This window comes from Cyprinodon tularosa, unplaced genomic scaffold (assembly GCF_016077235.1).
Source record: "Cyprinodon tularosa strain WSP-4 unplaced genomic scaffold, ASM1607723v1 ctg150, whole genome shotgun sequence".
Lineage (NCBI taxonomy): Eukaryota > Metazoa > Chordata > Actinopteri > Cyprinodontiformes > Cyprinodontidae > Cyprinodon > Cyprinodon tularosa.
This window is the reverse complement of record NW_024038332.1, coordinates 1004609-1076697: the sequence shown is the minus strand read 5'-3', so window position 1 is coordinate 1076697 and position 72089 is coordinate 1004609. Positions and strand designations below refer to the sequence as shown.

Below are 72089 nucleotides of genomic sequence, written 5' to 3'. Positions count from 1 at the left end.
CTAATTTCTTTGCAACCAAAAACTTTATTATAATTTGCTGAGATCTCAGGATATAGACCAATGTAGGTCAGAAATTTGAAAAACGTAGTACTTTTACAAGCCAGGTAGAAGATCAAGGTAAGGCAATTCACTGGACGTCAACTTTCCAGTGAGGTTTGGCGCCTCCTTACCTGTGTCCTTTATCTTAATGGATAAAAAAAAAGTGTTTATTAAAATGGCAAAAATTTTAAACAAAACAGAATTCACTACAAATGTTATTTCTTTGTATAATAAAAGATTTTATGTTTCTACTAAAGAAAAGCCTCCCAGCAGTATGATGCTGCTACCGTGCTACAGTGTACACATGGTGCATTCAGGGTATTGTGAAGTGTTAGTTTTCAGCCTCACGTAGAGTTCTGAATGTAGGTGAACAGAAAATCTATCTTGGTCTCATCTTTGCACAGTTTATTCTTTAACATCTCAGCTGTTTTCTCCACATAAAACTATTTTTTTCAAATTGCTCTTCATTAAAGGCCAAACCTGTTACTATATAACTAATAGTTCTAACACCTGAGCTGTGGATTTCTATAGCTCCTCTAAAATGCCGTGGGATTCTTGGCTGCCTCTTTATCCTTACTTAGCCAGACTTTAGTGCTTTGCTTTAGTAGAACTGCTGTTTCTTCATGCATTTTTTTCCTTTTCTAACACATCTGCAAGCAAGGCCTAAGAGATTTTTATTATCTAAAAAATATTGTACAGATGCTCTTATTTCCTCCTTCTTATGTTGCTATTCTCAGCCTATCACGTGATTTCAAGGTTAATTACCACAAAACCAGTTAATTTTTGTTTGCATGCTTGTTTGTTCTCTTTATGCCTCCCTTTCATTCTACCAAAGAGTCTGAATAAAAAAGGTTTAATTCCAGTGCATCACACTCCCACTTTTCCCAGCCAGATTGATTTATGTCGTGGACATGGCATATTATTCTAGAAAGAAGCAGGTACAGCCGGATTTCAAAGGCAGGACTAACAGAGTCAGATGAAACAATTTCTAACCAATCACATAACTATGGATGTCACGCAAAAGGATCTTCTTTTTCCTTCTTTTTTTTTTTTTAAAGAAAAACTCTTTGAGCATCCAGTTATAGAAACTTTACCCAACTTTACCCAAACATTGCTCCGTTGCGACTGCAATCTGGATTGTTATAGTTACTAATAAGTGTTGTTGCATTATTGGCCCACCACCTAAACTGTGATTTGTCTGGTCTGTTTTAGATGTGATGTTAGAACTCCCCAACAACATAGAAATTTGAAATTTGTTTAGAGCTCACATGATCTCTGCCTGTTCCTATTAACCATATCATAATGAACTGCAGACAGTTTGTCTAACAGACTGTGAGTATTTCTAGCCAAAGGTTCACTTTGGGGTGACGGAATACACAAGAATTAAAACAGATTGGTATTTTCTCTCAGACAACTTCGTTAAAGATTAAGTTTACAGATGGGCACATAAAAGGGTTTTATTTAGGCAAGGACATACATCAAAGGTACACATAAACAGCAGCAGCAAAGACTTGATTGCCCACGGCAGTTATCTCACATGGCAAACAAAACAGGATCAATACTTTGGGCTTACCTTTCAATCAAGTCACTAAACTTAGCAAAAAGCATGTAAGAAATGGCGCTGAAGTCCTCTTGTGTTTCATTCTGACTGAACTGCATGAAGATCAGCTCTTTGTTTTTTACGTCTGATGGGCCCCGGACCACCACAGCTCGTTTCTACAAATCAGCAGAAAAAAGCAGACATGCGACTGTAAATGAGCAGCTAAGAGTGCATGTAAAAAAAAATCCAAACCCCTTAAGATGTACTAAACTTTGTATTATTACACCAACAAACCAATTAAAAAAGTGACCTATAAAACTTGAGTGGAAGGATATACACCTTTTCAAATCTGTTTGCAAATGTAAGAAAGTTTGAACCGAACAATAAGTTTTGGAGAAGTTCAACAGGTTCTAAAAAAATTATCCAAAACTTATCAACATCTCAGAGCTCTAATCAGCCAACTCTGCAGATAACTCTGGAGAAGATCCTCAGGTGTGAGAATCTATAAACAGGACAAGCTATAAGATCTATAAATCTGTCCTCAATGGAAGAGATGTGCTGTCATGAAAAAGGAAGTCCTGTTTGCAGTTTACTAAAAGTCTTGTAGGAATCATGGCAGATATGGAAGAAGGTCCTGTTGTTAGAGTTTACTAAGAGATTATGAATATATTAAATAACTAGAACTGGAAGTTATAGTTAATTAATAGGTCATTCAAGTCAAGGGTAGAACTAATGAATTATTATCAGTTGAATGATTCTGTCATTTGCTTAGTGACCAGGGTTTTTAGCCTCTTACCTAAAAGGCTGGGACTCCTGAATCCATCTGTTAAAAATCGAGTTGTCTATCATAACTTTAGTAATTTAGGCTATGACTCTTAGCAACGTTATTAATAAAATAAAAGTGTCTCTGTTCATTCGGATGCTACTGAAAGAAGAGTGAATCCAACCTGAGCGATAAATCTTTCTCTGTGTAAAATAAACACAAAGACCAAGGGTTAAATTACAATGGTATCTTTAGTAGCTACAATCACACAGTATTATATCTAATAACTATGCAAAGACTAAACACTACTGAAAATAAGAAAAAATACATAAATAAAAGGGGAAGAGGGGTTTAAAGGTCCGTTCAAAGTCTGAGGGATGTTCAACGTTTAAGGCTTAAGGCATTGAAAGTGTCCTTTAAAAATAGCAGCAGATAAAATGTGAATAAAACCTGACGCAGAGATGTTTCACTGCAGTCAAAACAGTGAAGTTACATTCAGTTTATGGTGAAGAATTAATAATGACTCAGGAATGCATTAAACTATGATGAGGCCGAAATGGAAATGCATTAGCTTCGCTGGCCCCAGGGGTTCTGGTCTGGACAGGGTCCAGCTGAAACAAACAAAGGGTTAGCTCAGGAGTTAGCCTCTATAACGTGTACAGCATGAGGTAGCTGAAGTTACAATGTTGTGTAGTGAGCTTTAGCATTCAGTTAAAACTCTTTAAACCATCAGCAGTTGAATCAGAAAGCTTCTTTCAAATAAAACATCAACACAAGTACCTATTCTACCTGGTTCACCCAAGCAGAACACCATGCTTGCATTAGGGCTCATAGAACAGCAAATTTTCAGCCCAACCAATGTTACACACCCTATTCATAGACCTTAAGGACCAGCACAAAATACCCTATATAATAATTCTATGACCCCTTTAAGCATCAAATGGAAAGGAGGGGAAGGATGATGTTACTGTTTTGGTTCGGTGGAGTGAAGGCCTTTAGCTCGGTCCGAAGGCCTTCTGCAGGTCCTCCAACAGCAACTCTCAAAAATATTTGGATCAATCCGATGCAATAACAAGAGGTGATTTTGCAAGGGTGTTAATTCTATAACTCTCGGTAGCAAGGGACATCTCCCTTTTAGCTACGGTGGATAGTTTGTAGCTGCAGCCTTCAAACAGCAGCTCCACTGTGCTGCTCCGTCTCTCCGTCATAGACAGTCCCAGGTCTGGCGGTGTCTAACGGCTTCTAAGTGATTGGGGGCCTGTTGTTCGGCGGTTAGATTTAGGTTAGCAGAGCTGGATTAGCTCCTCTCTGTCTCTGCTGTAGCAGGCTTCGGGGACACTGCGTTCAACTTAGTTTAAATCGCAGGAAAAGTAATAACACTGCACTCACCTTCTTTTGAATCGCAGGAAAAAAGGCAGCTCGACTCGGTCCAACGAGCGCAGACTTCTCTGGAGGGATTTGGTCGCTACTTAGCGTAGCCTTCAGCTGAAAGCGCTCAGACTAGCCTTACATTGACTAGGGCCACCGGCAAAATAGGACGTTAAAACAGGAAGTTACCCATTTTAAAACCTCCGCCAGAGGGGTGTGTCTTTAGAGGGGAGTAGTTCTGTTTACATTGGCGTCGCTTGACCGTAACAGTCCTCTGGCCAGATGAGACAAAACCTTCAACCTATTATCACTCTGAACTGAAGCTAATTCCCTGACTTAAATATAGTAACTAGCTGTGAGCCTAAATGACTTACAGAGAGAGCTGCAGGAGAATGTTATAGATTAAAACATATAGATCCGTGTGTCTGGCCCAATCAAGTCCAGACCAAGATCCAGTCAGGAGTCAATGGTTGGTGAAAAAAAAATAATAGCAGACATTTTCCCTTTGAACTGACTAAGTTGAGCCTTTCAAAAGAGGAAGAGGGAAGTTTTCATAACATGCAAAGCTATCACAGACTGGTAGCTGTAATTGAAGCCAAAGGTTCTACAGAGTTTAGACTTTTTGTTGGGTTAAAAGCATCATCGTTTTAAGGGGTTGGAATACTTTTGCAGGGGCACTATTTATCACTAAAGGTGTCAGTATCATATCTGCTTTCACATCATACCTTTTTCTGTTCTGTGAACGGCCCAACGTAAGTCACCTCTTCGATCTCGCAGTCCACTTCTTGAGGCGTCCCGGGTTTCACCAAAGGTGGGATGTAGTCATGGTAGTGATGTTTGCAGCTCAGCAGCTGGGCGTCGTCAGGGAACAGAGCGATACCTACTCAAACCAAAAAAGAAAAGGTTTCACCTTTGAAACTCCCAACAGAGCATTAGAAATTTTAATTTAAATCACACTTTCCATTTTATTCTATCTTTTCATAGTTTTATTTCAGATTAATTCTTATCTGATCTACTTTTTGTGTCAAATTCACTTTAGATTAATTGCCCTGGCATTGTGTATTTGAATTCCAATAAATGTAATCTGATACAACAGAATAAAAATGTGTTATATTCATAATTAACACCCTAACTGGCCAAATCTGTGGCTGGTGGCACAAAGAAGGAGGTGTGAAGTACAGCCGTAAAGTCGCAGATACTCTCATTAGAGGTACTATGTAAACATTTCGGACAAACTCTTCATCTGTTAATCTCTTAATCTCCAAATTTTATCTCAGCTAAAAGTACCCAAACCTCAAAAAGAAAATGCTTGGGTCAGAAAAATCAGTCAAGATAATGACATCAAACTGAGCTACAGGGGGGATGTTATCAACGGTTTTGTTACTTTAACTGCATCAGTAGGAGAGATTAACAAGAAAAACTATTTGATAAGAGCACTTTCTGTGTGAGAGGTGAGCAATGCCTGGAAGAAGTAGCCTCTATTTCTTATGTTACAACCACAGTTCTCTGGGTATTTTATCTTTGTTTTATGTGATACAGCTAAACATAATAGAGAAGAGGATGCATTTACAATTGGAAATGTTTCTAACAAGAGTCCCCAACCAGCTTCAGTGTAACCGGTTCCCTTCTGCGTTGTGCTTGTTATTGGTAATTAGTCAGGCCGTGACTCGGTTTGGCTTTCTTCGATTTATTCTGACGAAAACATTAAAGAGAAAAGCAATCGTTTTACAAGCTGCCCGCTCCAAGTCCTCTCCCGCAGGACAACATGACAAAAGGGCGGATCATGTCTCACAACATTAAACAAAATAAACCTTCTTTACACAACATACCTGACGAAAACATTAAAGAGAAAAGCAATCGTTTTACAAGCTGCCCGCTCCAAGTCCTCTCCCGCAGGACAACATGACAAAAGGGCGGATCATGTCTCACAACATTAAACAAAATAAACCTTCTTTACACAACATACCTGACGAAAACATTAAAGAGAAAAGCAATCGTTTTACAAGCTGCCCGCTCCAAGTCCTACACAAACAAAAATACATAACAGAAATTAACTTAATAAATCTATAAATAAACTGGAAGTATTTAGATAGGAAATAAATAGGACACACCTCTCCCGCAGGACAACATGACAAAAGGGGAGGGCCTAAGGGACGCAAACATTTTAAAGACAAAACCATAAAAGAAGAAATAAAAAAAGGAGGGGCTACCGTTCTTAAACTAACACGTTCAAAACAATGACAGCTTTTCGGTCAGGTAGAGAACAATACAAACAACCAAAAAAAGAAGACATTTTGTGTAATTATAACAACAACCAGGTTACATCAGCACAGCTGATAAATCTTTTCCCAGTTTTCCTTCTTTGTTAATAAACAGCTAAAGCTCAGATAGTTTGGATGTCAGCCTCTTAACAGCTATTCTTTTAACTCTCACCGCAGATTGTGAAGCAAATCAACCTGAACTTTGACTGGGTTGCTCTATTGATGTTTGGCCTAAACAGTTTCTGTGTATCTCTGGCTGTATGTTTAGTGAGTGATGTCCTGCTGGAAGATAAACCTGCGTTCCAGGCTAAATGATCTTTTATTATGTCTTCATGTTCCTGGACGTTTATTTAGATTTTCTTTGATTCATGTTTATAAAATGTGCCGCTCTGAGTTAGTCTTATACTGTGGCGCAAATAGCATGTAATTAGATGATTTACAAAGGTGGATGGAATACCCAAAAGTATACATAAGTAAAAGTTGCACTACTAGCAGCTATGCATGAAATTACTCAAGGAGTAAAACAGTATAGACTAGATGTAATGATTTTATCAGATTAAATATTCTGAAAAATAATGCAAAGTTTTTTCTTATAGAACAAGATAAAAAAAAAAGAATCTAACACACAGTCATAACACAGTAATTATGTGTCTGATTGACACTTTAAAAAATGAAGCATTTGTTATTATAAGACCTATCACTACTTACAGTATTATGCGTATATAGATCAGAATAGTATATGTTTCTTCCACTAACAAGAAACAGAATACTGTTTTTGTTCACTTGACCGCCACATGACACGGCAAAATCAGCAGATAAGAAATAGCATTAAACCAATGAACCTTAAATAGAAAACAGGAAAATCTAAGTCAAAAATAAATTCTACGGGTTTATCTCTCTGATGTATTTTTTATTTGAGACAAGATCATCTAGAATTTTTACTCAAGTAAGTAGGGATAATTATTCATATTTTCCCTCGTAAAAATATAACTGGGTAAATATAACTGGTTACTACCCAACTGATTTTGCAGCAAAATAAAAAAGTTCCTGCAAACTCAAATTTTAGACTGGCAAACAAATGGATTTAACATACTACAACTTAAATACCTTTCATAATTTTTTTCCTGAAAATATATTCAAAAAATACTTTTTATTTGACCCTTTATGATTAAACATTGTTTGATGAGCACCCTGAGACCTCATTAGTTCAGCACCAATGCAACTATAAGCCTTTAGCCTGATTTTGCTGGATGTACTTCCTGTCAAATGTTCCCATGCTGTTCTGTGGGTCAAGTTGACGTCAAGTCCAACCATAACAAATGTATCCAACCTAGCAAGCAATTGAAGCATTATATTTAAGATTAATTTTTATGGATATAGAAAAACTACCAGCATCCAGTTCAACTCAGACACCAATGGAAAATGGTGTCTGAAAAGAGTAAAAAAAAAGGAACAACTTGTTAAATATAGGCAGGAGCTAAAAGAATGAGCAGAAGATTGCTGCAGGTCCGTGTTTTTGCAGTATTATTAGAAAACTCTGCAATGCCTCTTTAAGAAAACCTGAAAACTAGCACCGCATGATGAAAAGCTCCAGACCACTAGAGGGAGACAAATATCAGCTCAAATGAAAATAGATATTACAAAGAATAAATATCTATGGACCAGAGCAAAATTATAAATGAGATGCAATCTATAGGACATCTGGGGGAATAAATAAAAGTTCTAGGAATCTTTCGTAAACACTTAATCGTTTTACATTCACTATTTACATTTACATCTAATCTTTTAGTACATTTACCCTTACTAAGGATCTGGTCCCTTATGACTCAAAGTCGTCTCCCCCTAGTGGTCTGGAGCACTAACGTCATGTGGCCCTAGCTATTTGTCTTTTTTTTTTTTTTTTAGGACTAGTGACAAATCTAATGACTATTTTCTATGTTATTTGAGACTTTGACAACAGAGTAAAAAGCTCTGGTCGCATTGAGTTTACTGTCTGTAATAAGCAGTTAGGGCTCTGGTGGGATCCTCCAAAGCTCTGCCGCAGTCAGAGAGAACAGCAACTGTTTTTTATTTTGTCCGTTGAAAAATCACACAATGGGCAAAGTCAAATTCAACTTTAATTAAAAGCTGTTGGACTAAAATAATTCCTCAATGCATTTAAGTCATACACAGCCTCATCCATTGTGTGTGCCTCTGCTATTTGTCTATAAGTTGAATTTAAAAACATAGGACTGTTTTTTGTAGTTTTGGATCAGGTAAAATATTATTCAAGACTTAAATTATTTCCTAGAGTTTATTTTTACTTTTAAACATATTTAGAGGGTTTTAAATAAGTTTCTGATTCGCTGATGTTGACATTCCTCTGTCCCATGGCTGGATCTGTATCAAAGCATTGCAAAAGGTGCAAAATAGGTGATGATGTCATCTTGTGACTTTCAGGACAACCAGTAGCAACTTTTCTGAGTTTAATAACTGTTTATGAGACATTTTCCCAAGAAACAATGGACCAAAGGCAATTGCAGGTGTATGCTGCCTTTGAACAGCAACCCTTATAAATGTCCTATCATGGTCTGTCTTTTTTTGCCTGTGGTTTCTCTTTTATTTTTTTTAGAAGTTCAGTATCTTGTATGTTTAAGTGTTCACTGCCTTTTATGTTTCCTGTTCTGCATGCCTGGTGTTCCTGTGAGCCACCTGTTGTTTCTGAGTTTAGTTTATTAGTGAAAATAAAAATTATTGTTCACCAATCTATCTCAGCCTATAAGGCATATGCATGGTTCGTCACATATTTATAGAATAACTCTGTATATGTATATATATATATATATATATATATATACACACTCAAAATCTCTTGTACAACCAAATATTTGTGCTTTTTGGAACATTATTTATTGTATATTCTTTTTTGTTTACAGAGGAAGCTGAGGCCAGGACTGCTATGGCCTTTTTTTTTTACTAGGATAATCTACTGCAAGACACCATGGAGGCAGCAAGTCAGTTTTACTTGGCTTTTCTTGCTAAAGAGTGGGAAACAGTGGTGCTAGTTTGCAGCTTTGTCTTACTCTAAAGTTGTTTTTGCTACCTCTAGTATTTTTCCTTAGCATGTGTTTTGTGTGTTCATTTATGAATCCACAGCAGGTTTTGTTGTTATGTTTTCTTTGACTGCTGATTTTTTTTATTTTTCATTTGCAGTTGTTCCTGCTGCTTTCAGCAGTTTTCCTGTGTTTCAGTGTTTACGTGTTGGTCTCATTTTTGTGTTTGCAGGACCTTTTGAATTTACTGTGAAATACGTTTTAACACAGCGTTTGCATCCCTCTGCCATTGCAGGTCTATCCTGTAAAATCTGGATAAAATACATGGAAGTTTGTGGTTGTTACGTTGCCTTTCTGTGGATGCCTATGCAATAGTTTCAGACTGGTTTAGCTTAACAGCTTGTCACCCCCTTTTCAGCATCACAATCATAGCGATTCAAATCCACACAAACCTGGAGGTGGGAATGAGTCCACTTCCTTGTAGCTGACAGACATGACGGGCTGACTCAGTTTATCCAGAAAATCAGAGATAGTCTGGTAGGCCAGGAAAATTGCCACGGCAGTTAGCACCAGGTAGATGAAGATGAGCAGTACAGTGAAGACGTTCTTTAAGCAGGTTTTGCTGAATCTCCTCGGTGGACTGTTTCGTCTCAAGTCATCCCCTAAAGAAAGCAAGACACGGTAGAAGAATGTGATCAAAAATGAGAAGAACAGTATAATTTAAAAAAGAATGAACTTAGCTTAGCTGATGTTCTTATTCTCCAAACGTTAGGAGTCAAATTTAATTTGCAGGAACTCATGATTCAAAAACATCAGCGAGTAAAAGGGACGCTTGCCTCCTGTAATGTTGCCGTTGGCTTCTGCTGGGACCAGATCCTCATCGATTTCATCAAAAGAGTCTTGAGACTGACCGTTACCTTCCTCATCATCATAATCATCATCGTTGAACTGTTTAGTTGAAAAAAAGAAGAAAAACAACTACGTATTAAGCAATAAGCAACAGAAATCTTCAAAGTTAAAACAACTAAAGCAAGTAAACATATACCAAACAATATTTATGATGATAATATAGTGGATTCTCCTACCAATAATTTTCATTTTGTTGTAACGTTTGATTTAACCACTAGTAAAAGCTGCTCGCTTGAAGCTGTAGAGACAAACTTGTTTGAACTAAATGAAATTTAATTAGAAAACCAGAGGGGTAAAGCAAACATAATAAAATAACAAATAATTGTTTATCATAACTTTAATTTCAGCAGGTTGTTATAATGACACTAGCTCGAAAAGAAGGAATTAATCCACTCAAGCTAACTTTAGCCTCTTACTGACTAGCTACTCAAGCTAGTTGAACCAATGAATTGGTCATAAAGTCCTCACAAAGAGTCAGGTTTATAATAGTTTTATTGCGCATGATTTTGGCATAAACACACTATTATATTTCAGTAAGTTTTGTTAAGTATGTTTTGTCTGATGGCTGGCTTGATTGCTCATTCCATTCACCTGTCTAGCTCTGCCTTGTTACTTATCACTGCTCATTTGATCCACCTGCTCCTGCTTTTATTTAAACTCCTTGGTCCCAGCCATCAGTGCAAGATTATTCTTCAGCCTTAGGTGTGAGAGCTTTCTAGCGTTTCTTACAGTGTTCTGTATGGAGGACCAGCTCGACCATATTCAAAACTAAATGTAGAAAAAAATAAATGCTCAATAAATAAAAAAAACATACAATTACTTGCCCTAAAAATACAATAAACAAATAAATGTAGGAGGAAATTAAATTATACAGTGAGACATAAATGTATATATCTCTTTTAATTAGCTTCTTTATTATTCGCCTTTGTAATAATTACCTGATTTATTCATTGTCCGTTATAATCTTCAACTTTATTTTTTTTAAGTATTTATTTATGTGCATGTTATAATATTTTTGTCTGTTTTATTCTTCCTATTAATTTCTTCAATGCTATTTATTTCCCTTTCATTTTTACATGTCTGTATAGATTTCTAACTCATTATTCAAATGAGGAAGGGCTGTACTGGAACAGAATTGTACTCATGATGTCAACATACGCTCAGCTTGTCTGGAGCTGCATTTCCCCTCCTGTTATTATTATAGTCTCTAGATAATAATAAATTCTGAGTTTTTTCATTTAGTGGGGGAATAATAATTAACACAGTCAGATAAACACAAATAAATGAACGTTTTCCAAAAAAATAGCAATCATAGCCAGCGGTCCTTCACACACGGCTATGCCGAGAGAGGGCTGGTGGAGACAGGCTGCAATTAATTTTATGCTTATTTATTTATTTATCATTTATTTATTTATGTATTTATATTTAAATATTGTAGAGCTGGTCCTCCATAGTTCTACATTGCCTGATCCTGATCCGTTTCTGTATTTGGACCTTTGAGCTTGGCTGCCACTGTCTGATCTGTTTGCCTGGCCTGTCTTCGGATTCCTTTTGGATTCTTCTGTGGCCTGAACCTGGATTTGCCTCCTGACTTAGCTCTCTGGATTATCCTGCCTTGCTTTGTCTGTTCGGAACTGATCTGCGTCTGGAACTCTCTGGCAGCGTCCACTGCGTCTGTTCAGTCGACTGGCTGGAATCATCCTCGTTCTCTGGGGCCAGATTGAACTGTCAAACCAGGTAAGTGACTCACGCTTTCATAATCCTCCTCCGTAGAGGATAGACGCCCTAGCCACTTACACTGCAGATCTGCAGCCCCTAGTTTAAATAAATGCTTTTTAAGTTATTCCACTGTCTGTCTTGCCTGAATTCTGGGTCCTACTTTCTAAGCAATTAGAGATAAATATTTTCCGAACAGATAGAAAAACAACACAGCAGCAAAAAGTTGACTGAAAGATGAAAATACTTAAAGAAAGGCAGATAAATCGGCAGGCTAATAGTTTTGCCCAATATTTTCGGGGGGTTTTCTTATATCGGGTATGCATTTGCTGATTCATTAGTGCATTCAGCAGCTATGCTTTTAGATCACATAAAGTAGATGCATTGCCGCTCCCTCCATGTTTTGTTTGATTTGTTAATACAGGTTAAGTTTAAACTGAGAATTGTGAAACCTTTGTTATCATTATGTCAGTTTTTGCATCATGCTCTGCATCAATCTGGATAATCAGTAGCAAACCTTGGATTGGCTAGACTCCTGCTGAAATAATCGATACCAACATTGGCTTAAAAAAATTGAATTGGTTGATTTCTAAAAGAGGTTAAATTAAATATGCATATTATTCTCTAAATGTGTTAAAAGGTGGTTGAGGTTAGCTTTTAATGTTTTCTTTTAGACTCGATTTTAACACATGAGCTAAAATGTCCATAGTTCTTCTTTCTAGGCTGATGAAATTATGTGTGAATATCAAGTGCTCACTTCCCCTCAGACATGCGAGGGTTTTCTCCTCCCATAACTCAAACATGTACCAACGGCCCATTTTGAATCCAGTTGTTAAATATTTTATCCCACACCTAAAAACATGAGTCATTCTAACGTGTTTTTATTTTTTTTGTTAAGCCTCTACCTAAGTAAGCTGTGTCAAAGTTTAATCAACCGAGTTGGAATGGTCCAGATTTGGTCCAAAGCTAGGTTTGCAATTTAGTCTGTTTTAGTATATTTCAGAATGCTTTACATATTGAATATAAGAGTTATCCATTTGTGGGGAGTGACAGCCTAGTGGTTAGAGCATAGAGCTTAGAATCCTGAGCCCCACTCCCACAGACTGCCACTCTGAGCAAAGACCCTTAACCCAACACTGCTCTCTGGGCGCTGCACAATGGCAGCCCACTGCTCCCCAAGGGGAAAGGTTAAATGCAGAGGTAATTTTCTCCAATGGGAGGTTAATAAAGTTCAATAATTTATTATTACTTCACTTTGGGATTAAATCTACACTTGTAGCAAAAAGTTAAAATGCGCTTGGCGAACTAGTTTATTATGGTGTGATGGTATTTTATCTCGCACTCAAAGTAAAGCATAATGTTTGCTATGACCTCAAATTCTACCATAGCACCAGAGTTTTTGTAACATCTTTCAGTTTTCCATATCAGTCACTAGGAAGTACAATAAATCCTATCACTTTATATGGATTTATAGTTATACATATGCATATATATATATATATATATATATATATATATATATATATATATATATATATATATATATATATATATATATATATATATATATATATATATAAATATTTGTATATCTGGAGCGTGTAACAAAAGCAGTTTCCCTCTGGGATTATTAAAGTATGTCTGATTCTGATTATTCAATAGTGTTTATTTTTTAGTTAATTACAGAGTTATAGAGCGGCTGCCATCGGCGTTGGCAGACCCTTTTCAGAGGAGCATGTGCCCTGCTGTGGATCTACAGTGCCTGGGTATGCCTGGGGCACTGATTTTTTAATTGATTAACTTTCCACTTTCACAGCTCATCTCTAACAGCTCCGCCGCCACTCTGGTGCGCCCTGAGCTGACAGGAAGTGTACTTGCTCACCACCTCCCGCCACAGCTCAGACGTTTTGAAGGTGATTGACAGGTCGAGTTGCTTGGGCTGGAGACGCATCGGAGAGAGAGAGAGACATGGTGCAAGAAACGTCCTTTTCCAGGACCTGGTTTAGCAAGAAGGCTTAGCTAGCAGCATGTAGCTTTATTCTGCTTTCCCTGCCTCCTTTTTCAAACATTAAGATCTGACTCAGTATGGATAAAGACGGCTAAGACTGATTTAAAGCACTTTGTAGAAAAGGCAAAGAAGAATGAACAATCTGGGATTCACATGGAAAATAATATAATATAGTCTACTTTTTCTAGATGTTTGTTAATCTGCATATTTGATCCTAAATAAACACATTGACAGAAAATAAATAGTTTTTATATATTAAAAAATATAAAGCTGACCAATAGATTCTCCATTATTAAACTGGTACATTGTTTTCTTAGGTTTGTGACATCATATTGGACCATGAAAAACACAGATTTACCTCCACAGAGCCTCATAAGGCAACATTTTTGAACAAAATGTAAAGCTGTTCATGAAATTATGGTTTGTTTTTATATGTTTATATGTTTTTGTTGTTGGCATTCATATAAATATATTGGTGTGATAATTTAGTGTACGTTTCACTGGCCGAGACGCTACCGTTTACCGTTACCGTTCTATATAGTGGTGTTTTTTTGTTTGTTTTTTTTTTTTCCTTTTACAGTTACAAATTTCAAGATTTCAGTTTTCAAGTATTCAATGAAGATAAATTGTGCCTTCATCAGTAGTGGATTAGAGAAATACAGTTAAGTTCACCAGTGGGCCATTTCAATTCAGTTTGGTTCAGGTAGGTATTTAATGATGCAGAAAATAACAATCTGATTGTACAATTTATTTATGACGCTTTATAATAATAAATAAGTGCTATAAAATATTTGCTCACTTGCTTGCATTAATTATCTGTGCACGTGCTTTTTTTAAATAAATAATTGTTCCCAATTTTTTTTGCATTTTATTTGGTGCCCTATTGTGCCCCTGTACAGTATTGGGTCAGCTGCCGCCCCTGGCACTGCTCCAGTCACATGATCAGAGTAAACAGTCCCGGGAGAAGAAAGTCAAACTGTTGTTTATGGAATATTTGGGGAAAAACCTTACAAATAAAAAAGAAGAAGTTCTAAACACACCTGTTGGTAGCCGCTTCTTCCAGTTCCGGGCATTCCTCCGCTCTTCTTTTCCTGACTGGGTCTTTGTTAGAATCCTTGAAATTATTTCTTTATAGTCACAACACTGACTTTGAAGAAGGCGGACATTTTTCAGAGAATCTCATTTCCCCTGAAGACGCTCAGCCGGTTTCTGCTGCAGTTCAGAGCCGCTTCTCATCCAACCCCCAACCAACCGCCCCTGTCTCTGCATTTACGCTCAAGTTTCTTTTTCTTGTTTCCTTTCCTCCTTCCCTTTCCTAGCGCTGCGTTCACGTACTCACGGGAATATTCACCACCTATTTTAACTCCAAAAGTTTATTTTATTAAAGACTCGTAACAACGTTGTTATAAGCGCACGTATAACATTTTCCTTGCTAATTTATTACTCCAAACCTGCCGAGTTAATTCTTTAACCTAAACGTTTTGTTTGGAAACGTGTTCGTTTTATCCAATTTAAGTACAAAGAAATTTGAACCAATTTCTTGTGTTGCAGAGAATAAAGGGAATTTGATCATTTTTCGTCGGGTTTATCCGAAGTTTATATGATATGCAGAAAGAAAATTTTAAACATTTTTGTAATAAAAAAAAAACTAAAAAAACTAAACATATAAAAAAATATAGATTGTACTCCTTCACAGACCCAAAGGTTAACGAAACAATAAATAGGCTTGAAACTTTTCTTTTTGATAAAGCTTATAGTCAGAGTGGCTCAGGTTATCCTAAGCTAGCTCTATAGTTATGCTGCTATAGGCTTAGACTTCCGGAGGACATAGGGACCACTATTTCATCACTCTGCTTCATTCTATCTCTATTCTCCCACACTGCAGAATCTGTTAATTCAATCTCTAACGTTTTGCTCTCTCTGTATTTTCTCATAGGTTCGCCTAATCTGTTCCTGTTTGGCTGTGACACCACCCTGGAGAGAAATATCAGCTGTGCTGCTGCCATCAACACCCTTGTTTATAGATGTTGGAGATTGGCCTGTTTTCCAGTGTAGTACTGTTTCTCTGACTATGACTAGCTGGATGTGCTCTCCTCATCCTCTGACATGGGAGCTGGCTCAGAGCTTGTCTGCTTGCCTGTGTGTTTCCTGGACAGGGCCGCATTTTACAGTTGCCTTTGTATCTCTGCTTCTGTCACCTTGAACCCCAGTCGGCCTCGGCAGACTGCTCACACTGAGCCTGGTTCTGCTGGAGGATTCTTACTGTTAAAAGGGAGTTTTTCCTCCCCACTGTCGCTACAAGCATGCTTAGTGTGAGAGATTGCATCCGAGTCAATGAGTCGATTCAATCAAGTGGTTTTCCTTAGATAGAAAACTTTGAATCAATTTGACTGTATGATCTGGTAAACTGTAAAGTGCCTTGAGATGAAATGTGTTGTGAAATCCCACTATATAAATAAACTGGATTGAATTAAAATTAAGTCTTTAATCTAAATGTTTTGTTTGGAAATGTGTTAGTTTGATCCAATTTAAGTACAAAGAAATTTTAACCAACTTCTTGGGTTACAGAGATTATAGAGAATTGATTATTTTTTCTTGGGTTTATTAGAAGTTTATATGATATGCAGAAAGAACATTTAAAAAACTTTTTCTAAATAAAAAAAAAAAACAAAAAAACAAAAAAAACATAAAAATATAGATTGTACTACTTTACAGACCCAAAGGTTAGCAAAACAAGAAATAGGAACAAAAAGAAATCGGAGAGGGTTATTTCCATCAAAATATTTATAATAATTTGTATATTTTTAATGATAGGCAATACACCGTTTTTAATCTTTGATAGATATTCTTGGGGTTGTTTGCATCTTATACTGTAATGTTAAACAAACTACTGTATTTCTATTTAGACTGGCCAAATAATTCAGTGAAAAATATCATTGTAACTTTATATGGTCATATTTAAACAATTTTAAAATATTGTAAATTGTGTAAATGTTTTTCAGTTTAAGAGGTTTAATAGTCACAGGCTATACATTTCACACTATAAATATGAACATATATGTATATTTATATATAGATTTTCCTTGGCATCGGTATTGACTTTCAATGTTATGATTCTGAGATTCAAAATCCTCATTTTGATTTTTAAAGTATTATTTAAGATCACAAGATAAAAGTCACAAGTAAGACTTTATTTCTTATAATTATTATTTGGAATCTCCTGATTTCAACTCTTAAACTCATAATAGAATAGATTTAAATATATGTCTTTGAAAGTTGAAATTGCGACTTTGTATCTCACTTATATTAATTGAAAATTTGACATAAATACTTTAAATCTAATGGTTATGACATGCAATGTGCCTTTTTTTTTGCTTTCAAATGGTAGCATTTGGCTCCCACAGTTTATATTTACTATGATTTTCTGTTTGAATTTCATCATTTTGAACTGAGTAAAGCAAATCCAAACAAACTATAAAAGATGAGAAGAAAACAGTTCTTAATCTTTAAAAACATCTTACAAGCATCTTGAGCCAGCTCAGCAAAAGCTGTAAGAAAATCAGAACTGAAAGTAAATTTCAAGGAATGTATTAAATTCACTTTTAATTTTAATACATTTAAGCACATTTCAATGAAAATAAACCTTTAAATCTTTCAATGAAAATAATTGTTATGTTTAAAGTTTGAAAGCAGGATAATAAAACTAATGGGAGGATAGATGTCTGTAGGAATTTCAGAGATGGGATGTGGTTTTGGTTTTATAAGACCGTGAGCAACCAACCTGGTAGAAGATAAAATCCAAAGAGAAACAGGTTGAAGTAAAAGTCACATATGTGTGGTTTGATTTTGAGCACCTGTGCCGCTTATTCTTAAACAGCTTAAACTCTCCATAATATCTTCTACGGTTCAGTTCATTAGACAATGATTATAACTCATACGAAATATAAAAAACAAACAAAATGAAACTAAAAAAAGCAATAGATTTCACATTACTCTATGAATAGCAGGAATTTAATTCCACAAACCCACTTGGGAATGTGTGTTCCTATTTCCGAGTGTATCCAAACGCAACATCGAGAAATAGTGTGACGAATAGGAAGTGGCAGGATGAGTTTCCGCACGAGCCCAGTCCAAACAACGTCCCTGCCATGGCAACGGTGCAGGTCTGTGTCCTGTTTCTACTTCTTTCTGTGAGTTTGGCAGAAGATGTGAAACTAAAATACAAACCAGCTACAAAACCAGTTCGGCTTTTCACCGAGGAGGAACTCCAGAGATATGACGGCAGGGAGGTAAACTTTTTTTTGCTACTTGTTTATGATCGCAATGTTCATTGGATGAGGAGTCACCTTCTTTCCATTGCTTTACGGCCCTTTTTCAGGAGGGCCAGCCTATTTACATGGCAATAAAAGGTGTCGTGTTTGATGTCTCCAAAGGGAAAGGTATTTAAATCGATCACATATATATATATATATATATATATATATATATATATATATATATATATATATATATATATATGTGTATGCATGTATGTATATATATATATATATATATATATATATATATATATATATATATATATATATATATATATATATATATATATATATATATATGTATGCATGTATGTATATATATATGTATGCATGTATGTATATATATGTCTGTATGTATTTAACTCGGATCAGTTCCCTGTCAGTTTATTTTCTACTTTGATCACACATAATGCTTTTGCTTTTTTAAATCTTTTCTCTTTTGCAGAGTTTTATGGTAAAGATGCTCCATATAACGCCCTGGTTGGGAAGGACTGCAGTCGAGCCGTGGCAAAGATGTCTCTGAAGCCAGCAGACCTGACATCAGATACTGTGAGTTAAAAAGCACCCGAGGTGCCTGATTTCCCCTCACACACCCACTCCATTGTCCTGACTGTTTTCATGCTGCCTGCTCCCATAAGTTGGATATATAATCCTTCTTTTATCTAGAACGGTGATTTGCATTCTTTAAGTTAATTAAGTGCATTAAAGTTGTGCAAAATCATTTGAATGCATCACGCTAAATTGGATTTTTGCACAGTAGGGCCTTTCATTTTCATAAAAGTAATGACCACAAAAGCAGAACATTTTGGGCCTGACTAAAACTCATTAAACACAGCATCCATAACTGCTTTCACATGATCATTTGCCCCCTTAGAGACATATATTTTTGGCACTCTTCAGTGTTTAAAATCATCAGATGATTGTTGATACGAAAAAAGACTCAGTAATTATAAACATTTTTCACATGAGGATACTATTTATTAAAGGGAAATACAATATCTAGGAATGTTTTAGAGGGTTTTAGTAAATGCAGGATAGGTTTTTGTGCTCTTTTAGTGGGTTTAAACCTAAAACTCTCACATGAATGCTATTTCTGCACATTTGTTGAATCTGGAACATTTAATGAGTTATTAAAGGCATGAAAATTTTTTAATGTTTCTATTTTTTATGATTTTTAATATCTTTTGGTTTTCCTCCTATCAACGCCACCATATACATGTTTGGCTCCAGGGTTTCTTTGTTTTTGTGGCTATGAATGTTCTCTTGTCCAGAGTTATTTTCTGCTAGCTTTTTGTTTTAAAGAAAAATACTTTCTTCTGCTAGTTGAAGAGCTGGAGTGAGAAAGTTGGTACCTAGTTAGAGCTGTTGTATGTTCAGGTTCAAGTTCATCAATAATATAGAATATTTAACATATTCAAAATAGAAATTCAACAGACATATCGAATTCAGATGACTTTATAACAGCAGCGTTTCACTGGGTTTCTCTGGCATATAGGGTTAAAGAATATAAATACATGGAACAAAACCAAAAATTTAATACCTCTGTGATTTTAAAAATAAAATAATTTAAAAAAAAATTATTTATTTTTACTTTGTTTGTTTTGGAATACAAAATTTGAATTTTTCCTTCACATACATTTCCTGAAACTTTTGGTTTTCTTTGTTGGACATAAGTTAACATAACTTAAGAAAATTTTTTCCTGCTGTCACCAGACCATCATCATTCTGTGAATCATCAGATCCAGATTTCTCAGAAACCTGCTGACTGTTGTGTTTCATTTAATCATTAACAATCAAATGCTACTTTGCATGTTTTGTTTTCATGAGACATTGTAAAGCAAAAGTTAGCAGAAGGAGATGGTGACTGTATTGGACAGACTTTTTTTGGGTGGAACCCGATTCACCCAGGAAGTAAGGTCTCTAGAATCCCCTTCAAATTTGAATAATAAAAATTATATTCATTTATCTGTACACCAATTCAGACTAAAGAGGCAGATTTTGTTTCTTTTCTCCTCTTTTTGAAATAGGTTAGTCAGAACCGACAGGATTTCAACAGCATCACTTTCATTTAATCAGATTCTCATTTGGTTTTAAGTCTGGACTTTGACTTTTAACAGATGAATTTACTTTGGTCTGAATTTTGGCTCTAGGGATTTAGGGACGTCCTTCTTAAAGGTGAGCTTCAGATACATACTTCATCAAAAAGTCTTTGCAGATCATGATGCTGCCACCACCGTGTCTTACAATGAGGTTAGATATGGTATCAAAATGCCCAGCACTCTCTGAATTTTATTAGTTAAAAGAGAAAACTTAAACCCGCACGCTTTTTTTGATTAAAATTCCAATATTTACCTTACTAAAAGAGAAACAACAGCCACCCGCCTTGTTGACATGACAGATTACATGTAGCAAGGAGTTCAGTAGATAAAGCACAGTCTGTTCAGCAACTCCAAGATAAAGCCAAAGTTTAAACTAATCAATACAATAATGTGTCTCTTTTTTTTCACCATCCACTCCCCTCCAGGCTCCTGGCCACGTGCTCCAAATCAAACACTCTCTTGCTTTGTCTTACAGAGGTGTCTGTTCCCAGGATCCCCCCCCATAGATTTACAACCCTCAGCGTATCAGCTAGAGCAGGGATCTCCAAAGTCGCTCCTCAAGGGCCGCTGTCCTGCAGGTTTAAGAGGTTTCCCTGCTCCAGCAAAGGTGATTTAAAATTATAGTTGATTAACAGGCTTTTGCTGAACTGCAATCTTCAGAATCAGCTGTGCTAAAGCAGAGAAACCTCTAAAACCTGCAAGACAGCGATCCTCGAGGACCGACTTTGGGGATGCCTGATCTAGAGGATGCCTGGTCTTCTTTATCTAAAAGCAGATAACATCCCCAGGTTGAATATCTAAGTCCCTATTTTTCCAAAATTTTAAATCTGACACTTAAGGATTATTCTGTGTTTGTAGGTCGCAAAAATAGCACTAAAATACAAAAATTTTGAGGAGTGGTTGCTTAGTGGTTAAGGCATAGAGCTTGGAATCCTGAGGTTGTGAGTTCGAGCCCCTCTCCCACAGACTGCCACTCTGGAGGATAGGTTAAATGCAGAGGTACATTTCTCCAATGTGAGACTTATTAATGGTTCCATTATTATAAAAGGTTTTCTTTTATCTTGTCCTTTACAGACTGGCCTCACTGAGGAGCAGCTAAAGAGTCTGGATAGTATATTTGAGGAAACGTACAAAGCCAAGTATCCTATTGTGGGTTACACTGCAGCACGTCTCCTGAACAAGGATGGAAGCCCCAACGAAGACTTCAAACCAGAAGACCAGCCCCATTTTCAAATCAAAGATGAGTTCTAGGTTCAATTTAGGGTTTTCTACTCTACATCTAATAATGATGTAAAAGTGAGAAACATATTTTCAGGAGAAAATAAAAATAAATTATTCTTTAAAGATCCTTTGAATTTCTTTATCCTCAATTTCTTATGTGTGGTGAAAGCTGGAGCTGTTTATAGAAACTGGTCATTTTACTCCTGTTTTTATTTGTTTCATAACCAACGTTTAACTGCACAAAATGGAGCTGGCTGCACTGGTAATGTCATTTAGCTCACATATATAGACATTGTTATGTACATTTTATATGTAATTTTACAATATTTCACAGTTACTTGTACAAAAGATGTGACACCAAACACACACACATATATATATATATTTATGGTCTTCAGGAGCGGACTCTGCACTCTAAAAGACCTCAGTTTCCTCTGGAGGAAGAGTCTGCTCTGACCCATTTTGTGGAGGGTCTCAGTGCTGTGGGTCCAGTCCAGCTTTTTGTTCAGGTATTTATAAGATTCCACTATCTCAATGTCAAGTTCCTGGATGTTCACCAGTGTCTGTGGGGTGGATCTACTTCTGTGAAAGTCCTCCACTAGCTCCTTGGTTTTCTCTGGTATTCAAAAACAATAAAAAATAACATCGATCCACCTTTCCAGATGGAGCAATCTTAAAAAGCACAAGTGAAAATCTGATCCCCTAATTGTAGTTTCCATTAGTTGAAAAGTGTTTATTTTAGATTATCTTGTGGACCTGTATAATATTATGGATACTGGAGCTTGACTGGGATAGTTGAACGGCTCAAAGTGGATGTCGTAAAAATATCCACATTTTTAAATCCAAAACTTGACTGATATGATATAGTTTAACCTACTGACCCCAACTGAAAGACTATTCATAAGCTCAGGAAATGTTTTATTTTGGGTGTTTTAGCTGATTCGGGTTCAACATCGTAAGATTCAAATGTTGACATTTTTCTCGTTCCAATTCCCTGGGTCACCTAATGTGGGATTTTCATTAAGTGTCTGTAAGCCATAATCATAAATCAATCTTACAAAGAATAAAGGATTGAAATATCTTTATGTGTAGTGACTTAATTTAGTACATGAGTTTCCCTTCCAACTTACCGTAAGTCACAGAAATTATTACACTTTTTCCCAATATTCAGATTCCTTTACATGTACCCATAGAGTTTGATAAGCTGATCTTGAGGGTCATGTGTGCTTTCAAACCAAGCAGCTGGGATTTCAGAAACAAAGAGGAGTGGCTTACAACTCTCAGCCTTTATTTCTCAGATCAGTCCAGTCCTTTTGCTCTCACAGACACCTGCAGTTAATTTAAATCCATTTCAGATGACTACATCAAGGCATCAATGTGTACTAGAGGTGAGTATTGGCATGAGCGTTGCGATTCGTTACATGCCACGATACTTGGGTCACGATACGATATTATCACGATATCGCAGTATCACTATATATTGCCATATTTTCCCCAGCTATCAAAATCAAATGATGAGATAAAACAGCAAGTGCTGTATATTTTCATCAGAAAATATTGATTAGGTATTATTATACATGTTGTTTGGGGTTTTCTTCCACTGTGACTGCCTCAAATACAGATGTGGTGCTGCACGCACACTTAAAGGGCTCCACAGCGCTTTCTGCCAGAGTGGTGGTGCAGAGGTAGCCCATTTTCCCATCAATGTTTTATGTAACCATTTTTTTTTTGAAAATCGATACTAAGAAGTAAAAGATCAATATTATATTGGGCAGCCGAATATCACGATATATCGCCAAAACGATTATTTCCCACATCCCTAATGTGTACCTTGTCCCTTGTGGAGACCTCCAGTTGATTCCAAAGTCTTAAGTGTGGATACAAATATTGATTTAGAAGAGTCTGAATATTCACAAACTCACATACTGTGATCCTTACAAGCAAAAGGCAAGATGTTTTTTTATGTGGTCCTGTTTTACTTTTAATATAATGTTATAAAATATATTATCTTTTTTTATTGTAACAACAGTAAGCATGTAGATTTTTAAATTAAAAAAATCTAACAAAAAAAACATGAAGCGGGAAATGGATATAGTGTCCAAATATGTTATGGGTCCACCCTGTGGTCAGTCTCTGCCAGCAACATCCTACTATTCCATATATAGTGAGTACAGAAAGTATTCACACCCCTTTAAATTTTTCACTCATTTTTTCATTTCAGCCGTTTGCTAAAATCAAACCATCCATCTTCTGTTACGCTTTTCCCAAGCAGGGTCGTGAGGGGTGCTGGTGCATATCTCCAGCTGTCAATGGGCGAGAGGCGGGGTAAACCCTGGACAGGTCGCCAGTCCATCACAGGGCATTTGCTAAAATCAATAAAGTAAATTTTATTTCTCATTGATGTACACTCAGCACCCCATCTTGACAGAGAAAAACAAAATATGTGTTCATTTTTTCAAATTTATTAAAAAAAAGAAAAACTGAAATATGAAATGGTCATACCATAAGTATTCAGACCCTTTGGTCAGTATTGAGTAGAAGCATCCTTTTGAGCTAGTACAGCCATGAGTCTTCTTGGAAATTATGCAACAAAAAGGACTGATGACAGCGCTTACCAGCTTAAACCGTGCCATCAGACCAGCGAAGCGGAACCACAGCTCCCCCGCGGGTACAGCTGATGCTGACTTCCTGAATTACCTAAAGAACTTCTTTGGAAGGTTTGAGTCACTAACCCTTCTAAAAGCTGTACAAAACAAAATTTCGTTTTGTATACTCTGTTTATACAAAATTACAATAATAGTAGTCTAACATGATTTCACACCTGGATATGGGGATCCTCTGCCATTTTTCCTTGCAGATCCTCTCCAGTTATGTCTGATTGATGAGCGTCAGTGGACAACCATTTTCAGATCTCTTCAGAGATGCTCAGTTGGGTTTAGGTCAGGGCTCTGGCTGGGCCAGTCAAGAAAGGTCACAGAGTTGTTCCCAAGCCATTTTGTTATTTTAGCTGTTCGCTTAGGGTCATTGTCTTGTTGGAAGGTGAACCTTCGGCCCAGTCTGTAGTCCTTTTCTTCCAGGATATCTCTGTACATGGCTGCAATAATCTTTCCTTCAATTGCAGTCGTGCTGTCCCTATAGCATGATGCTGCTGCCACTGCCATGTGTCTCACTGTTGGGATTATATTGGGCAGGTGATGAGCAGTGCCTGGTTTTCTCCAAAGATACCGCTTAGAATGAACACCTCCTCCCACGATTGCTCACTTTGACTTGACAGCCAGGTCTAGGACGAGTTTTGGTCATCCCAAACTTCTTCCATTTAAGGATTCTGGAGGCCACTGTGCTCTTAGGGAACCTTAAATGGTGCAGAAATTTTTTTGTAACCTTGCTGCAATTCTGTCTCTGAGCTCTTTGGGCGGTTACTTCAACCTTATGATTCTTGCTTGTTCTTGCATACACTGAGCTGTAAGGTCTTATATAGACAGGTGTGTGCCTTTCCTAATCAGATCCATTCAGTCTAATTGAACACAGCTGGACTCCAATGAAGGAGTAGAAATATCTAACGGAGGATTAGAAGAAATGGACAGTATGTGAGTTGAATATGAGTGTCACGGCAAAAGATCTGAATACTTATTACCATGTGATATTTCAGCTTTTCTTTTTAAATAAATTTGCAAAAATTTCTACTTTTCTGTTTTTTTCTTTTAAAGGAGGGGTCTTAAAAAATAAAATAAACTTTTTTGATTTTAGCAAATACTGAAATGAAACAATGAGTGAAAAATTGAAATGGGTCTGAATACTTTCTATGCCCGCTGTATCAAAATCATCGTTCGTGCTGTATTTTTTCTTGTGATCGACTGAAACAAGTTATGTAATTGGTTGCAAATCAAAGCTTGTAAAAAAAATCGAGTCACGTCAAGTGAGTCTCAAAAACCCACACACAAATGTAGTATGTTCAAAGACCACTGGTAGTTTATAAATGAAGATATAATTGTGTATACATAACACATACTTTTGTGAATCTTGTAAATACGTACATTTCATGTGCTTGTTTGAATAATTAAGAGCATGTGTGATGAAATCTCGTCCTGTGTGTGTGGATCATGTAATGTGAGTTTGTGAGTATTGAGACTCTTCAAGCTTTGTAGATCAGAAAGAAATGTATTTCAAATGTCATGAATACATATTCAGGCAAGCTGATAAGTGTCAATATGACCACTTAAAATGTGTCAAAATTTCTTGGCATGTTAACTTAATTTGTACCAGTACAATTTTGTTTATTGACTTTCCGAAATTCAGTTTTTGCAGGCAAAAATGTGAATGTGAATTTAAATGTAATTTAGAAAATCCATTGTCAGAGTTCCAAATAGGAATGGGATTTTGATCAGGAAGAATCCTAACATAGTTATTTACAAATGGAAAAACAGAGAGGAGAGTGCTCTTAATAAATGTCAAAACGGCCTGCCATGCCAGACTTCATATAGGCTAATGCGTTAACTCCAGCAGCAATCTTCTCTCACACCATCTCCATCTCCTTTTTCAGCTCTAGCACCGTTGCTCTGTGTTTTCAAACACATTCTCCTTTTTTTTCAAAAGTTCTTCATTATGATCTCTAAATCCAGTGGTGTGAAATAAGCACTTCATGTTGCCTGTTGACATAGTGGCTCGTTGAATAGGTGCTCTGCTGATAATGGATTTTTATACTCGTTATGCACATGCTCAACTCTGAGTGGATTAACAAAAATTCACAGCAACCTTTGTGAAACTAAAAAACTCAGTTTCCCACCTCAAGCTAGATTAATTTAAAGTTGAGAGTTTGAGTCTGTTTGTTAAGTCTACTTTGTGAAACCTGCATTTGATTGAGACTATGAGCGATGCATGGCACAGTTGCTGTGTTTTTTTTTTCTTTAGTATAATACTTTTGTACTTTTTAAGTCCAGTGCTGAAGCTGCCAATAGTCACTGCTGCCAACCTCTGGTTTAGGAGAGAACTGCTTTTTCCGCCAAATAATTTTAAAGAATCCTTTGAGACATTCTATCATCCGGATTATGATGTAGATTATCACCAAACTTTGTTGTTCCTTGGACTGCGGCGCACCTTTGGTAAAGATGCAATTAAAATATGTTCATATCTTTTAAAGTTATCCTGTACACAAACTGAAAGTCAAACAAACACAGAAAGTTGACTAAAAACATGACCTCCTCAGCGGAGGTAAACATTTGATCACAACTAAACTCTTTAAACCTGTAGCTTTAGAACAAACAAAACCCGTCTATTTATTGTTGGACAAAAGTTTTCTTTTAACAAAATAATATATAAAAGTCAAACTGTCAGTAAGATCCTTAGGTTTTTGGTAATGATTTTTGGTCAGTTTATTTTTCGGCCATTTATGTGAGCCAATTATATTTATTTTCTGTGTTTGTTATTGTTGGGAGTTTTCCAGTTTACTGTAGATATTTTTGTAATGGTTGAGGTCATGTTGGCTATGTGTAATAATTCTATGAATCAAACTGAGTCTAAATTAAATGTGTAACTCAAGAAGCACACATTTGAAGCTTTACAAAAGGAAAAAAAATATATATATATATATACCATATATATATATATATATATATATATATATATATATATATATATATATATATATATATATATATATATATATATATATATATATATATATATATATATATATATATATATATATATATATATATGTACATAGAAAAAAAATGGAAAATGCACATTGCATAAATGTAAGAATTTTTTGACAGGATTTATGACTCCAAAGACTAACACCAACTGAGAAGAGAGATCTATGGGAATGCTTATTTGTGTTCTGGGGGTGCAGGAGTCTCCTATCACTGAAGGATTCTGTAACCGCTTCACACGTGTGGTTCCCATTCTAGGACAGAGCTGGCCTTCATTCTAATAAGCTCATCTAACCACTCCATTTAAACCCCAGCTAAGCTAATGGTCTAACATGCAACACTATAAAAGATGGCTGATTCCATCAGTGGGGGAAACATGCAAAGGTAGTGCTGACGTGTAGACACCTGCAAAAGGTGCAAAAGCATTTTGGTCCTTTCTGCAAAGCATCTCTTGATTGCGACACACCGAGGGTAACACCATCATCATTCACAAGCAAAGCAAGACCCTCTTCTCATACAACACTCCCTGGTTCTCCTATTTTGAAATCTGTGGATTTATTAGGTTAGTGCTGCTAATTTATCAACTTTATTGGGAAGAAATCTTACATTTCACCATTGTGGTGGATGAAATGACAAGTCTGTACCTTCGAAGTTGTGATAGCTTCTCTCAGCTGAGTTAGCCAGAGTTAGGAGCTGATCTCTTTTGCAAACAATAAAGAGGCGTGGTCGCTTGCATTGTCTCCCAACAAAAATGGCTAATAAAACGAACAAAGAAACAACCGTCTACAACTTCTTTGGGAAATTTTAAGAAAGAGCAGGTATCACTGACACAGTAGGCAACCCAGCACTACATCAGTGCTCCCCAAAGACAGACATCAGAGGAAAGAAACTGGGATACACAAAACTGGACCCAGCATGAACCCCTTCACAAAAAACAACAGAACATTTGATTCCTATGGGCAGGGGTAGGCAGTGCTGGTTCTCAAAGGCCATTGTCCTGCAGCTTTTGCATGCATCCTTGCTCCAATACACCTAAAATAAAAGGCCAAATTAACTTCTTGGTGGCTTGTAAGTTTATCAGAGGGCTGGCCATTGACCATTCATTTGTTTTAGGTGTTTTGTTTAAGGGATGCATGTAGGACCTGCAGGACAGTGGCACTTTAGGACCGAGGTTGCCTACCCCTGTTGTAGGGTATCGTTTAAGTCAAAGTTGTACTTGTTCCTAACTTACTCAAAACAACCAAATATGCAGAATCACCTGTTAATCTCTGAGTCTTAGCATTGTGAGATCTAATACCTCAATCCAACACCTCATGGCTTTCAAAACTTTAACGGTTATATTTAAACAACTATCGTCTCAAACCCTTTGGAAAGGAAACGTAGTTCATATAGTGGCTTTTATTTGAAGTAAACATGAATAGGTTTCTCTTTTTTTATGAGTGTGTACACAGCAGCACGATCCAACTCATCTAAAACCCAACTTAAGGAGTGGCAGTATTCAAGCAGGTATATCTGCAACATAGGAGGTGTTTATTACATCTTTTGGTAAATTTATAGACCATGGGTTGACAATGTTGAAGGCATCTCCACATGGTGTAACAAATAGCCTATCTTGTTTTTATGCTGATGAAGTTTCTCTAACACAGGAGATGACTCATTTTATGTCCAAACAGGCTTCAGAAATAACAAATCCAGGAAGCTGTAGATTGGTGCTCTCTGATCAAAGGTCACAGATGCTTAAACAGGTGATCTTCATTGGGTGGGGCTATGAAGCTCGCCCCACCTTTCAGAGGTAAATCTGTCTTTTCCTCGTGGAGATTCTGTGGGTGTAAGTGTCTGCAGCCTAGGTCAGCCTGGGAAACATCTTTCCGAATTTTCATATCACAGCCAAGATGCCTAAGATGGTAGGACCTCTGTTGTTTTACATACATATTTCACTTCATGTCTTCTTCCTGGTTGTTAATAAAGGTATTACTTAGCTTATACATTCTGGTCATAATGTTCATTAAATAAGTTAGGATGAACTGTTTAAAAAAAAAAAAAAGATTGGTCATTTATTTATTTATGCTGATCGTTCTGTCTTTCAAGCAGAAAGTCTGATATGTACGAACAAGAGAATAATGATAAATGAGACCTAAGTTCAACTTAAAGATTCATGAATGAGTTCTCAAAGTAAATAATGATTGCATAAAATAATGATGCTATGGTTCCAGAGCTTCACTGCTAGGCTAAATGTAATAGAAATGCTCGATCAGGCTAAGGCAAAGGAAGCTGTAATGTGTCACAAGTCTAAATGTCTTCAGATAAAGGGGATCAGCTATTAAGTATGAAATAGGATGAGTATAGGAGTCAACTTTAATTAGAAACTGTATGCATAGACAAGGGAGTCAGTTTAGGTTTTTAATCTCGCATTGTATTTGTTCACTGCACATGTTTTATATTATTTTGTAGATAAATAAAACTTTAAAGGCAGGTTACTTTGTTCTTACCAACATAAATAAATATATATATATATATATATATATATATATATATATATATATATATATATATATATATATATATATATATATATATATATATATATATATATATATATATATATATATATATATATATATATATATATATATATATATATATATTTAGAAACTATATATATATATATATATATATATATATATATAGTTAGAAATGTTAGATAATTTATCTTATTGTAAGACTTTGTTTTACATGCTTGTTTCTAGATTAAAAAATCTCATGCTGCATAGACAGATTATTTAATTTTTAATTATCTTCTTGATTTTTCACCCCACCCTTTTCTGTAGAAAAGCCTTAATTTTGCCTTGAATGTGAGCTGTTCATTGGGGTAGTTTGAAGAAACTCCCTCTGTGTAGGTTTGTTTATGTCGTTAGTGCTCTATTGAGCTTCCCTAAAGCTAAGGGTCTGAACAGCTTCTGATATGAGTTCCTTTTTTTGGGGCTACTGACTGTAGAATAAACCTTAAAAATTTTCTCTTAGTCTATAATTCACTTAATGGCTTGGCAATAAAACACATTACATAATTTTCAGTGGATCAACCACCCAGACATTTTCAGTCTTCTGGATCATATCTGTTTTGCACCCAGAACCAGAAACAAAGAAAGACTTATTATTTATTTTTATTTTTTTTTTTACTTCTTATGCTCTATTAATCTGGAATAAACTCCCAGAAAACTGCAAAAAAAGTTGAAACCATTTATTCTTTTAAATCAAGGTTCAAAGCCTCATTGTCTAGAGTTTCCTGTTATTGCTCCATTTAAACTGTTAGCTGAGTTATTTTTGATTTTAGTCTGTGATCTAATTTTTCTTTAACTGATTTAATGTTGTTGCCATGTAGATTTGCTGGAATTTCCTTTTTCTTCTTTCACCAAGTTTTATTCATAAAAGCACATGTTACTGATTATGATATTTAAACTTGCCTTTCTTAATATAAAAAAAGAAAAAATATTAGTCACTTTGATTAACCCATCAAACAGTTCAAACGGTAAAATTGGTTAATTGCTTGTAAGCATTAATAATACAACTCTAGTTAAAAATAAATAACCAGGAAAATATTTAAGTTGGATATGAAGTACTAACTGAAAAGCTCAGAGTTTATTGTAAATACAATCTTCATAAACAGAATGCTTGACCTTTTTGTTGCTGCAGATTAACGTTTGCATCACTAGAATGGATGGAAAGGAAGAGATTGCCATTGAACCTAAGATTACAGGGGAGCAGCTGCTTTACAAGGTTTGAATGATTTTTGTGTACTCTTTTTGTTAAATTAAATATTCCCAATAAATACACCCACAGACTATAAGAGTGAATTTGCTTCTCAAATAATAATTTGCAACTAGAATTTTAAAATGTTAAATATATTGAAGCTGCACTTTTACTTGAGTCGGTTTTTAATATTGACTCAGTTACATCTAGAAATCTCATTTGTTACTGAGTAGAATTTTTATTAAGTAAAAATCCATCGGCTGGGTTAGAAATTGGATCCAAACATGGAGGAAGCATCTAGTGGCACATGCGGAAAAAAAACACCGGTTTCTGTTCTTATTATGCAGTGTAAACCTAGTTTGCATATAAAGATTGCACCTTCTTCATTTTAAAAGTTAACATTAAACTTACACAAACAGGTGGAGGAAAACAAAACATGTCTTAAAGTTAAGTGTAAAACTATGATCATCATCATTGAAATTAGAGTATAACTTGCAAACGTTTTAATTTATGCTATTACCAAAATCTAAGGCTATAAATAGCATTATTAGTGCTAACCAAGTGCACCCTAAATACTGTATGTCAAAGTCAATTGGCAGTTTTGTGTTATGATAATTGAACATTGAGTGTCAATGACCGTCCTGCCGTCCTTGAATGCTTTTGAGCTTTTTCAACTGCACTGGTCTGCTGTTTACAGCAACTCTAAAATTTGATAACCACTGCTGCTTAGATTTAAAAAGTATACATTTTGACACTATGGCCTTGTGTACATGCAAATTACAATATTTGACCAACAATTGTAAATAATGTTAGTTTTGTATGTGTGAGTCTAATTCATACAGGCTGAAGCTAAAAACAGAGATCAGGTATTTAGTTTGGAATTTGTTGTTTAAAACTAAAACTAATGTCTGATTGGTATTTGCTGTTTGTCAAAAAATGCAACTTATTAATTATTGAAAGCTCATCAAGGTAAGTGATGATGTCATAATGATGTTGTGTTAGGGTTAAGAAATTATTATTTATGTTAAACTATACATAAAAAAACATTTCAGACCTCAGACTGATGACTTTTGTTGTGCGTACTTAAATCTTGTCACATTAAGATAAGCGAGCACATGTATTTACATTAAGTGCAGCATCTGCAGTTAAATAAAAACATGTTCTGTAATAATGCAAGAGAAAAAAGGTGTAGTAGAGATAATTTTTCAATGTTAACCTTTTTGCTATTTGATGTATTTGACACCACCATTCAAATGCTTACCTGATATGTTGCAAATCATTATGACTACTTTATTGTAAAGGATTAAACTAAATAGTTTCTTTTTGACTAACTGAGCGTTAACTTTATTGCTAAGAAATCCCTCCCACTTACTTTCCATCATGTCAACCTTTTAACTTCCTTTTTGGGGAGTGCTTGTTATAACGTCTTCACGCTTTTCTCTCTGTATGTATTTATATCTCAGGCCGCCAAGACAATCGACCTGCGTGAGATCTGGTTCTTTGGACTTCAGTTTATTCATAGAAAAGGATCCACAAGGTGGCTAGGGCTTAAAAAGAAGGTGAGATTGTTTTTTTTTTCATGTATTGGTTAATAAATATATGTTTTATTAGTCTCTTAACACAAATATTAACCATAGATATTTAGAATCTTATTTAAACTGCATAATTGTATTTCTCCATATAGGCTGCAGTAATACTTTCACATTTTAAAATGTACTAAAATGAGGATTCTAACTAGAATTCTTCTTTTGATAATATTATTAAGAGAAGCAAACAGTTGGAGAGAAAATAAATACTTCCTTACGTTGGCACCAAAGTTGTAAAGCTTGACCAATGTTTACCCTTGTTTTGTTTCTTTTTTTTGTGTTTTTATTAAATTTAGGAAAAAAATATCTAACAGGGGGAAATCCTTTTGAAAGTAAAATAAGGAGTTACAGGTGTAAAATATACATTAAAACCCTTAAAAACACAACTTCAGAACAGACTTTTAACTCAGACCATCAGTACAGCTCCCATTCCAGGCGTGGCGGAGCCCATCGCAAACGCACCTAAGATCACCAAAAGAGGTGTCAAGTAACAAAGTACAAATACTTCGTTACTGTACTTAAGTACACTTTTTAGGCATCTATACTTTACTCCATTACTTATTTTTCTTCCTACTTCTGACTTCTACTTATTACATTTTAACACAAGTATCTGTACTTTCTATTCCTTACATTTTTTAAACTAAATGTTAATTGTTACTCTTGGCTTCGGTTTTATGTTTATAAATATTTATTTCACGTCATGTGCGCCATTTAATGCAGATCATTGGCGCCATCCACATCTAGTGAAAACTAGCGTAATTGGATGAGTCATATAACGCAAACCCTCATTGGTTAGCTATTCGTAAAATGTGTGCTAATTTGTGCCAGCAAAGGAAATCATCAGAAGCAAGCAGGTGTTCTTCAAACTGCAAACATGAATTGTCTATGCCATGCTACAATGTCGGATTCAGAAAAAGATGTGGAAATGTCTGAAAGGTCGGACACATTATATCGGGAGATGGAGACTCAGACAACAAGACCTCCCTCATCCTTGGTCCTATCTCAAAGAATTTTTTCAAAATAGTTGAAAAATTGAGCTTTCAATTCATATTGTGGCATCTGATTGTTTTTTTTTAGGTAACTTTATACTTTTATACTTTAAGTAGTTTTTGGAGCACATACTTTTTCACTTTTACTTGAGTAAAGAGGTCAAGTTGATACTTCAACTTTTACCAGAGTGTTTTTAAACTGCAGTATCTATACTTCTACTTAAGTAACTAATGTGTGTACTTTTGACACCACTGATCACCATCCATCCATCCATATTCATTTTCTAGCACGCCTATCCCAAGTGGGGTCCACTGATCACCAATCAGCTGTCATTTCTGTTGAGACTGGCCAATAGGCACAGGCCCCATGAAATATTTCTCACATAAGGAGAACAATACTGAATCGAGAGAAAAGACTTAGGTTTTAAGAGCGAGAAAAAGTTTTGAGAGAAAAATCTAATATTGAGAGAAAAGGTGTTAACTCTGATTGCAAAAAAAAAAGGAATATTTAAGCATAAAAAATTTTTTTTGAAAAAGCTTTTTCCCTTGGAAATAATTTTCCATATGTCAGTTTATCCTTATGTATTCTATGACAAAATATTTTCTCTCAAAATAATATAACTTGATTTTGAAATAATATATTGAATTTAAATATATCGATTTTACTTAAATTATTTCGCCTTTCAGATCCCTTTTTTTCTTGAATTTCATAAAGAGAAAATAACTCCATAATTGTATCTAAGGAATGTTACGCAAAGAATGACTATGACTTTTAAAGTTACTTATTGACCAAAAATCTGCACTGCTATGAATCTTGTTTCCTGCTGAGCCATGGTGAATCATGATTCTGCATCCAGCAATTAACTCTTGTGATAAGCCCATGCTTACACTCTACTCTAGATTAATTTTAAAGATTAACTAAACCCCAAACCAACTTTTTTCTTCCCAGATAAACTTAATGAAATGAGTTGCCCTCCATAAGTTGAAGTGTAGATAATGCAGTATCATTTTCGTATTGCTTTCAGACATTATAGCTTGGTTCAAAAGTGTGTCACAGTCCTGTGCTTATGTATACTGGTCTGATTTTACAGCGAGATAACAGACCCCTCAATCATCTCACAAAAACATTTCAAGGTAAAAATGTTACTTAGTGCTGCTTTAAGTCTATTTTTCTGGAACGTGGATGTACCAAGCAATGCTATTGCTCTTCTGGATGTATTATCAATGATAATCCCTGTTTTTTTTTTTTTCAGTTCAATTCATTCAGAAAAATAAATTAAAAGTCTCTATCTTACTAAGCCAAGCTGATTACGTCATTTACTTTAAAGGAATCGCTCCTCCTGGATGAGAAAGTAGTAAAGCTGAGCCCATTGCTCGTTTAGGAGAGAAACAGAACTACTGAATACTGACTGAAATTTAGAATAGAATAGAATAGAATAGATTTACTTTATTTATCCCAAGCTGGGAAATTGTAGTGAAGCAGCAGCTTTACACATAGTGACAGTCACAACACAATAAGATAAAGAAAAGAAAGAAGAAAGAAAAAGTAGTTTGTCCAGTTTGTCAATATGTGTTTAGGCTGTTTTGTTTTTTAAATTATTTCCTAGTTTGCCATTGTACACTTAATATTGAATCTGTTTTTTAATCTTCTGCAGGTAATCTCTCAAGATGTAAAGAAAGAGAGCCCCCTGCAATTTAAACTCAGAGTTCGGTTTTATCCACTGGATACAGAAAAGGAGCTGATCCAAAACATCACCAGGAAGCTTTTCTTCCTGCAGGTGAAGGAGGACATTCTCTCAGGAAATATCTGCTGCCCTCCAGATATTGCAGAGCTCTTGACCTCCTGTGCAGAAATGTATGAGCAGCACAACAAGTGAGGACATTCACAGATTTACTCAGTCTTGTTAATGCAATGTAACATCACCAATAATTAATTAGCAATTTTTCTTAAGGATAAAAAGTGTCATTATCCTGACATTTACATTTTAGAAGAAGAAGACAAATTATTCTTAATGACCATCTTTTTTTATCTAAAACAGAGAAGAGGCTGTGATCGAGTATCTAAAAATCGCACAAGGTCTGGAGATGTTTGGTGTTACTTACTTTGAGATTAAGGACAAGGCTGGCAGAGAGCTTTGGCTGGGAGTGGATCTACAAGGTATTAAAGTCTATCCAAAAGAAAACAGGTAAAACCTTTAGCTTGCTTACGGTGCATACTAGTGTGTAAGCTTTTTATTGTACCACTCAATGCACATATTAACAGTCGTTTGACGATTCTTAACATACTGTGTTGACATGCAACAAAGTTTTCCAGTAAGCATATGGATGTATTCAAACTTTAGTCACTCATTCTCAAATTGCATTTTTTTGTTGTTGCTATGGTGTGTATTTGATCAGTCATCTTAAAAAATGTGTTCTTTTAGGGTCACCCCTACAACTCGATTACGATGGAATGACATGAGAAACCTAAGTTACTCTAACAAGGAGTTTAACATCAAGCTCACGGACGAGAAATTTCCTGTAAGTGCATAACTGGTCCATTAAATGTACTTATGTAGTGCTTTATCAACTCAGAGGACCTTGATGCTCTTAACCATTTATTCAGGCATTCACACAGATAGTGCTTAACTACATTGTAGCCATAGATGCCCTGGGGCACACTGAAAGAAGTGAGGCTGCCATACAGTTAGCTGGCTTGGAGCTGGTCTGCCAGGCTGTTTCCTGGACTGAGCCTGGTTCTACTGGAGGATTCTTCTTGTTAAAAGGGAGTTTTTCCTCTCCACTGTCGCTACAAGTATGCTTAGTGTGAGTCAATGAGTCGATGCAATCAACTGGTTTTCCTTAGATAAAAAACTTTCTATCAATTTCACTGTATGATCTGTTGAACTGTAAAGTGCCTTGAGATGACGTGTTGTGAATTGGCACTATATAAATAAACTGAATTGAATCAAATTAATTCCTAGGCCACTGTTGATGTAATATAAAGCGTGACAATAAATACTGCGCCAATGATGTATTAAGTGGTAACAGATAAGAAGGGTCTTCAGATCTCTTTGTAGGTTATGTTTTTGTCCATGTCTTTGTTTATTGATGCTTTCATCATTACACCTCTTTTTATTTTGTTCTATTTTGCAGGATTTGAAATATACCCTACAGTACAGCCATGTAACCAAGAGCCTCCTAAACCTCTGTTTGGGAAACCACTCCTTGTGCATCCGTCACGAAACTAAGAGTGTGGATGTCCAGCAGCTCAGGGCTCAGGCAAGAGAACAGAGTCCATGGAAGAAACAAGCAAAGTCGGCGCTAAACTAATCTCACATTGAATCGGTTTCGAAAGACTAATTAGGTCATTAATTTTTATAAAGTTTTGCTCTCCTTACTCTTGGTCACAGGGATAAATGTAGAATTCAGAATTTAATTAAATAATCAAAGGGCCTGATCTGCAAAAGGTTGATGTGAAAACAAATGTGCAAACTGGATTGGATGTAAAAAGCTGATCTACTGGAAAGGTGTAAATCCAGTGACCTGAGTAAAATTAGCATCACAGTGGGCTCAACCTGTCTGCAAAAAGGATTGCAGTGAGACCTGGTGGTGAGCTGGGTATGATGGAAGGGGAGGACATTGCAGACCTAAGCGAGTAGTGAGGGTCTGCTGGGAACATCATGTTGCGCTCTTGGCCATGGATGTGTTCCACTGATGTACTGTTGAAGATGTGTGGTCTATAGGAGTACGGAGTCAGAAGCCATATACTAGGGGCTATCCAGTTTCTGTAAGTGGAGCAGGGGTTCAGTCTACATTACCGGCATTAAGTCTTGTTTCCGGTGCTGAACTGCCCTTTGTCACGGTCTTCATCTAACCTTTATGGACAGGATTTCTAGGTGCAGCCAAGGGCCATAGGAGGTCTGCTTTGGGGACCAGCTGATTTTGTCCCTTCTTTTGCTGAGAATGTGGTTCTGCTGACTCCCTCCTGCCAAGACCTATGGCATGCACTGGGTGGTTCACAGTTGAGTGTGAAAAGGCTGGGATGAGAATGAACTCCTCCAAGTCTGAGGCCATGGTTCTCGACGGGAAAAAGGTGACTTGTCACCTTCAGGTTGGAGAGTTCCTGCCTCAAGGGGAGGAGTTAAAGTATCTTAGGGCCATGTTCACAGGAGAGGGAAGAATACAGCAGGGGATCGATAGACTGATCTGTGCTGCGGTTGCCACCCCCACGACCCGGTCCCCGGAAAAAGCGGATAAAGAGGAAGACAACGTGACATGGAAAGACATGGAAACAGCTCACTGGACAATTTAATCTTTTTAAAAGTGCAGCCTTGAAAAATAGTAGAATTTACTCTAAATTTACAGTTTCAACTTTTTGTTTTTGTTTTGCTATCTGAGATTTATTAACCCAATCAAGCTGTGAGACAGATTTTAGTCAATGTATGTTTTCTTGATTTTGTGGTCCTTACTGTAATTTGGCTGGGACATGGAACATTAAACTAAACCAAAACATGTTCAGTTTTATGCAAACACATTTACGATATTAAATTCTATTCAAATCATTATTGACTAGAATTAAGTGAGGCAGTTATTTATTTTTAATTTTTACAGAGGACCAGGTTCATATGAATATCTTTTATCCCCCTCATGATGTAAATCATTTTAAAAAATGCTTTTTGTGACAGTTTTTTTTATCTTGGCGAAAGATTTACTTGATTATCTGAACAATTTGGACATGAGAAATAAGGATGTAATTTATCGTAACATATCCCGATAGATTAACAAATACGATATATTGTGTTTTTTAAATAATAATATAGCTCTAGAGAATCTAACAGGATCTTGTGGTCCTCGGTTAAGGCAGGTGCAAAGCAACTGAATAATAGGCTCTTGGGTGATGTGTTGCCAACTAGTGGATGGAGGTTTGGTAGTATTCCAAAAATAACACAATGAAATAGATGTTTGCCAAATTTTTTTTATGTTTAAGATCTATTTGGCTGTATATTAAATCAAACTAAAAAAACATGGTGATATGTTTTAAATTGGAGCACATATTATCTAATCAAAAAGATATATTGACAGGATACGTTTTTTCTTACATAGAAAATGTACCTTTCTATACATATTTACATTACAGGTTTTTGTTTTTTACTATTATGAAACGTATTTACTGTATTGAGGAAGACATAGAAATACAGTCTAAAGCATGCATATCTAGGCTTTAGTCTAATCTTTGATAAACAAAGTTGTGACATATTCTGCATGTCTGCAAGACTGTGATTGTAACTAAACTCTTAAAACCTGCTGCTGTCTCTGTCACCTGGAAACTGTTTACTTTTCATAGAATCTCAATAAAAAACTGTTAACTTTCTTTTTGTCTCATTTGAGTTTTACAGCAAAAAAAACTTCAAAGATAACAAAATACAGTTGGTTTGCAATCCAGCAAAACAAAAAAAGAAGTAGACTTATGGAATTCTTAGAAATAAAATTTAAAATACATAAGTTGCCTCTAAGAAACAAAACAACACTTAGTAACCATTTAGGGTTTCACAATCTAATCAAATTGAAAAGGAAAGAAGATAAATTAACTTTTAACAGACATGTTTTAGTATTTTAAGAGAGTCCCAGTAAAAGCTCGACATTAACTATGTCATTTAGATCTTAGAACATCCAGATGGAATCCCCTTGAAGGTGTAAATGCGGCAAGAAGTTTACAAAATAAAATGGATCAACTCCTGCCCTTGAGGTATGAAATTAGGTAAAGTTATTCCTTTTTAAAATCTGGGACAACACCAACACAGTGAAAGCTGAATTGGTTCAAATCAAATCATCAACAGCATTAGTGAGATTCTTAAAGCATTTAGATTTCAACTAATAAGCAGAAGTTGGCAATAAGAGTATTTCTTGATATAAAAAATGTTTGACTCAGTAAAAACTTGTTTTATTGATAAATAAACAGGAAAGATATATGAGACCTGATTATATCTCAGTGTTATTTTCTATCAGGTATCACTCTAAGCCTGGATCAGCTGGAGGTTTATTCCTGTGAAAAGGAAGTTTTTCCTCCCCACTGTTGTTGCATGCATGCACAGTGTGAGGGATTGCTGTCGAGTCAACAACAAAATGCAAGCAAAAGTCATCCCTACAATCTCATTAAGGTGAGCGTGTCTTGCAAGTCAGTGACACAATGCAATTTTTCTGGGTAGAAACACTGAATAACTCTTCACTGTATGATCTGACTGAATTCTCTCTTAAAAGTGCCTTTAGATGATGTGTAGTTTATTGGGACTATACAGTATATATCAATTGAATTGAATCATGTTATCTAGAAAACAGATCTTAAGTTAGAACCCCCACAAGTACATTAGTAGTTACTGTAAATATAGCTTTTTCAAAAACATTTGGTCAATAGAAGGTGAAACTGTAAAATCTCTTTAAGAAATATTTATTAAAGTTTTGTAATTTTTTTCTAACTCAGAAAAGGACAATCATAGTCAATATGAAGCTAATATCCGAAGGACTAGGAATTGTTTGAAGTGATGTAATCGCTGGAAAAGGGTGGGGTTATATTTAGTCTGGACTTCTTCCCTACCAGTTTGAACCAATAAATATTTGTAGTTTTTTTCCCCCCTTCTATTATTATTTTCTTTGTCTGTGTTACTGTATATTTTTCTTTTATGGGTTTCATTTTCCCTTTGTTATATGTTCAGTAAATTCAAAATCCAATTAAGTCCAATGTTTTAATTCAGAATAAAAGTTGCTCATGCTCCCAGCTTGATACCAAAAATATTCAATCCATCTTATAAAAGACGGCATATATGTAGAAACGTATTTAGATAAACAAGTTTGAAGAATCTTCTGTCACATTTATGAGGAATTTCTAAACCTCTCAGTTTTTTAAAACTCTTCATTTCTCAAACTCTCTACATAAGGAAATGTGGATTGATATCTGGTTGTAGTTAAGAAGAACGGTTAGGACAATTTTTCTCTTTCTCACGAGCTCTCATTTAATCTCTCCCTACCATTTTCAATTCCTGTATATTCCGTCTTCTCTTGAAAACATTTTCCCTTGCCTCCCACCGATTCTGCTGAATTTCCCCATTGGAAAACATTAAAAGAATATTCTACTCTATTCTGAAACAGACTTGACCAGCTAATACCTATTTCCAATTTAGAAAGAATACACTGATATGGTTTCTTTTATTGCAACCCATGACTTATCATCTCCAAATAGGCTACAGAAATAGCACATCCAGGGCTAAGTAGCCTTGCGCTCTCTGATCAAAGGTCACAGGAGGTTTGCCTGCTGAAACAGGTGATTGTCTTTGGGTGGAGTTGTGTGGCTGTCCTTCCTTTTACTCACACCGGAGATAAATCTGTTAGTTTGTTGCGATACTGATGAGGTTGGTCCTCCCATATCCCTGTCAGCTATCTCCTTCTGAGTTCAAAAGGACACAAGTCCTGCCCCTGAGCTTGCTAACGAGAGCAGAGAGGAAGTCTTTATCAGGTGGAAGTTTTGCTGGGAGTCGGCCACTGCAGCCTCGGTCAGCCTGGGAAACACTTTCCTCTGTTAGAAGCTCGTCTAAAGACCACCGCCAAGATGCCCAAAATGGTAGGATTTCTTCTTTTTTTTTATTTAATAACTGCCTGTGTTATTTTGATATGGTGGGATCTATAAATTCCATACTGTTTCAGTAAATCATATATGAAAAGCAATTTAGGGACAAAATTCATAAAATTACATACTGTTGAGTCTTTATCTGTCAGTCAGTCGTAGCCTGATTTATTTACGCTGCTAATATTTTTCTTTTTTTTGTAAGTTCTTTTTTTTCTAAGAGGCAGCGATCCTTCTAGTCATTTACTCATTAACTGAAAGTAGAGTTTGACCTATGCTGGACACATTCTCAACAGCAAATTAACACCAAAGTCCTACTTCTTGTTGCACCTGGCAGGTTCAAAGAGACTCTGTGTGGCATGTGTTATTATGATCACTGTAGATGTGTCACTTCTACTTAAATAATTTGTCAAAGTCAAGAAAGATAATCACCAGCAAATTATTACAACTTCAATGTTTAGCTCAAATTGTCTAAATGTGTCAGAGAAGGTCAATATGCTAAAAGGAATTTCCTACATTTCTTAAATGTCTTCAGTGAAAAGTTATTGAAGTGTTCAGTGTGAAGCTGACAAGACTGGCCTTTACAACAGTAAGCATAATTGGCTCTACAAGGAGGCGGTCTTTATGAAGACTTTATGCTGACATGTTTGACCCACATCACGCCAACTGGAGAGATGTAGCACTGTAACTGACGCTGCGTATTGATGGCGTTGATATGAGAAAAGCTGAAAAACATGTTTTATTACTTGGAATCTGGCTTGTGCTTAAGCATATCATCATAAACGGGGGTTCCCATTTAGTAAAAACCAAGTGAATGGTAGGAATTACAGCCATTTAAGCAGAGTTGAAAACAACAACCAATTGTTTTGGAACTTTTTATGTGCTATAATTTGAAACCTAACAAAATACCAATTAAAATTGGATTAGTTCCCTGTTTTTTTTTTTCTTTGTTTCTTTTTGGAAGTAGACCTACCAGTTAACTTTTTGAGTGTCTGGGATTTTGAATTGCAGAAGTATTTTTAATCATATAATGTTTATAAAAATGTCTTTAAATGTAAGTTTATTTTCAAGAGCAATTTCACATACGCTTTCACATAGATGTATTGTTAGCAACATTAGCAGTTAGCCATGGTGTCTTTTCCATACTTTCCCAGTCTCCTAAATGACAGGTCCCGATAGAGTGGATTCTTTGCTGCTATCATAATCCTCATCACCATGCAGGGGACCAAAAATAATCTCACCTGGTCAGCCAGGCCAACAATGCCCCTAATGACTCCCCCCCTTTCAGAGGCATAGACCAGTATTGGGTATTGCAGGCTAACAAAGACCTCAATGACTCCTTGTTACTGAGGGGTGGACCTTTTCTCGTGGTTCAATTTGGATGTTTTCTAAGCAATTAGCATGTTTTCTAACAAACAAGGCTAATTTGGGCAAATCTATAAAGCTTGGATCTCAACGCTAATTCTGACATTTTGAATTGAGAAATCTTACTGGATGGGAAGCGAAACGTCTTTACATTTGAAAAAAAAAAGTCCAGTGGATTGCTTATTGACTTTTTAAGTCTATAGGTGAGTCTTGGTAAAACAGAGACAGGTTTTATGTTACTAAGGCGGGGCAAATGTAAGCACTAACCCACGAATGACATTAAAAACAAGGCAGACCTAAATCTAGCTTTTTACTCTGGATTTTCCAGCAAGTTTTAACTGAAGCTCAACACAAACACAAGTTAACATAAACGGTCCAATTTCCAAGTGATGCCTTTCATTAGATGTCAACAAGGTATAATTAATTTTTGACATACCATTTTATCTTTGTAAGATCCTCTCATTGAGTCAAACAAACGTAACAATTAGTTAGTTCTTTTGTAGTGAGACCAACAGCTACAGATCTTATTCACCGATTGAACGTTTATCCCTCTCAAGGTGTTTTGCAGGTTTCAACATCAGTTTACGCTGTTACATGCATGAGTTTTGTTGTTGGCTAAAAGAAAATAAAAAAAGGTTAATAACCAGCATAAATAATGTAAATGTGTTTCACATGTATCTAAAACAAATACAAATGTTCATATTTCACATATGGAGATTATATCGTGTAGTAACATAGGAAAACCTGTTACATTTTTATGTGTTGAAACTGCGTTGCATTGTAACATATCAAACATTTCACATAACAATCTAGTGTAATGCACCAGAGCGTGGTTAATATTCAATTTAATTCTGTTTGAATTTAGTTCACTTATATAGGGCCAATCCGCAATACATGTCATCTCAAGGCCCTTTAAAAAAACAGTTCAATCGAGCTCAAAATTGCCATGTAGAAATTGTAGCAACATGTGTTTCACACAAATAAAAAAATACACAGAAACCAGAGGATTTTCCCGCAATTTCACGTTAGTTTAACATATTTTGTTTCCCCTTGTGAAAATCACATCTGGTATAAAAACAGCAGCAAAATATTGCGCATATTGAAAATTTGTTGCAGGTTTTACCCTTTGATATCTGTTGTTGCTAATAAGCAACAAACACCTTGTATTACACTGCAAAAAATATAAATCTAGGTAAGTCAATTTTTCTTGAAATAAGAGCATTTTTTTCTTGAATTGAGCAGGTAAGAGAGACACTTTGACATTGGAAGAAGACAATTTACATTTGAAATAAGAAACAAAACAACAACTGCAGTCTCTTATTTCAAGTGCATAATATCTAATTATCTTATTTTAAGAGTAAAAATGCTCATTCCATTGGCAGATTATCTTACTTTTCTACTCATATTAAAGGTAAATACACTTATTTTAAAACATTTGAACTCATTTTTAGAACATTTTTGCAGTGTAGGCAAACAGCCATCATAGCGCTTTTTGCATCACCCTAGTGCTAGTCACAGTGTATGTTATTATGTAGTCATAATTGCTGTTACAAAATATACTTTACCTTCATTTCTATTTATTTTGTATGCACACATGCACAAAATGTCCTTTCAATATGTACATGTATATAAATTCAGGCTTCAAGGGGTTAATTAACATGTTAAAATTACATAATGAATACAAATTAAGATAAATGTCCACATTTCAATAGTTTTTGCTCTTATGACACACATTTTCAATATGTATTTTTTACCTGCGCTTTTTGACGTCAAATGCGGACATAAACACATACGATAGAGACAACGTTTAAAGACTTTTTTTTTCCATATAAGGTTTGTGTGGTTGCACTTGCTACATTTTTTTTAAAGCCCGAGCCACCCTTGGCTAGAGTGATAAATGCATCAGGAATACACCAGATAAAAATTTATCTCCTCCAGGTGATCATGTAAGGTGGAAACAGCGTAAAAGCCCGGTGATGGTTTCATAATTAGATGTTCCATTTGTTCCTGCCCAACATTTAGTATGTTTATCTTTATGACAGCCAGGGCGTGCTCTGGTTCAACTTCATAAAACGGTTCTATATCTGCTACAGGCCCAAGCCAAATCTATAAATGTGTTTTATTTTAACCGAAAGAATAGAAATAATATATATATTTTTTTATTTTTTACTGGTTGAGTGCAAGTTATAATTGAAATCAGAGGTTTTGTTATTTCCTCCAACAACTGATTTCAGTGCCTTCCTGCAGGCAGTAGGTGTTCGGCTGTTTCAGTCCTCGTAAGTGCAACCTTGTGTTCAAATGGCTGGTCTAAAGTCTAATGAGATAGTGAGCAATTATGGTTTATGAATAATCCATTTAACAGGTCCATATTAAGGGTGTGCTTCAGACAAATCAGTCCGCTATTTATGTTTTCCAGCATATCCGAAAGCAGCCAAACTGACAGTTATGTCAACTCAGATATATACTTGACACAAGCAAGTAGTTAAAACATGAAACAATGATTGGGAAGACAATAAGACTGATAGGAAAATGTCTCCATAAATGTAACCATTGAATTGGTTTCTTTTCTGCAGGTGAATGTTCGCGTGACTACAATGGATGCAGAGCTGGAGTTTTCCATTAACCAAAACACCAAAGGAAGGCAGCTGTTTGAGCAGGTCTGGATGTTCAAGTTCACAAAGCAAATAACATTTTAATGGCGGTTTAAGACCACGGTGGATCCAGTTTTTTTCTCATTGGGGTGAAAGAACAAAAGCATGGAAAAAAGAAAATAGAAACAAAATATAGCAATAGCTTATTATTTATAAGTGAGACACAGAACCAAAGAGCCACTACTATGCACTACCCAGATATAGTGGATCAAAACCGTCATCCTATCTCAATACGGCTGAAGATGAAAGTGCAACACCTTAGCTTCTAAATTGTTGTAAAGATAAAAATGTAAAGATAAAAAATGACAGAGATCCTAGAGACAAATCAGTTATCTTTTCTGTACCACCTCAGATCATCTTCAGAAATGAATTTATTGCAATGCCTTTATTGTAGGGGTCATGACAGGTGTCAGAAACAGTTTCACAGGGGCTCTGGCCTCTGACGGCCCCTGCCTAGAGCCAGCTATAGTTTGGACTAAAATATCAGTTTTACATTTGCATAGTATCTTTACTTGGAAATGCAACTTACTACTAACTTAGTCAGTGACAACGAAATAGAGTTAAAAAAGGCTTGAGATGTTTTTTGTACTGGCAGCTTCATGCTGTCGGACATAAATAAATACAAATTAGGAGACTATGATTTGCAAAATACAGGGAGATACTTGCAGAAAATTGCTGAAAACCATTAAACATTTTCAATCTATGCACAAATTTAGCTGTGCTTTGTGCTGTTCTACCCCCCAAAAAGCCTTATAAGCCTCCATGACAGTTTTAGGTTGTAACATAACAAAATGTGAAATGTTTTAAGAGGAGTGAATATTTCTGCAAAGCTTTGTGCATTTTGTCTAATAGGCATACTAAAATATAAATCTGCTCCCAAGGAAAAAAAAAATAGAAACTTTGTCACTAAAACTGCCATGTTTCAGTTTAAAGTACTTGTTTTACAAACAGTTAAAGCAAAAAAAAAAAAAAAAAAAAAAAAAAAAAAAAACTAAATCTTTCTGTTTTTCGAGGAAGAAAGACATGAAGATTTTTACTCTTTTCCTTTTGTCACCAGGTTGCCAAGACGATTGGCCTGCGTGAGCTTTGGTATTTTGGACTTCAGTTTGTGGACAACAGAGGAATTGTCACGTGGCTGAATCCTGACAAGAAAGTGGGTTTACAATGTCAGATTTTTTTGTCCTAGAGTATTGATCTGATGGAGTTTTCTTTTTTTCACTTGTTCCACTTTTATTTACTTTGAATAAAAGAAGCCTTGTCACTTAAAAAAAAACATGTGATGGGTACATCAATGCTATTTATTAAATCTTTACTCTTATTTTATAACCCTGTTCAAAAACAAACAACATTTCAATAAAAGTTGTCTAAGATCTAAGACACAAAATATTATTAGAAATTGGGAAGATAATCTGTGTTCTTTTGTGCATAAAATATTTTACTGGATACTTTTCACAATAATTCATCCCCATTATCAGAGTGAGATAACTCAGCTGCCTTATGCAGTGCTTGGGTAATACTAGTAATAAGAGTAGCGTGAAGCAATAAATTTCACAGCTGATTTCACAATACGTTTAAAACAGAAAGTCTGACTCAGCAAAAAAATAAAACAAAAAATGTATATGTATATGCAATTTTCTTTTAACCAAGTTTAATCAATAAGGGTAGTATAAACATTGAAACTTCCTTAAAGCGGTGGCCTTTCTATGCTATTTAAAGGGGAACACAAAGGTGACAAAGAGAAGAAAAACACCTAAAGTGTTGAGACAAAAATTATTCCATAGACCATAATGGCAAACATGTCAAACTTTTAACACCTCTGGTTTCCAATATAAAGTTAGGCTGTTATACTGCAAATAGGTTTAAATCTCTATTTATTGTTTAATCTTATACCATTACAATCATCATGACATTTTCCTAACTGCATGAATATAAGTTGAGAACTTCAATGTGTTTCCTTTACCAAATAATAGTGAATTCTTTGTCTTTAGCCAGAAGTATATTCACTGATACCTACTGCTTAATATATAAATATACATTTTAAAGCACACTTTTCATTATCTGTGCAGGTGATGCTTCAGGAAGTAAAAAATGAGACTCCCCTGCTGTTCAAGCTCAGAGTCAAGTTTTATCCCGAGGATGTGGCAGAGGAGCTGATCCAGGACATCACCAGGAAGCTTTTCTTCCTGCAGGTGAAGGAGGACATCCTGACGGATGAGATCTACTGTCCTCCGGAGACCGCCGTGCTTCTGGCTTCCTACGCCGTCCAGGCAAAGTACGGGGAGTACATGAAGTCAGTGCACAAGCGGGGATACCTCTCCTCTGACCGTCTGCTCCCTAAAAGGTGAGATCATGTTGCGGGAAATCCTACGAGTCTATTCATAGCTTCCCAGCTGAAAAGACAAGTTTATGTTGGTTAAAGGTCTGTCATCCTTGTTGTAGCAATTGAATGCAACTTTAAATCTAAAACAATGTGTTGATTAACCCTTTATAGCCTAAAACATTAACTAACTGTCAGAAAATTCAAGTTCTTAAAAATTTCAGTTGTCATTGAACAAATTTGATAAGTAATTTGCCATTTGTCATAGTTCAGGCTTTTCCCTGCAATTTATTATAGATTTTCTGTGAATTAGATATATCAGATCATTCAAACGTAAAAATATCACACTGATGATGATGTAGTGGTCTTTAAAGCTTGATGTAAAAAATTGAAAATTCTGATATTTAAATTTCATATAATTCAAGAAATTTTTTTTTAGATGAAATAACAGAAAGAAATATTAAGAGTTCTTGGATTTCTATCTTAAAGAAACTATAATGTTTTTTTTTTTTTTTTTTTTTATCATTTTTGTGTATAAGATAAGTAATTCATGACACATTTTCTTTTTAAAACCACCAACAGTATTTGAAAAATACTGAAGGGAAACTATTAGCTGCAGTTCCCCTACTAAATAATTATAATTATATACTGATTTTCATCTTTGTTGATCCAGAGGAGTATTTAGCAAAGTAAAGGAAAGAAAAAAGAAGAAAGTATTTATGTCAAATAAAGTCTGAAATAGCACCATTGGACCCCTACTGTAGGTGTTTGGTTACTTTAAGATCACGTTCATCATTGGGCTGTGAAACACCCGTGTAAAAAGATAAAATAAAATTTATCCTAACGTGTTTATTGCTTTATGCCGTTGCACTAGTAATAATCTATAAAGGCTATCCATCTCAAGGTCTCTTTTTTCAATTAGCTTGACTTACTGCTTGTGAGCAGTTTTTTTTTTATATATAGAACACTTATTTTGTTCTTGCGATATTTTAATTATTTAAATTATTATTTTGCTGTGTTTCATCTTCATTTTTTACATTGCAGCTTTTTCAGTAAAACCGACTTGAGTTTTTGTAAGTCATGGCGTATATCATGTACATCATGCCTATAAGGTTAAATGTATACAAAATTAATTAACATAAGAAACAATAAAAATTAGTGAAAATCTAACTTTCCTCTTCGTGAAAAGTTTAAGCAAAGTTAAAACATAAATACATGCAAAATAGAATACAGTCTAATATGTATGTTCGTATCGATGCTGTAGATAAAAAAAAGAAGAAAGGGTGGAGAACATAATGTGTAATGTTTTTGAAACATGTATCTTAAACGCAGAGTTTTCATTTTTATTAATATGTTTGTTTGTTTTTTTGCTATTTAGTTATTAATTTATTTTTGCAACTTTCTTTAAAACCAATACATGAAATGCTTATGGTTCTCTTATGCCTTGAAAATCATTCAAATACCTCTTATTTTTCAAAGTTACACAAATACCAGTATATAAATACCAGCACAAAGCGTATTTGGTAAAAAATGTTTTTATAACATGCTTCCAAAAAATTTGTTATAAAGTGAGATGCACATGTGAATGTGGCCTTCTTTATAGAGGCGGATCACTCCCACAGCATGATGCTGCCACCAGCATGCCTCAAAATGGGGATGGGGAGTTCTCCATCTTATGCAGTCTTTTCATGGTCACCCAAAAGTTCTTTTTTTTCCCCTAAATGTATACAGACAAAGAGCCAGTGGATGTTCTTATAGGGGTAGCTCCTCCTAAGTTATCAAGAGCCTCGTTGCTCTTTTATTTTTTTGATTAATGCTCTCTGGATTGATGCTGGATTAAACACACAGGTGAATTTTGCAAAGTTAACTCAAAATGTGAGATCTGTTAACTCATTTCCACTGTATATCACCAACAGTGTTTATAATTCAGAATGAAAGTAACTTGAATTACTAGTATTTACTTCATGTCTTACTTTCCTTGCAGAGTTTGTGTCTTCTTGGTGATAAACATGGAACAGGGACATTTAATGAAGGGAACTTTATTGAAAGTGGATGTTTATTTTTTGAGAAAATCTATATTTTTTCTTCCCATATGCTGCAAAATTAGACCAGGTAAACATCAGTTGCAGTTTCTAATTCAAGACGTAACAGAAAAGAAAGAGCCTTCAGTGCATACAGCATGTGTTTAAATTAGCTCTGTATGTAGACACGGAGTGATCCCGCTTTGAGCCGTGTGGCTTTCTGACAGCTTGTCTCTCCTCTTAGAGTGCTGGATCAACACAAGCTGTCAAAGGAACAGTGGGAAGAGAGAATCCAGGTTTGGCACGAGGAGCACAGATTCATGGTGAAGTAAGTAAAGACCTGCTGACAATGTGGGAGTTTTCTGCCTTGATGAATGCTTTGCATTGTTATGTTAATGAAAGTTAAAAAAAAATAAGAAGAAAAATAAAACAGGCAGGAATGTTTACTTAAAAAAAAAATCCTGTTTAGTTTATATAAGTGAAATGCACCTACATGTATAAAATAAGCATTTTATTATGATATTAAAGTGGATTTTTAGACAGTTTGAGATGCATTTATAAACTTAGTTAGGAATGTAAGGTTATGACAAAAAATATTTTTCTGTTGATGATTTTGAGTAAAAGTAACATTTCTGCTATAAGGTTTATTTCAGTGACAGCTAGTTAACACCCTGAATGACCGACGATAGTATCAATAACCCATGACCAAAGTCCAACATGGCTGCCTTCATATAAAACTTTATGCTAACATGAAGACAGAAACGCCTTTCACTTCTCTCTTTTAGTTTCTGCTTAAATCTTTAACAGACACAAACTCTGAAATCAGACGCCAACATTTATGAACTTAAAATCTCAACTGTTGGGGAAAAAAAACAAAAAAAATATCAATTGAAGGGCATATGTTACTGTTGGCTTTTATGCGTTAAAAGGCTGCAGAGCCAATCAGTTAAAAGGCTGTGCTGGTTTTTAAACTTTGAACTGGAATGTAATTAGGTTGGGTTTAATGCTACTTCCAGATAAAAGTTTCAGCTTTAGAGGTAAATAAAAAAAAAAAATACAGAATTTTCACTCGCACTTGTTCCAAGTAAATGTTACGGTGTCTACTTTGAATGAACCGGCCAAAATTCCAGCTGTGGTCCTTGAACATGATGGTTATAGATCTTATTGAACATGTCTAGGTTGCTTAAAGACAAAAGATAAGTGAAAACAGAAAAATAGGAAGCTTTTGAGGAAAAAAAAAAGATCACATTATACAGAACAAACCTATAAAACCTGTAACATCATCAGCGACCCCTCACACCTCCACCGCGGACTGTTCTCCCTGCTGCCCTCTGGGAAGCGACTTTGCAGCTTTCACTGCAGGAACAGCAGGTTCTGCAACAGCGTATCCATCAGACTGTTGAACTCTAAACTGGACTTGGCGTCACGCTTGGAACATTATTTTGCACCACCGACATGGCAGAAACTTTTATAATCCTTTTAAATAGGACACAACTCGATTTTATACTACATTTCTGAACCATATTTATTTTGCACTGCACTGAATATTTCCATATTGATGCCCTTTTGCACCATTCTTTTTTTAAAAGTGGTTTTCCTTTTACCCTATATGGTTTACATGATTATCACTTCTGCACTTAAAGTGATAACGTGCATTTCACTGCTGTAAGTTGCTCATTCACTGTTAGAAGCTGTAACAAAATAATAATAATTTAACTTCATGATCTCACAATGGAGAAATTAATCTCTGCTTTTAACCCATCCCCTTGGGGAGCAGTGGGCTGCCATTGTGTGGCGCCCGGGGAGCAGTGTGAGGTTTAGGGTCTAGCTCAGGCATCCAGAGTGGAGGCCGTGGTGATCTAACTGGGTACTTGCAAGCTTCTCAGAGAACAAGCGCACTGCTCTAACCCATTAGGCCAACACTCCCAAGCTACATAATTTTGTGTTGTATACACTCGGTGTATACAACATGACTATAAAGTTTGTCTAAGTCTAAATGAAAAAGCTGCAAGTGATGTTGGTTTTACTTCCCTCACAATGGCTGCCTGCATTTTCTTCTGTTACAAGAAGATGTGTCCTGAATGATGCTCAAGCAGTGTTTTCCTGAACTACACCAAAATTAGAATTATAAGTGGGAAAGTCAGCGCAACAGGATGGTACCTGACTTTTACATTCAAGATGGATGTTCATCAACATGAGTTAAAATCTCCTGCTTCACAGTTTTCTATTGCAGTTAATAGTTCAGGTAAGACTGACAAGTAAGTCTGTATAGAGCAATATATTTCGAGGCTGTGTAACAGTAGCTGTAGTGTGGTCCAAAAGTGGGAGATTACAGCTCTCAGAATTCTCAAAATCTGGTTCCGAGCACAATGGACCGCATCATATGTACTATGATCATCCACTAGGCCTTCATAGATATAGTTCAAAGTTAACAAATAACACAATGAATATTGTTGTTGGATTCTGTAAATATTGTGCTATAATTTAATGTTACCCTAATATAATGGAGCCACACCCGATAAAATAAATAAAACCAATGTTATTTTGACTTGAAACAGGGAAGATGCAATGATGGAGTATCTAAAGATCGCTCAGGATCTGGAAATGTTCGGTGTTAATTACTATGAGATAAGGAACAAGAAGGGCACAGAACTTTGGCTGGGAGTCGACGCACTAGGGATCAACATCTATCCAAAGGATGACAGGTAAAAGCTTTATAATAGGGTTTAATTGCACTGTTTTTGTTTGTTTTTAATTTCTATATCCAGATTTTTTTTGTATCTTCTTCTTTTTTTCTAAACGTGGAATTTCAATACTAACATCAGTCATTGTGGACATTTATAGTTTTTTCAGATTGTTTTACGGGGGAGGACATCAAATTAGCAGTCAAACCTCTGCTGCCTTTTATTTTTCCTTCCGTCATGTTTTAGTCGCTTGGCTGACCATGTAGACTGTGTTTCTAACACAAGTTTGACCTATTACTCAACATACACTTCTAATTTCCTGCTTGATTTTCTGATGCTGCCTTTATCCATATTTTTCAAACATGTTTCAGGCTGACCCCCAAAATTGGATTCCCGTGGAGTGAAATTAGAAACATTTCTTTTTCTGAAAAGAAATTTATCATCAAGCCAAACGATAAGAAATCTCCAGTAAGTATCCCATGAGTTGGGATTTTACCCAGTGAGTCAGTAACTTTAGCTCTACAAATCAAGCAGGTGTTTTCTTAAGATGACGTTTCTGTTTTTTTTTTCTGCCTCTCAAAGGACGTTATTCTCTACGTTGCACGTCCGCGTGTCGGAAAGAACATCATGCTTATTTCTAAGAGCAACCATGCCCTGTATGTTCGCCGTCGGAAGCCCGACAACATCGAGGTTCAACAGATGAAGGCTCAGGCCAAACAGGACAGGCACCAGAAGAAGATGGAGAGGTAAGACAGATGAAAAAAGATCTTCAAATCTACAAAACAATCTACATGTGAAATGATTCAAGAAGACAGGAAAACAATTTATTTTCGTTCTTACTTCGTGAGCTTTTCACGTTATACCAAAAAAGTAAAAAAAAAAAAATTAAGTTTAATTGAAATTTTAGGGGAATGACCAATATAAAGTAGTCCATATCTGGGAAGTAGAAGGAATATGATCTGATCAGCTCCCGCAGCATGCTGCTGCCACCACCGTATTTCTGGGGCTGGAGGTCCATAAACATTTTTGTACCCAAGCCAAAAAAATGTAATTTTAATTTCATCCTAAAGCAGCCCCCTCTTCATCATTTCTGGAACTGGAACTTCCTTGTAACCAGTCCAAGATAAAAGCCTGATATTTGGGGGTGCATGGTTAATAGTTGTCTTGGCAACAGTTTCCTGTTGCCATTGAAAAGTGTGGTTTTGAAGGGACAAGATACCACGTAAAGCTGGTATGGGATGTGAGTGATTAATGTGCGTGTGTGTCCTGCAGGGAACAGCTGGAGAGCGAAAAGAAGATGAGAGAAAGTATTGAGAAGGAGAAAGAGCAGATGGAGAGAGAAAAGCAGGAGCTGATGATGAAGCTCTACGAGTTTGAAGAGACTACTAAGAGAGCAGAACGAGGTGGGGCAAACCACGTCACAACCAAGCTGTCTAAATATGAACGCTGCTTAAGAAATGGTCCTTATTTTCCCAGTGCACCCAAGACAAAAACTCAGAGCCCACCATCTTTATTCATGATGCAGTGAATGTTTCAAACACTGGAAAATGATTTTACTGCCCTCTGCTGTTTTTTTAATTCATTTATTTTGTAGTTGACAGACCCTGAATGGTACATCAGTTAAAGTTCTGCTTTTGCTGCTTCTGTTTTTTTTTTTTTTTAGATTTTTTACGCCAATATTCATAGAATGAATAAAGAAAGAGAAAAATTTTTAAAATAAAATAGCTTCCCCAACCCCTACTGGCATACAGCATTTAATAGATTCTCCTGGGTGCTGATTTAAACCCGCAGAGCTTCGGGAGCAGCTGGAGCGGGCCATGAGGCTGGAGGAGGAGAGGAGGAGGGTGGAGCAGGAGGCGGCCCGGCTGGAAGCTGAGAGGATGGAGGCCATAATTGCCAAGGAGGAGCTGGCCAGGCAAGCTGAGGAGCAGATGAAGAGCCAGGAGCAGCTGGTGAGTGTACAGCATAAGTGAACCAATCCTGATATAAGTATAAACACACATTAGCTGTTTTAGCTGCAGTTTATGGCTTAATTATTTACTTCTGAATCTTTAAAGTATAACCCGCTCATTTAGGTAAAGCTTTATCTGGATATAGAGGAATTTAAAGTAAAAAAATATATAATCTTGATAAGCACAGATTGTTTATTGTTCTCTTATGTTTTAGTAAAAAAAAAACAGAAAGTCAGAGTAATTTTGACACTTGTGTTTAAAATCCCTTTGCATTGTTCTCTCTTAGGCTGCAGAGCTGCAGGAGTACAGCGCCAAGATCGCTGAGCTGGAGCAGGCCAAGAGAGAAAAGGAGGAGGAAGCTGAGACATGGCACGTCAAGGTAAACTTTCCAAAAGGTGGCCGAAGCCTTCTCGATAGGACGTCAAGGAGGGTGGCCAAATGAAACACTTCCTCACTGTGTCATTGGTTCCAGAGCAGAGAAAAAAAAAAACATTTTATTCTCAGCAGGTTTAAGGTTATTTAAAAGAAATAAAATGGTTAAGAAATTGCTGAAATGAATAAACAACACCAAGTGCATTAACAACACTGATTAAGAAAAAGGGACACATATTTCTATCTTGAAGCAGGAAAAACAAAAGAACATATCATTCATGCTTCTAGTAATTCAGGAAATAGCAGTAAAAAAATAAAATTAATTAAACTTGTCCACGACTTCAGTCAATTTCAGGAGTTTGCTGGAAGATCCACATGGAGGCGGAGCTGTCATTCAAAGCTCCAATGAGTGGCACTCTCCCTGGTCCATTTATGAGCATCAAGACTTTTGAATTAACTAATCATCTGTTCTGTCTTTACACAATCATAAGGTTTTATGCAATCTTTTTTAAAAGGAGCCACCTGTTAAGCAGGAAGGGACACTGTAATGTTGATGTGCATTTAAAAAAAAAAACTCTACAAAGTGTTGAGAAACTAATGAAAAAAAGCATACCCAGGAGTTGTCATGTCTTCATCCAACTGTTAGATATAATCTACATCTCAACTAGTTATTTGTAGGTCTCATCTGAAATCTACTGGGAACTTTACACTGGAATATTTTTCTGAGACATTTTTCTGCATCAAGCACCTCGATAAAATTAAACCCATCTTTAAACTGGACAAAATTATGTCTAACGCTAAGTATTTGTCTTTTAATAGCTTTTTTAAACTTTCATTTCAGTTTCTTTTAATTTTGATCAATTTCTTAATGCTATCATTCTTATTGCAGGGGTTTATTATATACTAAGAAAAAAGTGGAATATGACATTACACTGAAGCAGTAAAAGAGAATAAAAGAAGCCTTTTTAAAATACTTCATAAGAAATATCCCAAATCCACTAATGGTTATTTGAAATCATGTGCTGCATTCCCACTGTCTTCTGCTGATGAAGTCCCTTCTGATCGGATATTCCAGGCTGCAGAAGTGGAGCAGAACCTAATAAAGACCAAGGTAGAGCTACAACATGTGAGAACCACCTCCAACTCTGTCCCGTCGGGTGGGTCGTCATCCTCCTCTTCAGACAGCGAGAGTGACAATGAGCACAGCGAAGTAAACAGCACCCACAGCGCTGAGCTGCAGACGCAGGGCATCAATGATCACCGCAGGGAGGAGGAGCGGCTCACTGAAGCTGAGAAGAACGAGCGCTTGAAGAGGCAGCTGAGGGTAAGCTCAGACTTCCAAGAAGTGTGAAATCAGAAATAGCAACTTATTTTATTCTAATAAATGTTATTTTCCAAGATATGAGAATTTATTCTCAGCACACAGAGCAGTTTCAGTGGCTACAACATCTATTTAGACATAAACTGTATGGAGAGAATTTTATTTCATAATTCCTGCAAGAAAGATTTTGTTTTGTAAATAGAAATTTAAACAGAAATGAAATTTTGAAAGACTTTTTATTTAAAAAAATGTTTCGGGAGTAATTTTGCTGGTTTCTCAAATGATTTTTTTTAATACGTTCAAATCTATTTTTTGTATTTAGTTTTTAAAATATTTCTATACATTTAATATTTCCAAATTTTTTTTAAGATTTTTTATTTTCATTTTCTTTTTACAGTTTAGTTTTTTTCAGATTGAGTTTTACAAATTGCATTCTTTTCAAATTGAGTCTCGCTTTATGTCTGAGGTAGGGCTTTCCTTTGCATCGAGGGGCTTAAGTAAATTTCTGTTAGAAATGGATGTCCGCAACAACATTATTTATATATATATAAAAAATAGCCAGTGTTCAAATAGAGAAATATAAAAAAAAGAGGATGTGATCTTAGCAATGCAATTTTAAAATAATTAATACAAAAATAATAATCTATTTCTGAAAAAAAATTCTATTTCTGATTTCTGAAAAACAGAAATCTGTAAGAAATGAAATTGAAAAATAAAATGAAAAAATAATAATAACAATTTGAATAACAAAATCTGAGAAACCAGAAAAGTTTTTTTATTATAGTTTTCAAAATTATTATTTTTTGTATTTCACTTTTCAAAATGTTCTTTTTATGTTGTTGCCGTGTTTTTTTTTTTCACATTTCAATTTACAAAACATATTCTTTGCTACAAAAATTATGTAGCAAAATTCACTCCATAAGGCTACATTAGAAAAGTACCAAGGTGAAATCAGATAAATGCACCAAACTTTTCATGGAAAAAAGCAATGAACATATGAGGAAGAGCTTTGCTCTGTTGCCTTACAGCATGATGGTGTTTCTAAGTGCTTTTCCAATGTTCTCGCTGTGTCTGCGTGGGCTTTTTTGCCAGGTCCTCTGGCTTCCTCCCACAGTCCAGAAATACGCATTTTAGGTTAAATGGTGATTCTAAACTTGCTGTAGGTGTGAGTGTGCATGGTTGTTTCCAGTGGGTGCAATTTTTTCAGAGCTGCAGACAAATCTGTTTGAAATGTGCAACCATACAGGTATAAAATTGACATTCCTGGATATTTGGGAGAAAGAAAACATGTTTCATGTTTGGGCCATCTGTACCATGAGTTCTTAGTTTGCAGAACTATTGTTTCATAGCTTCAGTTTCTGATAAAAAAACAAACAAACAAACAAACTGTTAAATCATCTTCAGTCCCAAATATTTTCAAGCGTTGCTGTTTCATAATGACCAGTTTGTCAGTTTGATTTTCAATTAAAAACTAAAAATATCTACAGAAATGTTAAAAAAAGGGGTTAAAGGAAGTGTTTTCACGTGTTTGAATAATCAACTGTGACTCTCTTCGCAGGAAATGAGCTTAGATCTGGAGCAGGCCAGAGATGATACCAAGAGGACCAAGTATGACGAGCTTCATGTTGAGAACATCCGTCTGGGACGTGACAAGTACAAAACCCTCAAACAAATCCGCCTTGGCAACACCAAGCAGAGGGTCGATGAGTTTGAGGCCTTGTAGAAAACCCTGGCAGGTGTATCCCATAAAAAAAAACAAAAAAAACAACAACAACAAAATACAACATCCAGGAATGATCTGCTTAGCTTATTACATACTACAGTGATTGCAGCCAGTGGCAGTTCTTGCATAAGTGGTGCCCCGGGCAGGACACTCCCTTCTCAACCCTACTCCTCCAAATGACACACACACACACACACACACACACACACACACACACACACACACACACACACACACACACACACACACACACACACACACACACACACACACACACACACACACACACACACACACACACACACACACACACACAAAAGATCTAAGAACAGGGACATATTATGTTTTAATAAGTTATAACTTACCAGAAACCAAATATATGATGAAGTAATCGTCACAAATCATAAAAAAAAGTTTTGTACAGATTATCCAATGTATAGGTGTGTGAATTTGTAAATGTCAGTAAATAACGTGAATACATTTAAAACTTGCTGTCAACTCAAACATGTATGTGACATCGGATGTTTCATTTGTGAGCTTCCATGTTAAGAAGTTACGGATGCAATTAAAAAAGTTAGGACAATCTAAATACAAATCACTAATTTATGACAACGGATCTACAGCCCCTGATGAATATGTTAGACTCTTTACTAGCTGGGGCTGGACATAAAATTTCTTTAAAGAAGAAAACAATACCACTTATTAAAGGTTATGCTGCACCTAACCCTGAAAATTTCATTAAGGATAAAGCTTTTTCTGTTTTCGTCTTCTTCCTCTTGTTCAGCTTTTAATGACAGCTGGTGAACAACCTTCAAGCGTATCATCATGTACATTTTTATTTGCCGTTTTGAAATGTTGTAACTTCTAAACTTTTATTCTCACAGATGAAACATCTGATGTCATGTACATATGAGTTGACAAGAAGTAATAAATACAATATTTAAAATTTATTAGTAATAATTGTCTTACATTGACATATTCAGTCACCTATGTATAAGTTTTTATTGAGAGTTATCTTACCCAATATCAGTGTCTTCACAAAGACTATAAAGGGGCCTTAAATAACAAATCATGTCTGGGGAATATTTTAGCACATTAGAAATCATTTTTAGGTTGGGTTATTTGCAACTTTTACATTCTAAGGATGAACAAATGCTATCTAAAGTCGCTTAGCTTTTAATATACCATATACTACAAATGCAAACTCCAGCATCATTATCCAGCTATTTTACTTCTTTTTGGCTTACATCATACATAAAATGAAAATAATCACCTCATACTAGTTAACTGGACATGTAAATAAGCTTTAGAAATCTATTGTCTTTGTCCTGATAGTTGTGCTGTACCTAAGCACATGCTGCCCTTGGTGGAGAGCCAAATCATCCATATCAAGAACCGCCACTGATTACAGCCATGTGTAACTTTTAAGACTGGCGGGAAAGGATGGTCTTAAACTGTAAAAATACTTCCATTCCTTTTGTTTTGTTGCTTAAAGCTTTGACTATTTTTTGTTATTCTAAAACATCCCATAAAATGGAGTGTATTCTTAATGGTACGATAACAGAGGATGATGATTTTATTCAAAGACCAGCGGTAAAAGGCTGGTGAAAAGGGGCACGTATGTGTGTTAATCATAAGTGGCCAAATTTGCATTTGCAAGTTTCGGTTTTCTAAACATGTGACAGAGTTTAGATTTATTTAATAAATGCAATATGCTGAAAATAATTATTAATCATTTGTGTAATATCTAGCTCATCCTACCGATTTTCTGACTTGCAACTGAAATGGATTGTGTTTTCTTTGTACTTGAAATGCAGAAATCAAAATAAGTTGGCTTCACATTAAAAAAACAAACAGGAATTCAAGTGAACTCAGGTGGCTCCTCAAAGGCTCCAACCTTAAAATCCAGCATGGTTTCTGAGGGAAGAAGCTGTATTAATACAATTTTATTTGTGTTTTTTTGATCATCTTGTTATCTTCAACAAGATAAGTTCCAACAATCCAAAAACATGCCTGTGGATATATTGTCATGCATGCATTGTTGTCCGTTCCTTAGTGTCTCAGGTTTGGACCCGACACCCTCTCCTTAGTATTGGCTACCTCTTGCCCATTAACCACCTTTTACTCTCAGATTGCTGCTTTATTATGAAAGAAACCACAATCATTAATATTTTGTTTGTATTAAATCACAACTGTTGAACACTATGACTCAAGTTTTGATGCTTTTGACTTTTTTGCACTTGCACAAGAGAATAAAAGTGAGGTTGGTAAGATTTTTTTTATTTTCTACTTTTTATTTTGATTTTATTTAATCTATTTTCTGTTTATATTTTTCTGAATTCCATATGTCTATATCATAAACATCAACAAATAATTGGTTCCCCATACCTTTGTGTTTTGGTGATGAGAGTAGGAAGCTGCAGAGACCAATACGGTCTCTCTTTTACTGTTCTTGTGTTGTGAAAAATCATTGCTCAAGTCAGGAAAAGACTTTAGCTGCCTGTATTTGACATACATTTTGATTTTGAAAAACAAAAAATGGATGAATAGATGTAGATTACAGTATAGTATAGGTTTTGTTACTATGCTCTTCCTCATTTGACTAAGATATAATCTTTAATGCTCTGCTGTAGGTTATGACATGTATTCTAACTTCAGCCATTGAAGTTACCTTCTTTATTAAAGAATCATTTACGATACGAAAACAGTAACAAGTTCTCTTCTAATCAGTGATGCATTATGTTACCTTTTAAAAAACAGATGACAAATTGTATTGTTTTCCCTGAAATATGAGGATCACAAAAACTTAATTTCACCAATAAGAGTCTAATACTGTAAATTCACTTTTTATTTCTGGCTGTGCATTAAATTTTGTTTGCACTTGTACTGCTTGGCATTTAGGTGGCAGTATATACAATAGAGTTCAATGAAGTAACTGAGGATGTACTAATCCGCTCAAGTGACCGGAGATATTTCGGCCTCTGTCCAGATCGTTATATCACGTGTGAAAATGCATAAGTGAACAGAACGAAGAATTGGACAAAAGCCTCTTTTAGAGGTGACTTTGGTCCGCCTTCAAATGGATTCTCCAAATATAGGAAATGTAGGTCTTTTGGAACTTAGCAGACCAACATAAATGGACCTGGAGCAATAGGGAATGTAGGGGATGTTTATTAGTTTTCCTACTGGCATCCAGTTGATATATTTCAAGGCTATGTATATATGTTATAAGACCTGTGTCGACTGAGTTGCCCATGACACTATAAATCCTTTTGCAGCTTTAAGCCAGACACAAATAAGAATTTTATAATAGTTCTCATCGATTTCCTGCTCAGTTTGCAAGGTTGTATCTGTCTAATGAGAGGAACATTCATCACATGGTGGATTCGTCTGCTAAAATTCTAGATAATGAGCAATACATTCCTTATATAGAATAAAAAGAAGGTGTTTGTGCAATTCAATTCAATTCAGTGTATTTATATAGCGCCAAATTCACAACACATGTCATCTCAAGGCACTTTACAGTTCAAACAGATCATACAGTCAAATGATCTGGTTGCAACTGTGCACTTGTTGCATGAGATCTACTAAGATTGTGTGTCTAAATAACAGATGCAAAACTGTGGCGGCCCACCCTGTTTGAAATAGGATTCTGCTTACTGGCTGGTGCCATGAGGAGTTTGAGTGAGATAAATGAAAGCGGCGCTTGTATGACGTCATCCACGTGCGCCGGCTACCGTTCATTCATCCTGTCCGCTAAACTGATGCTAGTTTTACTTACATGCCTGGAAGATGTCTAGTGCTACTACCACAGATGATCTCGCTCTCAAAATGAAATTGAACGATTCAGATTAGCTTGCCGAACGAATATAAGGGGTAGAGCGTAGCTGCCTGTGGCCCGGGCTGCCTGTCACAACTCCAGTCCGGCACGCAGATGACGTCATACACACGCCGCTTTGTTTTTAAAAGTATAAATATAAAAAATATAACCGCGGATGTCTGGGGGACAGTGATTCGCCCACATGTTATGAATGCTGGCATACCATAAAGAATAATTTATGAACAGTTTAGTGTGTGCCTTCAACTCGTTGCCCATAGGAAGACGTTACTTGGACATAACCAAACCGAATATCTTCAGAACAGCTCCAAATAACACAAAACTCATATGGGTGAGTAGAACATGATGTAATAACATAAAATCAAGGGCCCGATGTAAAAAAAAATGGTGTTTCCCTTTAATAAAACAGATAAAGTCTGTTGGTGCATCAAAAAAATCTTTCCCTGGATTGTTTAACCATCAAAATAAGTCAAAATCATCTAACACATCTGCTAAATAAAAATCTATAGAAAAAACAAACAAACAGCTATCTCCCTACTAGAACCAATTAAAGGTAAAACTTCTACTCTGCCTTTATATATATATATATATTTTTTGCTGTGGTAATATTTCCTCGCAACAGAACCCTTGTCCACTAAAGCCAAGGTACTTTTCAACACTTCACAGTACATACCAGAAAATAGCTGCTGCTGTCTGTTATGAAAACAAACAAACAAACATACGTTTTGAAGTTTAAATTAACAACAATAACCAAAACCTATGCAACTCAGTTGATGATTGAACCATATTTTACCCAGGCTATGGCAGGGCTTGAGTGAAGGCCAAGGGGGGAATGGCCACCCACTGTGGAACAAGCCGTTCTCCTCTAAACAAGAGGATGGCAGCAGTAAAGACACCATGTCCAACTTCGACATTTCAAGTTTTTGTATTAACCAAAACCTGAACAGAAATACAACAATTAATTATTCACAACTATATAAACCAATAAAAACGAATAAGAAAGAATGTACGCTCTTCCAGGAATTACTTTTTATGTCTTATGGGGGAAAGTTTTTCTCTGCAATAATCTGTGAATAATGTAAGTAAGAACATCTACTGAACCCATTTAATTTTTTTAAAATTTTTTTGGTTGATATAGAACCATAAAATATGATTCGAACATCCATGATTTACAATATATGTTTAAATATATGCAAATGTTGTTTTATCAGCAAGGGTCTCAAAAAGCAGGTCTGTCGTCAGGGATTTATTTGGAAAATATGCGTCTTTTGCAATTTCAAGGAGCCTACTAGTTTTTGCTACTGAAAAAAAAAAAAAGTTAACTGATTTTTAAATTTTATCTGAGTATAATTGAAAAAAAAAGGTCAGAATTCGGACTTTCATCTCATAGTATGACATTTAATCTCAGAATTCTGACTTTTTTCCTCAGAATTCTGACTTTTTTTTATCAGAATTCTGACTTTAATCTCTGGATTCTGACTTTTTTCCTCAGAATTCTGACTTTTTACCCATATTGAAAACTACTGAATAATATTTGAAAATCAGTTCACTTTTTTTTTTAGCACTGCTGCCTTGTAGCAAGAAGGTAGAAGAAGGTTCGATTCCCGGCCCGGGGTCTTTCTGCATGGAGTTTGCATGTTCTCCCTGAGCATGCCTGGCTTCCGGCTTCCTCCCACAGTCCAAAAACATGAGTGTTAGGTTAATCTTCTCTAAATACTCCTTAGGTGTGTGTGAATGGTTGTTTGTCTCTGTGTTGCCCTGCGATGGACTGGTGACCTGTACAGGGTGTACCCCACTTGGGATCGTGTGTGAGAAGATGGATGGATGGCTATTATTTGTTGTAAAAAAGTAAATTATATAGCCATTCACTGTTTTGGCCCAAATAATAATTTGACGGGTAATTGGGGGAAAAAAATCCCTAATCCTTCAGGGTAATCTCCTACAAATGTGCCAGAATATCCATCACCAGGTTGCTTGAGGAATCAGGGCTCTTAATTGTTTAAAGGAAATCTTTATTTGTTTTGTTTTGAATAAACAGATACACTTAATCACATCTGCTGATGAGGATAACTTCCTGTCAGAGATGAGGATTGCTGTGGGTTTGTGAAAGGTGTTTGGATTCAGCTGCCACTCCAAGAAGTCTGTGGGATTGCCCTGGGTGTCTTTTCTTTTTTCTCTTTCTGTGAGATCTAAATATAAGACGGTGACAAATAATCCAAATAGCCTACAGTAGCAACCCAACTGTGATGTGGGGGTGGTTGCGGCTCCATCTCCTAAAGTCTCCTCTGTTGGATCCGGAGTGCGTCAGGAGAAGGTCGCAGAGCGCATCAGCTGCCGCACGCGGCCGACTTCCCCCTCGCATCTTGTTACCATGAAGAGACAAAACGCCAGGACGCTCGCCCTCATCATCAGCATCCTCACCTACCTGGTGGTCGGGGCGGCCGTCTTCGAGACCCTGGAGTCAAAACAGGAGAAAAGTCACAAGAGGAGGCTGGACGCCAGGAAGTACGAACTCATGCGCAAATTTAACTTGACCAAAGCGAACTTCGAGGAGCTGGAGCTCGTCGTTCTGCAGCTCAAACCTCACAAAGCTGGAGTTCAGTGGAAATTTGCGGGCTCCTTTTACTTCGCCATCACTGTGATCACAACCATAGGTAAGAAACAGGTGCATTTCTATTAGTGCTCCTCATTAACACGATTTATTTTGTTTTTCCAAAGTAATGGGTCACTTATAATTATCCATGCCCAATATCACCTTTTAATTGGTGTGTTGGTCAACAAATTGAAAAAAAAAAAATACAGGTGATAAGAGTTAGATACAGGGGCGCCGCCAGGAATTTGGGGCCCCATGAAAGATATTGATGTACTGAAGAATATCATTTACATTTTAAATATAATTTTTTTTGTAAAAGTTCTACAAAGGAAAATTAACAGTACATGAAAAAGTTAAATATACATTAACTTTAAAACTGAATATACAATGGTGAGTTTATTCTTGCTTTGTTTCGTGATTTACTGCTGAAAAATGAGGGAGAACACAAAAAGTATTTATTTAACTGCTGGATTTTCTTTTTTATATTTGAAATATCTATTGGGATTTCTTCTCTTCTTCTTTTGGGCCCCGATTGAATCAAGGGCCCTTAGAATCTTCCGAACTCCCCCCCCAATACGGCGCCCCTGTTTGATAGGCGTGATAATCATTAAAGAAGGCTTTGATATGAAGGTATAACTGGGAAATATTTGACAATATTGTTTAAACTTTAAACAGCTAAATAAACTATGTCCTTCTTTCTTATATTATATTTTTACCATAGATTAATTTTTAAAGATCCATTCATTTTCCAATTTTAAACAAACTTAATGTGTTTCAAACTATAAAAACAACTCATGTAACCTTATTTATTTATGTATTTATTTGTTTGTTTATTTTTGTGATGCACCTGTTTGGATCCTGAGGCTTGCCCACCAGAGGGCGCTGAGGATCCCTTCGTAGGGGGAAGCTCCCTGGAGCTTGAGCAGAGCAGCAGAGGGGGAGAAAACCAGGAGGGTTCAGAGGCTGATGGCAGGTTGAGGGGTTGGTGGAGGCTGAGCTTGGTTAGAGCTTGTAGATCTCCAGGTTTGAGTTTCCCTTCCAGATTCTTCTGGGAGCAGGCTGGCTGATCTTTGACAGGTTAGGTTCTCCAGGGTTCTTCTGAGATCAGACAGACAGATTTCCACCAGAGAAACTCTTCAGGGTGTTTCTGGTTTCTGGAAGGTTCAACCTGGAACAGAGAAGACAAAATGGATCAGGTTCTGTTTCAGGTATCGTAATCAGGAGACTAGACAGGCAGGTTGGTTCAGGGTTTGCTGTACCGTAACTAACTAACACTCTGGCGCAGGAGTGAGGTTCTCAGCCCGCTTAAGTACTGGTCTCCTGATGAGCAGACGAGGAACAGCTGGTGAAGTCAGCTCCATCTTCAGGAGATCCAATACGCCCTCAGGTGGAGAAAGGTAGACAGAACCCCAGATCCCAACAGTAACACAAACCCCTAGGAAGGGATCCTCGGCGCCCTCTGGTGGGCAAGCCTCAGGATCCCAACAGCACCAAATCAGAAATGTAGCAAATTTCCATTTGTCAAATTTTCGGACCTCTTTAAATAATAGAAATTGAGCATCTTTTAAAAAAAGAAACAAAAGACATGTTAATTATAATATAAGCAAAATTATTTACTATAAAATCTTCCAGATTATAGGACAAGTGGGTATTAACCAAAACAACACCTAAAACAAAGGAGTGAACACCTCAAAAACTGTAAAAATGTAGCTGTGCAGCACTATCCTGTAGTTTTCCATTTAGTGTTAAACAAACATATAGATGTTTTCTCTTTTGCATTTGATCATAAAAGATAAAAATTTTCTTTCAAACAAATTCACACAATTTACTGTAACTTTACCAGAAGGAATTCATCCGATTAATAAGGATTAATCGATTACTGAAATAATTGCCAATTAATTAAATTGTTGAGTAATCACTAATTGAAGTATGCAGACTCCAGTTGACATTATGTTTGCTGAAAAAAAAAGAAACACTGAGCAGTAATTTATTAAGAATCCTTTTCACTCATGTTTAAAATACATTAGCCTGGGCAGCCATATTGATAGGCTACACCGTGAATCAGTCAGGTAAAGAGCTGATAGAACTCGATTTCAATGGTAGGACTAGCAGGGTCAACCTCATCAGGTTAAAAACATCAGAAAACTACGCGACTCCAAGCGATACTGTTTTTTTGTAATTTTATAGTCTGTGAAACATGTTCATGAAACTCTCCAGGGAAGGATTTCTGCTGGGTTTGCCTTAAAAAAAGTGGCTATGAGGGGTTATCTCTATTTTTTTCTTTATTTTCATTTCAACATTGCTCCATTGCGGTTAGCAACTAGTTGTTTTACTAGCAGAAAACCACTGCTGTATTATGGGTAATTCTGGCTCTGAGAATCATGCATTGTAAAGTCCTGCCTTTTGTGATTGGTCTGGCCAGATCTGGCTGGATTCAACAGTGGTTTACCAGACTGTCTGCCTGACCAGACTAAAATAATTATAAATAAATAAATACCATTTAGTTAATAGACTAATATGTTTGTTTATTTAAAGATTTCATTTATAATGGAATTTCATTTTGACACTTGTAAAAAGCAAGTAAAGCTCTCTACGTGTTTAAAGGACCTTTATTTTGCCACCTGTCCAGAAAAATACAGAATCGTCCTTTAATGAACCAATACTAGACGTGGTTTTCCCATATTTTCACAATTGTCAGATACATATTTCTGTCACAAACATTAACACCAAATCTAACCAAATAAATTGTAGTAAATTCTAAAGTCAGCTAAATTGTCCTGGCAGGATCTATGCAGGACCCCCTCAGCTCTGCTTGGCTTCTGTCACAGTTGCCTAGAGACAGGATCCACTAACCTGTCACCCACGTTCATAGATCAGGGCTAAAACACTACAGAGTCATAATTATGTAGAATCCAAAGCATCAGTCCTCCTGTACTAATATTGTATGGAAATACCTGTTTAAAAGGGGTTAATAAAGAATTTTTGAATTGAAAATTATGATTCTATACATTATATATGTGGAGTTAATGGTCATATTAATATTCTGTAGTATTAGCTAATATAAATGGTAATTTAAAGCAGTGCTTCTCAAAGTGGGGGTTGAGGGATGGTTTTCACAATCATTGTGATATGATCCCTGAGGTATTTGTCAAGATTTGGAACAGAGGACCCATTCTTTAAAGCAGACAGACAGTACTCAAAAAGCATTCATTTAAAAATTGATCTGCAGTAACAGCTGCCAGAGCATCTAAGGCAGGAACATCTGCAGAAAGGAAACAAAGGTTAGTGACCACGTAAATCTCACATGGAATGATTGAGGTTGATGTCGGTCGGCTGAGAACATGAAGTGGTTGCCACACAGTTCCAGTCAGAGTTCCAGACACTGAAGCCTTTAACACTACAGAACTGGCAGTAGATCAGATCCAAGCAAATGAAGGAAGGCAGGACAATCCAGATGGTGAAGTCCAAACCGGTGTAGAGGAAATGCTCAGGATTCAGAACCAGGAGATCAGAGGTCCGAAGAGTTTCCGAAGGGACATCCAGGCCGGTGACAGGAGCCAGTTCCATGTTAGGTTAACAGGCAGAATCCAGCAGAAGTCAGAAGACAAGTCAGGCAAACAGAACAGGAACAGGCATGCTCAGATGTCCAGAGTCAGAATGGGCCAAACAATCAGAATGCAATCATTTATGCCAGAGAATTCTCACGAAATGCTGGAGAATAATATGGCACTGATGACTGGAAGCCTGGTAGCTTAAATAGAGACTAGAGCATGTAACACAGATGAACAGTGATGAAAAAAACTGGGCAGGGCTAGGCAGGTGAATGGAATGAACAATCAAGCCAGTCATCAGCGCCAAGATCATGACAATGGAAGGCCAAAATACATCAAGAAAAAACGAATACCCCAAGAAAAGAATAAATGCACAATGAAATATGCAAAAGCAATAATTAGTTATTTCTCTAAAGGGCGACTCAAATATAGTTACCTTTAAACTTGGAGAAAAGAGTGAATAAAATGTATGAATGAATGAGGTTATCTTTGTTATCATTAAGTATTAGAAAATATAATTTTGTGAAAATGTGTAATTTTAAAGTGAAAGTCCAAAATATTTAAAGCTGAACTTTGAGGCCCTAGATGCTGTTCAGTATGTAGTAAAAGTTTAAGTTTAAATATAATATTAAGTTAAAACTAAGTGTGGCCTTGTAGGCGGTCCACTGTGTTACTGAGGCTCTCACTGTAATGGCGTAAGCATTTCAGGGATTATCTCCCCTCCTCCAGCCTGAGGTGGTTTTGTCCAGTCCAAGATTGACATCAATATTAAGCCAATACCAAAGTTGGATCATGTTGGATCATGCCTATGTTTGAACTGTTTTCTAAATTAAGCAGGAATTACTTTATAAATAATTTAATCAAAATACAAAATATGAATTGTTGCCTCATTTAAAATTAAACAGTTCATTAAATCCTGCAAATATCTGAATGTTGAATGTTTGAACATGTGGTTCCTTTTGCCTGATAAAAATAAAATAACTTTCTTCACGTTCTATGAATTGACAAAAGAGGCTTTCTCTTTACAGGCCCTGTTCAGATGACAAGATTCTGCTTGAGAAAAGATTTTTTTGTTCATAGAATTATATATATATATATATATATATATATATATATATATATATATATATATATATATATATATATATATATATGTGTATATATATAATTTTTTTTTTTTGCAAACATTGTGTTGTTTCTTTTTTGTATCTATTTAATTCATATTTCTCTTGTATTTCTCTTTCTGGATGGAGTTTTATGTAGTGCATTCTTTTTAAACTATGTTTTACAGTTCACATTCTCTTCACTTTAAAGGAATAGTACACCCAAAACATGATTAGCCTTCATTTTCTACTCACCCCCATGCTAAACAACACTCTGGAGTACTTTTTTGATATCTCAAATGCATCTGGAGATCTGGGAGGCTTCTTGCTGTCTGCTGACATTCAAATAATGGAGGTCCATGGCGCCCGAGGCAGAAAGGTCCATAAAAGTCCACAAAAAACGTGTCAATATTCCTCCATACTGCTCGTCCAATGTATTCCAAGTGTCCTGAGTGGGTAGTGTCCATAATTTACTCGAAACGAAGTCATTTAGAATGTTTTTAGAGCATAAACAGTAGTGTATAGGATTTCCTAAAAGCGCGTTCACGAGTCTACGGAAACCGCGGCAGACCAAACCAGATGAAAGTGCGCATTCAGCTCGGCAAAGAACTCATGCTCTTCCTCAACACTGAAGTCCTCAGACATTTTTCTTTCGTTGTTTCTTTCTTTGCACAGGTAAACAGCACATTTCTTCTTCTACGCTTGCATTATCAGCAGAGCAGACGCTGAATGCGCACTTTCATCTGGTTTGGTCTGCCGCGGTTTCCGTAGCCTCGTGAACGCGCCGGCGCGCGCTTTCAGGAAATCCTATACACTACTGTTTATGCTCTAAAAACATTCTAAATGACTTTGTTTCGAGTAAATTATGGACGCTACCCACTCAGGACACTTGGAATACATTGGACGAGCAGTATGGCGGAATATTGACACGTTTTTTGTGGACTTTTATGGACCTTTCTGCCTCGGGCACCATAGACCTCCATTATTTGAATGTCAGCAGACAGCAAGAAGCCTCCCAGATCTCCAGATGCATTTGAGATATCAAAAAAGTACTCCAGAGTGTTGTTTAGCATCGGGGTGAGTAGAAAATGAAGGCTAATCATGTTTTGGATGTACTATTCCTTTAAGCCCAATAAAATACACTTGCTCTTGGCCAATAAAATGTTGTTGCTAACGTCCAAACAGACCAAATGAAATGCGTTTTCACTCCTCGCTACAAAGGAAAGAGAATTGAATCTGTAAATCGCAATTTTTAAAGAATGAAATTTTTTTAAATTATTTATTATCTCATCGCTACTCCTCTATAAAAAAAGCCACTGGAAACCGAAATGTAGCTCAATCCAAATGCAGGTGATTGGGAAATCAGGATGTTTACAGCACTATGCGCTGGTTCTCATGGGAAATGTGGTCTTCGTGCAAAACAATACAGCTTTTGCCCACTGGGGGAGCCAAAATTGACAAAAACTGAACATTTTTAGAACTCCTTTAAATCATTTTTAAAAAATGTAAAAATTTAATAAGATTTTTTTAAATTCGAAATAAAACCCAAGAAAATAGGACAAAATATTAAACCAAAAATAAGAGCACAAAATGTGTTCCCTTTGCAACAATAATGGAACAAAATTCACTCCACAGTCATGTTGACCTGGAGATGGAAACAGTAACAACAATGTTATTTCCATGTCATACCACTAGTGGGCGGTATGTTGTTTGTACAACCTGCATGTTTACAAAGACTTGCTGCTTAAAAAGCCACTCCCACTAGGTTGTTCTGCTCATATGCCAGCCTGCACACTAGCACTGTCCACAGGAGTATCTTTTTAGTGGAATCGGAAAGTTTATGTATATTTCTGCTGGTTATGTACATTAAAAACTGGCAGCGTTTTCTCTTAAAAAAGGTTTGAAAAAGTGAAAGCTGGCAGTATGTGGAAACCAGTATGGGGAAGCATGGGGCAGGCAAGCAAACACTGTTTTAACACCTACCTGTGTCTTGTTAACAGATATTGGAAACCAAACCAATCCCTTTTTCAATGTATTGTTGTCTTGTTTACAGGGCCTGTGAAACTCACTCTTCAGTTGTGCTATTTTCAGAAAAATATGCTCTGTTATGGTAAACTTTGCCTTTATAGTTCTAGGGGATGTGGTTTTAGAGCAGTTGATGTTTGTTGAGCACATTCCTAAGATATTAAGCTGTCAAGTGATAGGAATCAGAGATAAGCTGTGAGACCCCATATTTACGATCCTGTATTCTGTTGTAAATATGTGACATACTCTCTCCCAGGTTATGGCCATGCAGCGCCCAGCACCGACTCAGGAAAGGTGTTCTGCATGTTCTACGCCCTGCTTGGGATCCCTCTTACCCTGGTCATGTTCCAGAGCCTCGGAGAGCGCATCAACACGTTCGTCAAATACCTGCTGCATCAAGCCAAAAAGTGCCTGGGAATGCGTCAGACTGAGGTCTCCATGGCAAATATGGTGACAGTTGGCTTCTTCTCCTGCATGAGCACCCTGTGTGTGGGGGCTGCAGCGTTCTCCCACTGCGAGGGATGGAGTTTCCTGCACGCCTTTTACTACTGCTTCATTACTCTCACCACCATCGGCTTTGGAGATTACGTGGCTCTGCAGAGGGATGACGCTCTGCAGAATGACCCTCGCTACGTGGCGTTCTGCTTTGTTTACATCCTCATGGGCCTGACAGTGATTGGAGCGTTCCTAAACCTTGTTGTGCTTCGTTTCCTCACTATGAATACAGAGGATGAGCGGCGGGACGCCAAGCAGAGGGCCTTGATGTCTTTGGGAAAGCCCAGAGGAGAGGTGACTCGTCTTTTACCGCTCTCAACCTCAACTTCCTCCACAGCCGTAGCAAACAACACCACAAAGGCTAAAGATTCAAAAGGTGCCTACACCGAGGTGCTGCATTTCCAAACAATATGCTCCTGCTTGTGGTACAGAAGCAAAGAGAAGCTGCAGGGCTCCATACCCACTATGATTCCTCAGGAGATGACATTCTCTGATGCCTACTTGCAGCAGAACAGCAACTGTCCTCACTACATTGATCCTGGATCAACAGGCTGTGTGTGCAGTCCACGTCAGTGCCCCAGCATAAGCTCTATAACAACAGGCCTACACATTCTCTCTCCGTTCAATTTGTTCAAAAGACGCAGCTCTGTTTAGCCTTTCGCAGCAGCTGCTCGAGCTGGAGCCTTCAAAAATAACCATTAACTGCAACTAAATGTATGTGGTGCTAAAATCCTGGTATTCCAAGACTATAATGCACAGAAAAAGGAAAGTGCACAAACGGCAAAGTCTTGATCAAATATGAAATGGAGGAAGAACAGCCAGCAAGGTTTTCTTTTTAGGAGGTTTTCTGTGGATGATGGTACATGAGCTTAATGCAGTGCATTTTGTGCACCAGAGATAAAGGCATAGCAGATGCTGAAGTCAATGAAATTAAGAGATATGAGAACTAAATCTTATTTACCCTGCAGCATTTTTAACATTACATTTTTTTCTTTAATTATTTTGTTTGAGGTCTCTTAAATGTAGGCTTGCAATACTATGGAGTGAATTTTGTTCCACTGTTATTTCAAGCAAAGAAAATGTTTTTTAAAACAAAAGAAAAAATATCTTTAAATTTACCATCCAGTAATGAAGCTTTCAAAAAAATTTTAAGAAGTGATGTTGAGAGTAAATTTTTTTGGGTGTGTCAATTTTTTATTTTCTTTTATTTGTTAAAAATGTTTTCAGAATTAATATCTC

The 72089-nt window shown here is 36.2% G+C and overlaps 5 protein-coding genes across 6 annotated transcripts in view; 4 read left to right on the top strand and 1 right to left on the bottom strand.

Annotated features, from left to right (window-relative positions):
* The window catches only part of pacc1 (proton activated chloride channel 1), a 16420-nt gene extending 1494 nt beyond the window's left edge, over positions 1–14926 (bottom strand). The window contains exons 1-5 of the mRNA XM_038279497.1: positions 14677–14926; positions 9840–9951; positions 9456–9665; positions 4436–4590; positions 1613–1755 (exon numbers count right to left, since the gene is read on the bottom strand). Of these exons, the coding sequence (XP_038135425.1) occupies positions 1613–1755; positions 4436–4590; positions 9456–9665; positions 9840–9951; positions 14677–14709 (653 nt within the window). The 5' untranslated portion in view covers positions 14710–14926. The remainder of the gene's footprint in view (positions 1–1612; positions 1756–4435; positions 4591–9455; positions 9666–9839; positions 9952–14676) is intronic.
* Positions 14927–17737: 2811 nt separating this feature from the next.
* Positions 17738–22123, top strand: nenf (neudesin neurotrophic factor). Its single transcript, XM_038279499.1, has 4 exons — positions 17738–17925; positions 18015–18075; positions 18398–18501; positions 21126–22123. The coding sequence occupies exons 1-4, from the start codon at positions 17785–17787 to the stop codon at positions 21300–21302; spliced, it is 483 nt and encodes a 160-aa protein (XP_038135427.1). The 5' UTR covers positions 17738–17784; the 3' UTR covers positions 21303–22123.
* A 5957-nt stretch (positions 22124–28080) lies between these two features.
* On the top strand, positions 28081–37439 carry LOC119779727 (moesin-like). 2 transcript variants are annotated; one of them, XM_038279506.1, is made up of 7 exons: positions 28081–28824; positions 30611–30694; positions 32131–32226; positions 35021–35115; positions 35282–35428; positions 35666–35762; positions 36378–37439. In XM_038279506.1, exons 1-7 carry the CDS (start codon positions 28813–28815, stop codon positions 36552–36554), a joined length of 708 nt encoding a protein of 235 aa, XP_038135434.1. In that variant the 5' UTR covers positions 28081–28812; the 3' UTR covers positions 36555–37439. The 2 variants fall into 2 exon arrangements, with proteins under 2 accessions (XP_038135434.1, XP_038135433.1); XM_038279505.1 differs by having other exon boundaries at positions 34898–35115.
* Positions 37440–40607: 3168 nt separating this feature from the next.
* LOC119779716 (ezrin-like) lies at positions 40608–57523 on the top strand. Its single transcript, XM_038279488.1, has 13 exons — positions 40608–40836; positions 44778–44861; positions 45913–46008; positions 46922–47196; positions 49438–49521; positions 51752–51898; positions 52249–52345; positions 52460–52623; positions 53150–53280; positions 53669–53829; positions 54116–54208; positions 55277–55525; positions 57081–57523. Exons 1-13 carry the CDS (start codon positions 40825–40827, stop codon positions 57243–57245), a joined length of 1758 nt encoding a protein of 585 aa, XP_038135416.1. The 5' UTR covers positions 40608–40824; the 3' UTR covers positions 57246–57523.
* Positions 57524–63329: 5806 nt separating this feature from the next.
* On the top strand, positions 63330–71870 carry kcnk3b (potassium channel, subfamily K, member 3b). The gene is given in 4 exon segments (XM_038279512.1): positions 63330–63344; positions 63346–63431; positions 63433–63737; positions 70612–71870. Coding segments are annotated over 4 exon segments (1299 nt in total). The 3' UTR covers positions 71505–71870.
* The last annotated feature ends 219 nt before the right edge of the window (positions 71871–72089 follow it).

Excerpts from the sequence above, each read along its gene's own strand:
- nenf (XM_038279499.1), top strand. The coding sequence starts at position 17,785 with ATGGCAACGGTGCAGGTCTGTGTCCTGTTTCTACTTCTTTCTGTGAGT. Across the intron at positions 17,926-18,014 it reads AGAGATATGACGGCAGGGAG|GAGGGCCAGCCTATTTACAT; the intron begins GTAAACTTTTTT and ends GCCCTTTTTCAG. Across the intron at positions 18,076-18,397 it reads TGATGTCTCCAAAGGGAAAG|AGTTTTATGGTAAAGATGCT; the intron begins GTATTTAAATCG and ends TCTCTTTTGCAG.
- LOC119779727 (XM_038279505.1), top strand. Across the intron at positions 30,695-32,130 it reads GGGAGCAGCTGCTTTACAAG|GCCGCCAAGACAATCGACCT; the intron begins GTTTGAATGATT and ends TTTATATCTCAG. Across the intron at positions 35,116-35,281 it reads ATGTATGAGCAGCACAACAA|AGAAGAGGCTGTGATCGAGT; the intron begins GTGAGGACATTC and ends TATCTAAAACAG.
- LOC119779716 (XM_038279488.1), top strand. Across the intron at positions 49,522-51,751 it reads GAGCACAGATTCATGGTGAA|GGAAGATGCAATGATGGAGT; the intron begins GTAAGTAAAGAC and ends GACTTGAAACAG. Across the intron at positions 52,624-53,149 it reads CACCAGAAGAAGATGGAGAG|GGAACAGCTGGAGAGCGAAA; the intron begins GTAAGACAGATG and ends TGTGTCCTGCAG.